General features: G+C 35.8%; 6 protein-coding genes across 8 annotated transcripts; 3 read left to right on the forward strand and 3 right to left on the reverse strand.

Annotated features, from left to right (window-relative positions):
- Positions 1-1,364: 1,364 nt before the first annotated feature.
- On the forward strand, positions 1,365-3,574 carry LOC137818433 ((+)-neomenthol dehydrogenase-like). The gene is made up of 5 exons (XM_068621875.1): positions 1,365-1,489; positions 1,610-1,850; positions 2,266-2,331; positions 2,643-2,822; positions 3,046-3,574. Exons 1-5 carry the CDS (start codon positions 1,470-1,472, stop codon positions 3,421-3,423), a joined length of 885 nt encoding a protein of 294 aa, XP_068477976.1. The 5' UTR covers positions 1,365-1,469; the 3' UTR covers positions 3,424-3,574.
- Positions 3,575-5,043: 1,469 nt separating this feature from the next.
- On the forward strand, positions 5,044-7,011 carry LOC137818440 (uncharacterized). Its single transcript, XM_068621881.1, has 2 exons — positions 5,044-5,936; positions 6,008-7,011. Exons 1-2 carry the CDS (start codon positions 5,126-5,128, stop codon positions 6,898-6,900), a joined length of 1,704 nt encoding a protein of 567 aa, XP_068477982.1. The 5' UTR covers positions 5,044-5,125; the 3' UTR covers positions 6,901-7,011.
- Positions 7,012-15,476: 8,465 nt separating this feature from the next.
- On the reverse strand, positions 15,477-25,825 carry LOC137818441 (K(+) efflux antiporter 2, chloroplastic-like). 2 transcript variants are annotated; one of them, XM_068621883.1, is made up of 21 exons: positions 25,673-25,825; positions 23,671-25,326; positions 23,187-23,358; positions 23,029-23,119; positions 22,462-22,598; positions 22,314-22,373; positions 22,103-22,222; positions 21,732-21,800; positions 20,385-20,450; positions 19,906-19,995; positions 19,257-19,361; positions 18,947-19,075; positions 18,271-18,480; positions 17,872-18,021; positions 17,477-17,530; positions 17,324-17,382; positions 16,781-16,847; positions 16,530-16,706; positions 16,339-16,395; positions 15,858-15,932; positions 15,477-15,729 (listed from the first exon to the last, which is right to left on the reverse strand). In XM_068621883.1, exons 2-21 carry the CDS (start codon positions 25,251-25,253, stop codon positions 15,634-15,636), a joined length of 3,567 nt encoding a protein of 1,188 aa, XP_068477984.1. In that variant the 5' UTR covers positions 25,254-25,326; positions 25,673-25,825; the 3' UTR covers positions 15,477-15,633. The 2 variants fall into 2 exon arrangements, with proteins under 2 accessions (XP_068477984.1, XP_068477985.1); XM_068621884.1 differs by having other exon boundaries at positions 25,444-25,686.
- A 1,997-nt stretch (positions 25,826-27,822) lies between these two features.
- On the reverse strand, positions 27,823-29,892 carry LOC137818706 (LIM domain-containing protein PLIM2b). 2 transcript variants are annotated; one of them, XM_068622275.1, is made up of 5 exons: positions 29,632-29,892; positions 29,011-29,104; positions 28,837-28,865; positions 28,608-28,697; positions 27,823-28,354 (listed from the first exon to the last, which is right to left on the reverse strand). In XM_068622275.1, the coding sequence occupies exons 1-5, from the start codon at positions 29,764-29,766 to the stop codon at positions 28,025-28,027; spliced, it is 678 nt and encodes a 225-aa protein (XP_068478376.1). In that variant the 5' UTR covers positions 29,767-29,892; the 3' UTR covers positions 27,823-28,024. The 2 variants fall into 2 exon arrangements, with proteins under 2 accessions (XP_068478376.1, XP_068478375.1); XM_068622274.1 differs by having other exon boundaries at positions 28,608-28,700.
- A 2,857-nt stretch (positions 29,893-32,749) lies between these two features.
- LOC137817988 (uncharacterized) lies at positions 32,750-33,772 on the reverse strand. The gene is made up of 3 exons (XM_068621215.1): positions 33,686-33,772; positions 33,119-33,290; positions 32,750-33,030 (listed from the first exon to the last, which is right to left on the reverse strand). The coding sequence occupies exons 1-3, from the start codon at positions 33,770-33,772 to the stop codon at positions 32,750-32,752; spliced, it is 540 nt and encodes a 179-aa protein (XP_068477316.1).
- Positions 33,773-46,663: 12,891 nt separating this feature from the next.
- Positions 46,664-66,831, forward strand: LOC137819294 (K(+) efflux antiporter 2, chloroplastic-like). The gene is made up of 20 exons (XM_068623097.1): positions 46,664-48,752; positions 49,082-49,247; positions 49,316-49,406; positions 49,846-49,982; positions 50,074-50,133; positions 50,226-50,345; positions 50,603-50,671; positions 51,947-52,012; positions 52,428-52,517; positions 53,170-53,274; positions 53,461-53,589; positions 54,055-54,264; positions 54,530-54,679; positions 55,488-55,541; positions 55,636-55,694; positions 65,290-65,356; positions 65,433-65,609; positions 65,744-65,800; positions 66,243-66,317; positions 66,446-66,831. The coding sequence occupies exons 1-20, from the start codon at positions 47,203-47,205 to the stop codon at positions 66,539-66,541; spliced, it is 3,528 nt and encodes a 1,175-aa protein (XP_068479198.1). The 5' UTR covers positions 46,664-47,202; the 3' UTR covers positions 66,542-66,831.
- The last annotated feature ends 4,111 nt before the right edge of the window (positions 66,832-70,942 follow it).

The raw sequence follows: 70,942 nt of genomic DNA on the forward strand, positions 1-70,942 counted from the left end.
ACATTTTTGTTTAGCTGTGATATTAAATAATTTAGGGTTTGTATTTATTATGAATTTGTAATAATTTATAAATTTTATTTATACAAAATATGTGTAACATTTTTAATATAAATTTTAATTTGTTTATACATAAAATAATTTAATTATATTTTATTTTAATTTAAGTTTAACTACAAAGATATAGGTGTAATCTTACACTTTTATTTATTTAAAAAATCATTTTATCAATAGCACTTTTTTCACTTACAAATTTTCATAAACTTTTACTTCATTTCTCATCATCATCTTTCTCATAGTCCAAACAATCCAACTTTCCACTCACTTTCACATCATCTTAAATCCACTCAATCAAATTCATTTTTAATTCCAAAAAAATCAATAAAAGTTTTCAAACTATAAGAACTTTCAATATAGATGGAGTAGTTTTCTAATTTTGGACCAAATTATGAAGAATTATTTGTTAATCACCAAACTTTTGAATGTGCAATGTATGTAGTATCTTTTACTATAGTAAGGTTACACATTTACACCCACTTTAGTGATGGTAACATTTTGACTTTTTGAAAGTAAAGAAAATTTATTTAATTTTATCAAATAAATTAATCTAATTCTTCAAAATGATGTTCACACTTAAAGGTTTAAGTTACTCTTTGAACTTACTTTCTTGTTTAGGTTTAACTTTATTAGAAATCACAAAATTTTGATAGGTTTCACAATTTATTTAATAACTCTCTCATCTAAATTTACAGCTTTTGGTAAATTTTAACTAATAAAGAAATTAAAAAGAGGATTACAAAGTGCGTTTTTAGCACTTCTCATTTGATTATATAATATTCTCTTATACAAAAATTTGCCAAAACGATCATTATACTACATTGTACGCAGAGAGAAAATAATATAAATTTAAATTCACTTTTGATTCCTATAATTTTATGAATGTAAAATTCTGATAAATATAAATATTTAATTGTATGTTTAGTTCTCTAATTTTAAAAGATGAAATAACTTTGATCCTTTCTAATAAAAAATGTTGTATGTGTCCAAGTAATAATAAGTTTAACAGTTAACTTTAATACATATTGTGGGCTAAAATAGCTTAATTTTAAAAAAAATTTAAACTATATATCCAAACAAAAAAAAATGATTAATTTTTCATTTACCTTGTGTTTTGGTTTTCAAATAGAAGTTCGTTGCTACAGTATCTGCGGATTCATCAGTGTAAACACAAAATAAGATATGAGATTGCACTTCTTTGTGTTAAAACCAACCAAAAATGTGGGCCATTAACACTTAACTTCATTGATGTTATCGTGAATTTTCCGTAAAACACAAAGTTCAAAACCATTTAAACGATAATAGCTGTTTGAACATAATGGAAAAAACATGTACAAATAGGCACCTCAACCATTTATTATCAGCTTGTTATTGTCCACTAGTTTTTCATCTGCTACTTTCCTCATTCAATTGTAATGGCAGAAGCAACAAAAGGGTAACATTTTTTAGCCTCTTTTTCTTCAATGTACTCTGAATTTAACCACAATGTTCATATGAATCTAACTTTTCAGTGAATGGTATCCATGTTAGCTTGACCTGTGAAACTGTTTTCTAGGTATGCTGTTGTCACAGGAGCAAACAAGGGAATTGGATTTGCAATATGCAAGCAATTGGCTTCAAATGGGGTCAGTGTGGTGCTCACAGCCAGAGATGAGAAGAGGGGTGTTGAAGCTGTTGAGAAACTCAAAGAGCTTGGTCACCCTGTAGTTTTTCATCAACTTGATGTTACAGATCCAAAAAGTATAACATCGCTGGCAGATTTCATCAGGAACCAATTCGGCAAACTGGATATCTTGGTAACAAAAATCTTCTTCCTTTTGTTGGTTGTAATCTTGTCATCAACCTTTGCTAGATCAGTGGATAGTGTTAAGTAGCACACTTGAATGTATGCATGATCATGTATATTCTGTTTCTCAATTCTTTCTTTTCACTGTATATAGTTGTGGTTCTACTATTCTGTAAAGTTTTCTTAGTAATAAGAGTTTTCTGTTTTCTTTTCTTCTTTTTTCCGCTTCTCATGCTGTCAAGACCTTGTTTCTCTTCATGGCTTCTTCTCTTCTGCTGTATTTTTTTCTCAACACTATGTTCCTCATATCTTTCTTCACTCCTATCAACCGTTTAACCAATTGTTAACACAATTTGGTTGTAGTTATGATGTATACTCATTCAAGTTAACCTTCAGCAAGTATTTGAAACATGAAAATTGTGTAGGTAAACAATGCTGCAATTCCTGGGGCACATGTGAACGGTGAGGCTATGGCTGCTGCTGGCATTGTGGTATGATTGTATTTCCCCAGACTTCTATTATTGGATCACTAGGAAACGAAAATATTGATGAGAATTCACTTCTGGTGCTTTTCCTTTCTTAGGATTAAGCAGTTTTTTACTGATACCAAATGCTGCATTTAGCAAGTGCAATCATTTTAATTTTTGTGAATTATTTTTCTCACCTGTAAAGAAAGAGACAGACAAAGTGTACATAACTTCAACCAAGAATTTAAAATTTCATATCTTGCATTGCACTTAAGGATGTTTCCCTTATCAATTCATCAAAGAAATCAAGTTTATTGTTGAGTTGTTTGGTGCAGGAAAATGCTGGTCGTGCTGATTGGAGTAAAATAGTAACTGAAACCTATGAATTAGCTGAAGCAGGTCTTAAAACAAACTACTATGGAGTCAAGGAATTAACCAAAGCACTTATTCCCCTTCTCCAGTTTTCAAGCTCCCCAAAAATTGTCAATGTTTCATCATCCATGGGAAGGCTTGAGGTATGTGAGTGAGATGCACTAATACCAGCAACTAACTTTTGCCACTTACTTTGGTAGCTTACCAAATTGGATACTTAACTTTTGAAAGATCAATGTTATTTGTTGTCATTGTGTTTGCAATCAGATATATAATTATTTGATTCAATTAACTGTTTATTGTTCATTAGTTGAAGATGTTGTTTATTGTTCATTAGTTGCGATGTTGTTTATTGTTCATTTGCAGCATATGAGGAATGGGTGGCCTAAAGAAGTGTTCAATGATGTTGAAAACCTTACAGAAGCCAAGATTGATGACATTTTGGATGAATTTCTAAAGGACTTTAAAGAGGGTTCTCTAGATACCAAAGGCTGGCTTCTTGCTATGTCTGCATACAGTGTCTCAAAAGCTTCTCTTAATGCTTACACAAGGATTCTGGCCAAGAAGTATCCCTCATTCTGCATCAATGCTGTTTGTCCAGGCTATGTGAAAACAGATATAAACTGCAATACAGGTTTTCTCACACCAGATGAAGGTGCTGAAGCTGCAGTGAGATTGGCACTGCTACCTGAGGGAAGCCCTTCTGGCCTCTTTTTCTCTAGAAGTGAAGAGAAACCATTTTGACCATGAATTGTTGCTAGAAAGCAAAAACTATTAATAGGTATTACATGAAGCCATGTTTGTTACTTCACTTTCAAAATACTTGAAACCTTCACATTAACTCTTGATAGACATGCTTTAACTTTCTTGCAATGAAAGTAAATAATTATGTCCAGGCAGTAGTGTTGTTCATCATGTTTAAACTAATCTTTCTCTGTTAGTGATTAAGAGTGTTATATGTTGAGAATCCTGATATTATAACTGGAAAAGAGAAATATTTTTTTAAAAATGTTACTTTGAGAAATGGATAGTGAAAGGTATCAATACAATTGTAAATTGATGTATTTCATTATACAATTGTTATAGGAACAGTTTTCTTAATATTATCAACACTTTCAGCTCAATGCATATATATCAGTGTCACTGAAAATCCAACACCACTTACCATTGATGAAATAATCAAGTTTCTTCTTTTTCAATGGCACTTGATCAAGGATTTTTCTTTTGTGTGTGTGTACTTTCTATTTTTTCTTTCAAGAAAAATGTCATGTCATGGTCACCAGCAACCCTTATTCATGGGATGTGTGTGATTCAAGAAAACGTTATCCGAAATTTATATTGGGAATATAACTGAAACAAATTTCTGAAACATTAAAAAAAAAACACCGGAAATCAGTTTTTGAAAAGGGTTATTTTTGGGGAAAATTGAAAAAGAGAAAGAAGAGAGAACATTAATTCAGGGTGTGGAGGGAGACTTTAAAATTTCACCAATTTTATATGAAATTTGATTTTGATTTTTTTTTATTTAAGTTTCTTACATTCTTAAAATGTTTTGTTTATTTCAAAAAAAATTAATATATATGTACCTGTATGGATATTGGGGACTGAGTAATGTTGGTCCATGTCGATACAAGGTGTCTGCTTCAGTCTTAGTTGTCCTGTCCTTCGAGTTTCCTTCTTCCTCGCGTGCCTCGGTCGGCCGGTGGGGGTACCTGCGATTGTGCTCCGACGCTCAAGTTAGTAATCTCTCTCAGTGAGAATCCTTGATAATCTGAAAAACATACCTTTCTCTCTTTCTTTCTCTTCTTTTGTATGTCCCCTTGGGCTTGGGCCCTCCGGGTCGTTAGTGGTTCGCGACCTGTTTTGTGGTCCTTGGGTCGTGGGTCGTGTTAGATGGTTTCCTGGGATCTAGGGGGTGTTCCCGAAAATCCAGGAAGTGCTCACGTGTGTTTGTTGCTCAGTGGGAATTGTAACCGTTTGTCCCACGTGTAACCACGTTCTTTGCTTAATTAGATAATTTACTTCGAACCACGCGGTCGTCCGGTGCCGACCGGTACACTTGCCCCCCAGGCTCGAAGTCATGGAAGGACGAAGAGTCGTATGAGACGCAGAGGGTTTTTGAGACAATGCTTGATAGCTGGCATCATTAATGTGTGGCAGAGATGTGACGCATGGCAGAGTTGCCGTTTGGGGATGCTGTCACATCTAGATCGATTGAATGGTAGGGATTACGTGCCGTTTCATATGCCGAGCGTGTTTGATCGTTAGATTAGATTTGATCTAATGGTGCTAGACTAACGTAGGGGTTTTGCTTCTCCTATAAATAGTGCTTCATTTGTGGAGTTGAGGGTTTTCCGTTTCTCTTGCTGAGTTTTGCGTTGCTTGTTCTGTTTTGCTAGGTGCCGATTTTGCTGCCGGTGTCCTCTTCTTCACTTTAAGGTTAGTCATGCCTTCCTCTGAGGAGTCTTCGAGTGTCGTGGGTTCATCTTTGACTCGCGGTGCGAGCCAGGCATCGGACGACCCAAATTATGATTGGGTTGATCCTGCCGTTCTTCGAATTCCCAGTAAAATAAAGTCTTCGGATAAATTAGATCAGTTTCTAGCAACCCATAAAAATTTTCTAACCTCAGATTGCCCGGCCGATGCGTTATATGTCGATATATGCGGTATGACTGACCGTGTGTGTCACGGCCGAGAGAATGCTCCGCACGACTTTTTCTTTGTGTATAGTACCTTGTTTTCCCATTTGCACGTAAGTTTACCTTTTGATGACTTTACCATGAGTATCCTTCGGATTCTCAATGTCGCACCGACACAATTGCACCCTAACTCGTGGGCCATTTTACAAGCCTTTCGAGTTATTTGTCAGATATTTGGGCTCATGCCGACCGCCGAATCATTTTTATATTATTATAACACGTACCCGAGTACCCCAGTAGGTTGGTTGTCGTTATCCAGTCGTCCGGGGAACATACGCTTTGCTGCTTTTACTACCTCTTATAAGAATTTTAAGGATTACTTTTTTAAAGTGTTTGTCGAGCCGGACGGCCGGGATCTATTCTATAATGCCGATGGAAGCACAAAATTTTCATTCCATTGGACGGAGAATCCCACCTCCCTTGACCATCGGCTTTGGGAATCTTTGTCTCCCATTGACCAAGAAATTTTGATGGTCGTGAATCAACTACCGTGTAGGCTCCCTACGCGGGAACTGATAGCCCTTTACGGGTCGTCCAAGCAGTGGGCGGACCTAAATGGTGAGCACCTTCTTCTTGCGGTCGTTCGGCTGATATCATATTTGTTTCTTACCTTCGTGTTTATGTTGCAGAAATTGTTGTGAGCATGGATCCGAGTTTGAAGAAATATATGAATAGTCTGAAGAGGCAGGCTAATAAGAGTAAGATAGCCACCATCGCCGGGATTGTCCCGCGGACGACTGAGCGGGAGGTCGTTCCGGTGGAGGTTGTCCCTGTTCCTGCTCAAGGAAAGAAGAGGGGACGGCCTGCTAAGGTGCCTCGTACGGACGCTCCGTCCTCGTCGGGCAGTCCCATTAGCTTATTGGTGTCATCCGTCAGGGTGGCACCTACAATGCAATTTGACTTGCGTCCGGAGGACGAGGAAATTTTTGCTACCATTCCCACTTTAGATATGGTCGAGGAGACGGTTGAGCTGCAGTGTCGTGCGGCCGTGGCGACCAGGGCTCTTGGGGATGAGCTAAGGAGAGTGAAGACAGTCTCGATTCCAAAACTGAAATCTCAGCTCAACGAATCAGCTGTCTCGTTGAAGGATGCCCTGAAGGCAGTGGACGAAGCCCGGGCTGACGCTCAGACGGTCAGGAAGGAGCATGAGGCTTTAAAGATTACTTTCGAAGAAGTAGTAGTTGGACGGGCAGATGCCATCAAGGAGCGGGAAAAACTGGCCGCGGAGAAAGAATTGTTGAGTGCTCAAGTTGAACAGCTTCAAGGGTTCATGTTGAGCATCAACGAGGAGTCATTCAGGCAGGGAGTTCGGCAGGTCGCCTTTTTCCATGGGGTGCCGGACGACGATGAGCGATACGACTCGAACATGGATGTTGTGGACGGCCGTCTGATGCCTCTGGGGGACGAGGAGGCCGAAGAGAATGATCAAACCATCTGTCCTATAGCTGAGATGCCACGTGCAAATGATACCGTACCGCCGGAGGAGTCGATGCAACCGGATGACACCCTTGATATTGTTTAATATTTTCATTACCTGGGCCCGGGGTGTGGGCTAAAGACAATTTTACTGCTTTGTGACGTGTTTTGAACTATTTTACTTTTTGCTATCGAATTTATTTTCATGTTGCTATTACCACACAGTTTAATACCGGACGACGGTGCTTTGATGAAGAATTTGATGTTGCGCATAACTTGGACATTTATATATAATTTAATTGAATTTCTGACTAAGGTAATTTAATTGAATTTCTGACCAAGGCTGGTGAATAACGTTTAAGTGATAATTCGGATAACTTTAGTTATATCTTCCGACCGAATGAACGGTTAATTAATTTAATTGAATTTCTGACCAAGGTTTGGTGAATAACGTTTAAGTTATAATTCAGATAACTTTAGTTATAAGTTCCGACCGAATGAACGGTTAATTAATTGAATTTCTGACCAAGATTGGTGAATAACGTTTAAGTTATAATTCGGATAACTTTAGTTATATATTCCGACCGAATGAACGGCTAATTAATTGAATTTCTTACCAAGATTGGTGAATAACGTTTAAGTTATAATTCGGATAACTTTAGTTATATATTCCGACCGAATGAACGGTTAATTAATTGAATTTCTGACCGGTACATGAAAAACGTTTAAGTTATAATTCAGATAACTTTAGTGGTATATTCCGACCGAACGAACGGTTAATTAATTTAATTGAATTTCTGACCAAGATTGGTGAATAACGTTTAAGTTATAATTCGGATAACTTTAGTTATATCTTCCGACCGAATGAACGGTTAATTAATTTAATTGAATTTCTGACCAAGGTTTGGTGAATAACGTTTAAGTTATAATTCAGATAACTTTAGTTATATGTTCCGACCGAATGAACGGGTTAATTAATTGAATTTCTGACCAAGATTGGTGAATAACGTTTAAGTTATAATTCGGATAACTTTAGTTATATATTCCGACCGAATGAACGGTTAATTAATTGAATTTGTGACCAAGATTGGTGAATAACGTTTAAGTTATAATTCGGATAACTTTAGTTATATCTTCCGACCGAATGAACGGTTAATTAATTTAATTGAATTTCTAACCAAGGTTTGGTGAATAACGTTTAAGTTATAATTCAGATAACTTTAGTTATATGTTCCGACCGAATGAACGGTTAATTAATTGAATTTCTGACCAAGATTGGTGAATAACGTTTAAGTTATAATTCGGATAACTTTAGTTATATATTCCGACCGAATGAACGGTTAATTAATTGAATTTGTGACCAAGATTGGTGAATAACGTTTAAGTTATAATTCGGATAATTTTAGTTATATATTCCGACCGAATGAACGGTTAATTAATTTAATTGAATTTCTGACCAAGGTTGGTAATTTAAAGTGCCTCGTTAAAACCTTCTCGGTAGAAAACCCTCCTTAGGGATAAAACTACCGAGCGAGGAAAGAGTGCACTGAATTCATTCATCAACTGTAATAGAATTTGAGATGTGTGGCATTCCACGTTCTCGGTATAGATTTTCCTGACAAATACTCTAAGTAATAAGCTCCTCCTGTTGCTGTGTCGGAGATGCGGAACGGTCCTTCCCAATTACTTGAAAACTTTCCCCCATCTTTCCGAGCGTCGCTGCGCATGCGCCAAACTAAATCTCCCTTCTGATAGCTTCGTGGCTTCACTTTGGAGTTGTACCTTCGTGCTGCTCGTATTTTGCATGCTTCTTCTCTTATCTTGCATTTGTCTCTTAGTTTGTTGATGAGGTCGAGGCCGACCAGTAGACTTTCTTTATTCAAGTCTAAGTCTAATGTCTGTCGACGCAGTGAAGGCTCACCGATTTCGACCGGAATCATGGCCTCTGTGCCGTACGTCAGGCTGTATGGTGTTTCTTGAGTTGTTGATTGGGGGGTACAGCGGTAGGCCCATAAAACCTCTAACAATTCTTCAGTCCAGTTTCCCTTGGACGGGCCAAGTCTCTTTTTTAACTCATTGAGAATAACTTTGTTGGCGGCTTCTGCCTAACCGTTGGTTTGAGGGTGTTCGACCGAACTCGTTATATGTTTGATGTGAAGTTTCTCATAGAATTCAGCTAGCCCACGGTCGGTGAACTGTCGACCATTGTCTGTGATAATGATCTGTGGTAGGCCGAACCTGCAGACAATGTTTTTCCACACAAAGCTTTGTACGTTCCGGGCGGTGATGGCTGTTAGTGGTTCAGCCTCAATCCATTTGGTAAAGTAATCTATACCCATCAGTAGGAACTTGCATTGCCCTTTTCCGGGTGTGAAAGGTCCGATAATATCCATTCCCCATTTCACGAACGGCCAAGGGGATAGGATGTAGTGCAAGTGTTCTGGTTTTTGGTGCAATAAGGTGCCGAACTCTTGACATTTCACGCACTTTTGAACGTATTCAGTGCAGTCTCCCTGTAAGGTCGGCCAGTAGTATCCAGCTCTTAGAATTTTGGCGGACATAGTCCGCGCTCCTGAATGGGTTCCGCATATCCCTTCGTGTAACTCGGTCATTACATAAGTGACTTGTTCTGGACCAAGGCATTTTAGGAGGGGACGGGAGTACCCTCTCCTGTAAAGATCTTGGCCAATGAGTATGTATCGGGCGGCTTGTAATTTCATCGTTTTCTCCAAATGTGGATCGCATACACCATCGGTCAGATATTGTATTATGGGGGTCATCCAGTTAGGTTGCGTGTCGGTCGCCATGCATTCTTCGGTACCAACACTCGGTTTAGCAAGGGTCACATGTATGGCCGACCGGTGGACGCCTTTCTTTTTTAGGGTAGCCAATCTCGATAGAGCGTCTGCCCTAGTGTTATTTTCCCTCCGTACGTGTTGGAATGAGATTTCCTTGAACCTGTTTAGAAGATTTTTCACGAAATGAAAATACTGTTGGAGTAATGTTTCTCTTACCTCATATTCCCCTGTAAGCTGTCCGACGACTAGACGGGAGTCGCTCTTACAAATTATATTTGTTATCTCTAATTCAATCGCCAGATGCAAACCTGCGATTATAGCTTCATATTCGGCTTGATTATTGGAAGTTTTAAATTCAAACTTCATGGCTTGTTCGATAACAATCTCCCCTGGTCCTTCAAGTACAACTCCCGCACCGGACGAACGACTGTTTGATGACCCATCTACGTATAGCGTCCATTGGGAAGTTCGTTCGGCCGGATAGGGAGTGAGTTCTGCTGTGAAGTCGGCGAGGGCTTGGGACTTGATAGCCCCCCTGGGTTGGTATTCAATTTGGAATTTTGACAGTTCGACTGCCCAACCTATCATTCGTCCGGCGAGGTCAGGTTTAGTGAGAATCTTCATAATGGGATAGTTAGTCTTAACAATAACCTTGTGATTCTGGAAATACATCCGCATCCGTCGTGCGGTAATGATCAAAGCTAAGGCAACTTTTTCGACCATTTGATATCGGGTTTCCGCGTCGTGTAAGACTCGACTTACAAAATATACCGGACGTTCTTCTGCTTCAATTTCTTGTACTAGAACGGAACTTACTGCTGCATTGGAGACAGCGAGGTAGACCACAATGGGTTCCCGTGGGTTTGGTTTCTGGATGACCGGTGGAGACGCCAGAAATGCTTTTAACTGTTGGAAATTTTGTTCACATTCATCTGTCCATTCAAATTTAGTTGTTTTCTTCAGAAGTTTTATGATGGGTCTCGTTCGCTCGGCAAGCTTAGGTACGAATCGAGACAACGAAGTGAGACGGCCGATTAGTCTCTGGATCTCTTTGAGTCCGTTGGGACTTCGCATTTCGGTGATTGCCTTGCATTTTTCTGGATTAGCCTCTATACCCCGATGTGTGAGCATGAAGCCTAAGAACTTCCCCCCTTCTACGCCGAACGCGCACTTCTCCGGGTTTAAACGCATGCGGTATTGACGCAAGGCTTGAAAAACCTCTTTTAAGTCAGAAACATGTTGTTCGCAAGAGTCTGATTTGACGACGATGTCGTCAACGTATACTTCTACATTCCGACCGATCATGTCGTGGAATACGTGATCCATGAGTCGCTGGTATGTGGCTCCTGCATTCTTGAGGCCGAACGGCATGACTTCATAGAAGAAATTATCAGAATCTGTTCTAAACGCGGTTTTTTCTCGATCACGGTGGTACATTTGTATTTGATTGTAACCTGAATAAGCATCAAGGAAACTTAGGATTTGATGACCGGCTGCACCGTCGACCAGTCGGTCGATAGTAGGTAGGGGATACGAGTCCTTTGGGCACGCCTTGTTAAGGTCTGTGTAGTCTACGCACATTCTCCATTTTCCATTCGTCTTTTTTACCATCACTACATTGGCTAGCCATGTCGTATAGTGGGCCTTTTGAATAAAACCAGCTTGAATTAGCTTGTCTGTTTCTTCTCGTGCGGCTTTGCGCCGTTCTTCACCTAGTTTCCTTTTCTTTTGAGCGATCGGCCTGGCCTCTGTATAAACAGACAATCGATGGGTAATCACATCTGATTTTACCCCTGGAATGTCTGCAGCCGTCCAGGCGAAAAGATCAGCGTTCTTTGTTAATGTTTTACCGATCGTCTCTCGGTCATCTGGTTTGAGAGATGTTCCCATGTATGTTTTCCGGTCTTTGTCCCGAAGGAATATGGGTTGAAGATCTTCCCCTGCTTCCATCCGGGGATCATCCAGTCGAGGATCTAGATCGACTAAAGCGACCAAGTGTCTTCTGGATTCTCTCCCTCTAGAGTGTCTTTCTGTTGACCGACCTCTTCGCTCTGTGGTCCGTTCGGCTGACGTGGTATAAAGCCTTCGGGTCGGCTCCACCTTCAGGCTAGCTACATAACATTCTCGCGCTGTCTTCTGGTCTACATGCACGGTTGCTATATCTCCATTGACCGAGGGGAACTTCATAGCTAGATGAGGAGTTGAGACAATGGCTTTCAATCTGTTGATAGATGGTCGACCGAGCAAAATATTGTACGATGTATTGGCATTAACGAGTAGATATCGTATGTTGATGGTCTTGCTGAGGTAATCATCTCCGAACGTGGTGTATAGATCGATAAATCCTTTCGTATCCACTCTTTCCCCTGAGAAACCAACTATCTGCTCGTTGTAGGGTTGTATCTCTGCTTCTGGAATCTTCATCTTCTTAAACGTTTCCCAATACAGGATGTCGACCGAGCTACCCTGATCTACCAAAACTTTTGCAATTGCAAATTTATCTATCTCCACAGTTATTACCATGGGGTCATCTTGAGATGGATCGATTGCTGTGAAGTCTTCGTCAGTGAAAGTGATTGGTGGTATATGCGGTCGGCGTTGTGTGGAAGTCGAATGAACGGATTGAATTGCTCTCAAATGTTTTTTCCTTGCTGAATTAGAGCATCCTCCACCCGCAAAGCCACCTGCAATGTAATTAATTTCTTGAGGGGGCTGACCGAGCGACACCGGTCCAGCGATTGTATTGATGACTGTGCGAACTTTTTGTTTAGTTCGACTTCTACGTTCAGGGCTTTCGCTTTTAGGCCTCGTTCGTCTGATCGGACTTTCGCTTCTTTTTCTTCTGTTTGAACGATAGTGGTTGTCACGGGTCTGGTCGTCTCTTCGTCCCGAACGTTCATGGGGATCATGATCACGCTGGGGTGACCTGGGTGCAGTGATGGTGGTTTTCACGAACTTGCGGAGATGACCGGCCTGGACGAGCTCTTCAATTTTATCTTTTAGTGCTTGGCATCCTTCGGTCGTGTGGCCATAGTTACGATGGTATTGGCAACGTTTACTGGTGTCGGCATTGGGAGGAGTTTGTGATTGCCTCAATGCCGGAATCAATTCAATCTGCAGTGCTTCGTCGAGAACCTTACCCCTTGGTACAATCAAGGGAGTGTAGTTGTGGAAACGGGGACCCCTATTGGGGCGATGTCGTTCTCGGTCGGTCGGTACTGTGGGGGGACGAATCCCTTTGCTCTTGTCCGTGTTCTCAGCATAAGTTTTTCGATGATAGTCAATATGTTCTTCTATCTGCATGAACTTTGTTGCTCTTGTTCTTAATTCATCCATATTGCACGGAGGTCGTTTGATAAGGCTTTCAGTGAACCTTCCCGGTAGTATGGCCGAGACCAAATGATGCATGGCTATTTCTGGATTAAGATTACGAATGCTCATACACACTTTGCTAAATCTGTTCATGAATGTTCTCAATGATTCTCCCCTTTCTTGTTTGACATTTAGAAGAGACATGGAGGATGTCCGATGAGGTCTACTTGTGGCGTATTGCGTGGTGAACTTCAATTCCAAAGCGTCGAAGCTTGTAATGGAATTGGGTGGAAGGTCCGAAAACCATCCAAGGGGGCCTTCCCTGAGAGAGGTGGGGAAGACTTTACACCATACTGTTCGGTCGGTTGTGTAAAGGGTCATTTGAGTTCTAAATATATTCAGATGTTCGTCTGGGTCTGTGGAACCGTCATAAAGGTTTATCGTTAGGCCCCTCCACTTGTCAGGGAGAGGAGTGGTTATGATGTCATCAGTGAACGGATGGCCTTTCGGGTTTGTTACCTTGTTTGGGGTTACTGGCTTTACACTATGATGGGTGTCGAATGAGTGACGTGTGAGGTATAGTTTGGGCTATTGTTTTCGTTCCTGATTGGAACGGTGATGGGGAAGGCGCACGTGAATGTCCTTCACGTTCAGATTGCTCGAGTCTATCCAACAATCTCTTGTTCTGCTCTTTCAATTGGGCTATCTCTTCCGCGTGCCGCTGGCGCTCCTCTTCTCGTCTTTTCCTTTCTTCATCTTGGCGAAGTTGGTCGATGACTCCTTTTTGGAGTAACTCCTGCATCTGAACCTGGAGAGTTTGGAGTATTGTCCTATGCTCTTCAGAGATATCATTGTTGTTGTTTGCCGTTGAGCCCATCTTCGAGCGTTGGGATCTTTAGGTCTGGGAATAATGATTACTCGGCCCCACGGTGGGCGCCAATTGTACCTGTATGGATATTGGGGACTGAGTAATGTTGGTCCACGTCAATACAAGGTGTCTGCTTCAGTCTTAGTTGTCCTGTCCTTCGAGTTTCCTTCTTCCTCGCGTGCCTCGGTCGGCCGGTGGGGGTACCTGCGATTGTGCTCCGACGCTCAAGTTAGTAATCTCTCTCAGTGAGAATCCTTGATAATCTGAAAAACATACCTTTCTCTCTTTCTTTCTCTTCTTTTGTATGTCCCCTTGGGCTTGGGCCCTCCGGGTCGTTAGTGGTTCGCGACCTGTTTTGTGGTCCTTGGGTCGTGGGTCGTGTTAGATGGTTTCCTGGGATCTAGGGGGTGTTCCCGAAAATCCAGGGAGTGCTCACGTGTGTTTGTTGCTCAGTGGGAATTGTAACCGTTTGTCCCACGTGTAACCACGTTCTTTGCTTAATTAGATAATTTACTTCGAACCACGCGGTCGTCCGGTGCCGACCGGTACAATAAATATATATATATATATATATATATATATATATATATATATATATATATATATATATATATATAAATGATTACATTATAAAGATAATTTTTCTCTATATCATTTGAATTATATATATTATTATGAATATGTTTATTTCATTTTTTTAAAATTAAACTATAATACAAAGTGATGAAATAAGTCATCTTTTAATATATTGTGAAAAATATATCTTACGTAGATTTTGATTTATAAAAACGAAATATTAAATAATTTTATGTTAATATAAAATTATGTATATATAATTTATGTGTACGAAGTTTTCAATCTAATTATAGATTTTGAATAAACACAACTCATTTAACAATATTTTTAATTGTTGAGTCGAGTCAATAATGATTGAAGAAAGAATAAAGAGAAGACATAAACATAAAAGAGATAAAAAAAAGTATGAACAAATTAATTTTAATTTAATTAAGTAAAATTTGGAATTGTATCTTTTTAAGCAGTCAAATTAATATCATGAAACTATCAAATTTTAATTATTGTTAAATTGTCTATTAAGAATAAACATGTGTCCGCATTTTTTATTATGTTATCTAATTTTAACGACTTAAAGTTTAATACTTATATTAATTTTAATTTTATATATTATTTAAATAAAAATCCATGCATTATTATTTCATATATTTGATGTATAATTTACAATTTGAATAAAAATAATATTAAATTAACAATATAGATTGCATATATATAAAAGAAAAAAAATAAAGAAATATAATTTGTATTATGAAATATCAGTGTACAAAATATCTTTAATGGAGTGGTAATTTTTTTTCCCATTATTTTTCTATTTCTCTTATTGTTACATACGTGACAAAATGATTGTTTGAGATTTAAAATGTTAAAATTTTAAAATATAATTAAGAAAATATGAATATAAATTATTTAAACTAAACGGGAGTATTCCTTTTGTAAATTACTACTGTTAAGTAAAAGATGGCAATTGGTTCCTTAAACCAAGAACATGAAAAAAAAATATTCTTTTACGCTCAATTTATCATTGGATAAGCACAAAAATTATAAAATTCACAACTATTTGAGAAAAATCAATATGAAAATATGGTGACAGTTTTTGGAATGGCAAGGAATATCAAAGAAACTCTACACAAATTAAAGAATGATTAATCAAAATTTCAATGCGGATATATTTCTGTACAGTGTATACAATGATGGGAAGAATACTCTGTTGCTATACAAATTTTCACAATTATATCTGAAGCTTCTTGTTTTCTTTTACGTTCCACTTTATACATATATGGTGTAGTCTTCATGTCGCCAGTTTCCCTTCAGAGACCTGAGTATCATCTGATGAATTGGGTTTGCTTCCAACATATCCAAAAGAACTTCCATTTGTTTCAGATAGCTGAATAAGCAAACAATAACATACACGCATCAATGATATACTAGAGTGAATTAGTGTGCGATCATGCAACTTTTAACCATGGTTAATCATATCAAAACCGATAGATATTTACTGAAAGAAACACGTACTTCAGTGAGCTCAGACAGATGGCGGGATCTGAATTCGTTTATGGTTGCTGCAATCTCTGATGTAGGAAGTTTAGCCTGAAGAGTGTAATGCTTAGTGTCATCTCCATGGACTATGTTATAGCATTAAGTAAAGGCTTCATCAATAAGAGAACCTTTTGTATGCTCCTATTCTCATTAAGCCTATTCTCATTAAGCCTAAATCCAGACTCTAGAGTCTTCAATAAAATATATTACCAATTTCACCATGTCAGAAAAAGTATAAATATACTAGTACTATTTCTAAGAAAAATTGAATTAAAACTAAGTAAATCAATTATACGACACAATAATCAGTAGTTCAAATATTGTGACACATTCAACCACTTGAAGAACAAACATGATCTTTTACCTCAATACGGTGTTTGTCCTCTCGGGTAGGTATTAGGATGTAAAAAGTTCATTCAGTGGGTAAATATATATTCTCAAACAACATGATAGTTACCTGAGCAAGCACGGCAGCTGCTAGTTGAAGACTTGGTTCCAAGGTCTCTGGGACAACCTGTAAAAGCAAATGGAAGAGACATAAATAGAGAAGAAAGAGTATCAGCAGAGAGTATTTCAATTATAAGAATTTCCAAATTATACCAGAAGGCAATCATAACATTAATAATGGAAGAGTTAATAGAATATTACAGCGGTAGCTCCAGCCTTTTCCAAATTCAGTCCATGATCAACATCATGAGCGCGAACAAAAGTTTTCACGTTTGGGAAGTGTTTGCTCAGAGCCCACACGGTTCTGTAATTCGCTCCAGGTGAATCTAGAGTTACTGCGGCGGCACTTGCCCTTTCAGCTCCAACCTTATGCAGGACCTTATCATAGAGTCCAAAGCATGTCAGGTAATGAACATGCATGCAAGCTCAAGTACTCAAGTCATGTATACTACCTCTCGACTACCGGCATCTCCAAAGTACACAGGGAGATCCAAGGAACGTCCAATTGCCACTCTATCACTGGAGACATTGGCAAACATGAAGACAGATTAGGTCATCATATGCTATTCTTATCCAAAATTACATACATCATACATGTTAGTCCACACAATCTTGATTAGCACCCAAACATTGTCCCCAGTACGACCAAACCCCTGCAATATTTTACAAAAGTAGAACCAATTTGGGAATTTGTCTATTTCTATGCATTGAAAAATGCACAAAGAATCCAACAATTAAAGATAGTCAAATCACACTATGATTCAGTAAAACCTTTACTGCTTTCAAGAAAGTCAGAAATGGTGCACAAGCAAATTGCACATCTTGCCTCTAAGAATGTTATTTAATCATTATGTTCAGTAATATTTTCTTTTTCAACATAAGATCTATTAACCCTAAACCCTGAAAAAATTATTTACCCAAAACATACAATTACAGTTGTCGTAAAAAGAAAACAGTTACAAGAAAAACAATATAGTCAGATAGTATTGACTTACCTTCTCACATCTAGTGCAACAAAAGGAATAAGTTGCTCAGAAAGAAGTTGTGCGATGATCTTGAAAAAACAAAATTGTAAACTGTTATATTTAAATAACAAAATGAGAAAATTATTAAAATTAATTCATTAAACCAAAACAGAAAGAACTCACTTGCCCAACTCGCCCAAATCCACAAATAATGATATGATTTTGCAAATCGTCTGTCTGTAAAAGATGTCCTCCAAAAGGAAGTCAACAACTAATTTTACAATTCAAAACCAAATAAAAATAACAAATGCTGAATCAATTTGGTTTAACTGCCTCCATAGTCTACAAATAAAGGCATAGGATAGGATACGTTACTGTAGAAATTGATCTCACAAGACAGTTTAAAGCTCAACTTAGTTTTAAGTAGTTTTTAGTTTTTCTTGCGTTGAGTTTAATTTAGTTATAAAAGTATCAGATCAATTCAGTAATTTTGGCCAGCCCTAACTATCAGTATCATTACACTTGTGAAGATAAAATACAAGCAGAGTTCGTGCTAAATCTATAAATCTCGGTCTTACCTCACTTTCTTCAGGTAATAAACTTCGAACGTCATGCAGCTCAAAACGGGAAGCAAGGAACTGCCCTCCTTCAGCTAGCCAAGGAGTGATGGCCATTGAAATTCCCACAACAAGAAACAGTAAGGAGGACAACTGGGAAGACATTATGCCCTGCAATATCAAATGGCAAGAATGTTTTAGTTTTTATAACATGTTAAATTAACAACTATCAGTAAATTAATCAATTTGTATTTTTCAAATTCCATCTTTTTAAGATAAAAAATAATAATTTGAAGTTACAAACATAATAATTATCAATAAGTTGAAGTAACAAACATCTAGATACATAAGTTTGAAACCAACACAAGCAGAAAATTATATTTGAAATAAACACAATGGATAGATTTCAGGGATAAAAACCTGATTAACAGCTTCACCAAAAGCTACAAATGCAAATTCTCCCCCAGGAGCAAGAAGAAGACCAACTCTAATAGAAGAAATGAGAGAAATACCAAATGCTCTACCAATTAAAGAAACCAACAAAGTCTTGCCAATTATCAAAAGTCCCAAGGACCCAGTAATGGCTGGAAAGTTTGAAAGAAGAAGTTTTGGATCAATTGACATTCCAACCTGAAAATCCACAAAAATAACTTTTTGTTAATTACAAGGATTGAAGCTGGCTTGCTCAGAAAGTGACAAATGTAAAGAAAGTCATTCCTTGCTGTAGAAGACTAACATAAAAAATATTTCTAACATTTTTTACATTAAAAAAAAAGAATGTCATTGCTTCACTATATCGTTTACAATCCTAACCAGGTTAGGACTACAACCTCTACCAGTCATATGCAGCATTCTTAATTCAATTAAAAAGAAAAAAGAAATACAAAAATGGTGCAACCAAACCAAAATCCATGAAGAAAATTTCTAATATATGAGACCACATCTATCTCAACAAAAATCAGAGACAAACCCACTAAGAATTATTTGAATATAAGCAATTTAACAGCTGATTAACAAATTATAAAATAGATAATGTTGCACGAACAAATAAACAAAACAACTAGCTAACTTTTAAATTGGAGTATTAAGGACAAACCGTCATAAAGAAGAGACCCAGAAGAAGGCCACGGTACGGGGCAATATCAGATTCAACCTGTAAGGAAAACTCTGTTTCTGCCAATAGTAAACCCGCCAAAAATGCCCCCAATGCCATTGAAAGTCCAGACTGTTTTCAGTAAAGAAAAAAACATATCAACAAAGGTAAAACACATTTAGCACAAAAAAAAAAAAAGTTCACTTCAATGGACAGAAGAATAACTTAAAGAAAACTGCCAAAACTTAGCTTGGCTCAAAACCAAAACAAAGGGGAAAAAGGAAATTGAAAAACATTGGCACAAAATACCTACCCTGGCTGTGAGAAGGCTAGTCCCAAGAATAACGAAGAGTGTATTGGCAGAAAATATTTCTGCATTTTGATTCTCTGCAATCTGCTTATATATGGGTCGCAGGAGCTATGCAAAGAGAGGTGAGAAAAATTACATAGAAAAAGTTAGAGTCGAATAGAGAAATGTCACAACATGCCTTCCTAACGACCCCAAACACAGAGCTCAATCCTTTGAAATAAAACTTTTATATGATATATAGGATATTGATACATATAGCAATAACTTTGTTAAATTTCAGTTCCATTTATGCATTCCAACGATGATTAGAAACTTCAATCCACCATTTTAAGTAGAATATCTGAACGTGCACAACACCAGATTATAAATCAAAGTTCTTTGTAAAATATACAATCTGTGGTACAAGGTGAGTAATTTGTACCAAAACTCTACCCAAATCAACCTTTAGATTTCAGGATATCTACCCTGAACAATAGAATTAGTGGTTTATTGTTACCCTCGTTAAGATTATTAAAAACAAAATAGATGAACAAACAAGAATATGCAAATACTCAATCAATCAGAAAAAATTAAGCATCAGTTCTACAAGTTAAGAGTATATTTTAATAAATAGAAATGACAGGTCTATATCCTAATTCTGAATATCACTTACCAATCGTCCACCTGCAATTATGGCTGCAATGGCAACCACTGCCTTAACAGCGGCCAGACCAAGTGCTTCAGCAATGGCTTGAAAACCAACCTGAAGACAAAGATTGATATTTCACAAATACAACATAGGTAACAACGGCAGTATACAAGTGGCAACAATCATGATTACAATGACATAAGTAAGGCAAAATAATTGGCTTCCAATCAAGCGTTTAACATGGATACCTTTAATTAGAAAGAACGAACTGTGCTTAGGTCCTTTTAATGCATATATCATAAAATTATAAAAATTAAATAATCCAGTTACATGCATGTCTTCTAAACAATAAAGAACTCCCATATTGAGTGTTGAGGGGATTGATCATATCAAAACACCCTTGTCATAAATTATCTCCTGCTACACAAGAGTTTATGCAAATTTAAGTAGCCGTGTTCTAAATCTGATGACATAGTTTAAGAAAGAATATTAGAAAATATTACCCCTCCTTTGGAAGAATTAGGTGAAATTAGAGGTATGAGTATTAGCAAGACAACAACAGCCAAATCCTGAATAGAAACAAAGTCACAGTCAATTTTGGTGAAAATATTGCAATCCCAAAGTTGGTTAAGATAAAAAAGAAATAAAAATAAATGTCATAAACACATATAGACGTAACAATTAGAGATAAGGAGAATCCTTGTTGAGAATCTATACCAATATACTAAATAAATGCCAAATATATATATATATGCACAGAAACTACCTCAACCCATGACAGCAGATTTTAATTTCACAATTTCATCCTTCTTCACTAGGAGAATATCTGTTTAGTATCAGTCAAAGGATAAAAATTACTTATATCAAATTACAATAGGTACGTATTTTATCTCTGTGTTTGGTAGATTTTATCTCTGCGAGAGTTTCTGTTTCCCAAATTTATAGAGAGGGCAACGCTGGTGTTGGTAAATTAGCTAATATTAGTTTAGACAAAAGACTTAATTTTACTTGGTGGGATGAGTTACCTAATTTTCTACGTTATACTTTTTCTAGGAACATAATAGGTTTACAGAACTTTCAATTTTTGTAATTATAACCTCATGAGGTTTGAATGCTTCCTCTTGAGTGACTCTACACATTGCATATCATTTTTATATTATATCTATTTGTAACATGCTTACACCCCTAGTGTAAGTATGTCAATTTTATAAAAAAAATGACTGAATCTGAAATGAAATCTTTTTTTTTGGCAAAAAACACTGGACATTTTGAATTAGATATTCTATACATGGAATTAGGTTTTTTTATATCTATTTTGTATTTCAATGTTTGTTTATTACTTTTTTATAAAATAAATAATACAAAATTCTAAAATTTAATCCAATTCAAATCACTTTCAATTAGATTGAACTGGGTTGAATTTAAATTTAAAACCAAATTGATTGGATTCTAAAATAAAAACAATGAAATATGATTGAACAACTTTAGTCCACCAAACCAATCTAATCCAATGTGCCCACACTTCTATTAATTTATCTGAAGAATTGACATAATTTAAGAGAAACCTTGTCTCCCTTTTCTCTCTACTATCTCTCTATGTTGTATTCAGTTTTCTATCCGGGTAGAATACTTGACCGACATGGCATATTTTTGTCACTACAGCACATGAGGTTCGGGTTATCCAGATTCCTGAAGGTAAAAACGATAATATAGAAAAATTGAAGCAAATGCATCACATAGGACGAAATTTATCCAAGTACATATTACAAGTAAGTATGGCATCGTTGAATATTTCATTTTAAGAGATAATCTTGCAGGTTCTAGATAGATGGTTAAGATTATGAGGTAACCTGAAAAAGCAAAACAGAAAACGTAGCCCTTCCATGTCGTGATGTGCTCTCACCTCTCTCCTGTAACACCTACAAAACAAGTTCATTTGAATTATTGCCACATGAAAGACTTGGCAGACTATACAGCAAGAAAGAACACAGTCTCAAAATCTTTCAAAGTGGTACATCGGTTAAAGCTGTAGCTGTCAAGCTTATTTAGTAATGACATTCTTAACACGTGCAAACTACAAATGAAAATCCAGTCACAGTCAATATCTTCAGAAAGGTAGATATCACCTTATTTGAATTTGCATTAGAAGTTGAAGTAGTAGCATAGCATGTGAATGTTGCGCACAGAGTAAAATTTAAAAGCCAGATCTAAAGTTATTTACTTGCAAAACAACAGCAGTTGATGATAAAGCTAGACCATTCCCAATGACGATAGCAGCAGGGCCAGCTTGACCACAAATATAATGAGCTACCAAGCCAACAACTACAGCAGTCACCAAAACCTACATTTTTCCATACATGATAAGAATTGTTAGTTGTGTAACCTAAGGTAAACAACAATAATAAGGATGGAAGATGAAGTTTTCCCATCACCTGAGCAGAGCCTAATCCAAAGACATACTTCTTCATTGAACTAAGCCTTTCGACAGAAAGCTATAAAAATAGAGTTCAGAGCTTCAGTATATTTTTTATTAGAGATTATCCAAGCTAAGGCAAAACAAGATCTTATCGGAAACTCCACCTCCAGGCCAATATTGAATAACAGGAAAACAACTCCAAACTCGGCTATTGCTTTTGTCCCATGTACATGACGAATGATGGAGAGACCATATGGCCCAATCAAGATACCAGCAGCCAAGTAGCCAAGAACAGGACTGCCTAAACATTGTTGCACATAAAGATATAGATGATTGTTAGACAATCAATTTTATCAAGTTGACTTAAAAAGAATTCCCTATCCGAAAACTATTTCAGATAATTATTGGAATCCTATGACAAGAACAACACTTTTTTTTATTCAATTCAAGCAACCAAATTTTCCTCAAGCAAAGCAACTTCATTTATTATCATAATTCAACAAAAAAATCGAATCAATTATCATTTTCAAACCAACAAATGGTGACACAGGAAAAGAAATCTTAGCTATAAAAAGGAAGAAAGTATAAACTACACATCAAAATTTTCATGTAAGCAATATATATAAAGTTTGGTGCCTGGTCGAATTCAAGCTTAAGTCTGTATAACATTTAGATAAACAACTTCCTTATTCTTTAAATCCAACATTAAGAAAACATGGCAACCTAGTTACCTCCAGGAATCTTTTGAAATATTGGTACAAATACAACACTTGCAAGGAGTAACCAGAGCATGTCAAAGAGGGAGGCTTCCTCCTCATTAACCTGCGATAAATACCATGCAGAATTAGACAAAACTTAATAATAAAGGATATGAAGAAGGAAAACAAACCTCTTGATTAGGTAATGATGCAATAATGTTCTTAATTCTCCTGGGAAGATCCTGAAGCTGTCCAACCAGAGGCTTTGCTGTTGAAGAAACTTCTTCAACAGTGGTTACAATGACTTCTGGCTGCTGAAGCAGCTGAGCTCGCCTATCTGTTCTATTAGTATAGAGTACAAGCCTGAAATAAAATTCCACCTCATCTTGAAAAAACATAGTAAAACCTCATATTGATATGAATTGGCATGTCATGTAGAAAAGTATAAACTTCTAGAGTAGAAATTTAACGCGCCAATGAATATTTTAGACTAGATATTTTTCTATCATGTCACACAAAATTTAAAAATCGTCATCCTAATTTTTCACATGTTATACTCCTATACCATAAATATTTGTCAGTCATATGATCTATATACTTCAAGTTTGTTTCCGGAAAGGTAGAAATAAAAGTAACAGCAAAAACAGGATCTGGATAAACAGAGGTCATACACACCCAGCTCCAATGAACAATAACCCAACAATTAGCTTGGGTAGTTGCTTCTGTGCAAACTCCATAAGATCAAGGAAAACCGATGCAGGTGTGTTATCAGCCTCATCGGCAGTAAAAGAGAAGAATGATGCAGGGAAAAATCGGGAAGATTTCTTCAATAATGTCTTGGGAGCAAATGATGAATTATCTCTAGTCAAATCTTTTTGTGTTTCCTGTTTTTTTGTTTGAACTACATTCTTTGACTTTTCTGTTTCAACTTCAGCTTCTTTAGAAGAGTCTAAGCTTAATTGTCCATTCTCATGATCACTCAGATAATCAGACTGTGCCATGTCTTCCAAACTTTGCTTATTGTTATCAGATTGTGTTTCAGGTGAAAGCTCATCATCATTTAAGATATCAGCCTCTCTTTTAAGCACGTCATCACCAGAAAAACCTTGAACCACTTCCTCGGGAATACCTACAACCTCTTGTACTTGTAGAGTGTCTTTCGTATCAGCATTAAAACTAGAGGCAGATTTTTCTGCTTTCTGCAATGCCATCTCTGCATCATTCACGTGTTGTGCAGCCTCAATTTCGGCAGCAACAGCTTTCTCCGCTAAATGCATTATGTTTGCAACATCTTCCTCTGCTTTTGCTGCTTTCAGCTGCGCCTGTTCTGCAACTTCATGCAATTTGTTCACTTCATTCTGGAACTCCTCCTTTCTACATTGCAAGCCTCTCAGCTCACTCTCGCAATTTGCTAAATTTGTCTGCCCTTCCTTGATATCTTCCTTAGCATCCAAAAGTTCCTTCTCTTCTTGCATTATATCTTTATCATCATTACTATTGTTAGAACCTTGTGAGGAATCGTGAGCTTCTTTTGTAACCTCGCAAGACTCTATGGCTACTTGAAGCCTTGCCTCAGCCAGAGAAAGAGCCATAGTTGCTTTCTGAACAGCTTCTTTGGCAACAAATTCTTGACTCACAATATCTTGGATGATGTCAAGGGTAGAAGTAACATTGTTCCAAGAACTTGCTGCTTCATCTTGCAAAAAAATCGCAGTCTCAGATATCTTCTTAACCTTTTCCTCAAATGCAATGCTGTTTTCTCGAGCAGCTTCTAATTCTTTCTTGGCCTTTTGCAGCAGTTCTTTCAACTCATCCACATTTTGCTCCTCCACTACTTCACTCCCAGCTTCTTTCCTCCCTTCTTGCCCTTCTTCGCCCAAAGGTTCACTCGATTCCGCGCTGGAACCGTAGTCCTCATCCGCACTTTCCACCCTATCAACATTCCGTCCATTGCCGTTGAGATATGATAAAGAATCGTTACCCTGACACTTTGTCCAAATGTTCCTATTCCCCCTAAAAAGTTCATTTCTCTTCCAACAGAAACTCCTCTTCCCACTCGAAACTTTCAACTCTCCGAAACAGTCTACTCTCGAACCACTCCAACTACCTATCTTGTTCATCCGACTAAAACGAGCCTTCGAAGTAGTCCTCAAGTTGCCGAGGAAAGCACAACCAAAACCTCTCCCTCCAAATACAGTGCAAGAATCCAAACCATCAAATACCACATTAGACTGCGGTAACCTAAAAGCTACATCCATGTTCTCTCCCGAAACAAAACACTCACGGAATCACTTCTCTTCAATGCATTCTACAACCAATTCCTCAAAAGAACTGAAACAAAACAGTCCAGAACAAAATTAGAAAGCTCCACAACATTCAACACAACTCAAAATCACAGCCAAACACAACTCAAAATCACGTCCAAACACAACTCAATAGAGATTTTACCAAACATATCATACTATACTGAATAATGTTCAGTTCAGAGCATGCATGCTATAATCAGTAGCATTTCCGTTTTCTCACATTCATTCAATTCAACAGGAAAAATATTTAAAAGTAAACAAAGCAAAGAGAAGTGCATTCAGCAAGTCGGAATCGGAATCGGAATCATCGATGAAACAACCGAAACGTGTATAAATGAACAAAAAGCTTCGAGCAGAGAAATGGAATTTACATGTTTGCGTTTTCTGTTGAAGACAGAGAAGAAAATGAATGAAAGTGTTGTTTGCGTGTTCTGTTAAAACGGTCAGTCAAGTGAGTAAGCAGATATACACAGAGAGGGAGAAGATATTATTCACAAATCCAAACTTTGTCTTCACCGTCGGTTAACGCGCGTGGGCCTCTCAAATTAGTACTATTCAAATAATTTGAGGATTAAAATGAATATTTCTAAAACTCGTTGAATAGTTTTATTACTTTAGAGATGAAATTTGTTATTTATGTTTTTAATGAAACAATTATGAATAGGTGAGTTTAATTTAAAGTTGTGTTTGATTAATTTAAAAGTTTAGAACAAATAAAATTATGTGTTTCAATTTAAAATAAAGAAATTAATAAAATATATGGTAGCGCGTGAAGGAAGTGTGGCTAAACATTGGGGCTAAAAAAAAATTGTATTTATTTTTATATGCAAAAATAAATTGTCTGTGATGAATGGACACTGCAATTTCAAAGAAATATCAAAACATATTTTGTCCTAAATATCAAAGCATATTCGTTGCACTTCATTCTAATGTCAGAGAAATTTTATTAATATTATTTATTTTCATAAAATAATATTAAATAATTTAAATTTATTTGTAATAACAGTTTATGAAAAGATTTATGTTTTCTCTCTTACATAAATCCATTAGATTAATGATATAACATAATATAATTTTTATCCTATAAGACACTTTAAAAATCTGACCCTTAACAATATTACAGTTATGAGTTTTTCTCTCAATAATACTGTTTATGAAAAAAATAACTTATTATCATTTTTTTCTGAGTTTAAGTGAGATTATGTAGTTAATAAACAATAATAAAACTGTTCAAGTTTTATTTTTGAAAATAAACATTTTTATTGTTTACATTCTTTTATAGAAAACTCTAAAACATCTTAAGAATTTTATTTTCTCCTTTTTTTCGTACTTTCAAAATTAGGATATAGGGTGAAGTAAACCTAAATCAGGTCTAGATTAAGTTGGAAAAGTTTGAATTAGGGTTTATGTTCCTTTTTAAATCTCAAGGGTTTTGACTTCTTAGGAAGCAAGACAATTTTAAATAAGAAAAATTAGCCTAATTTTGGAATTTGTTTAGGTAATTAGGTTAGTTTTAAGGAAATTAAGTTTCTTTAGGGAAGTAAATTGTTAATATTATATTATTAGTAGTACTTTAATTTGTATATGCTTTTGATGAATTTTTGTTTCTATATAATGAAAATTTGTAATAAATAAATATTTTAAATATATAAAACATATCATAGTTAAAAATCATAAGCAAAATATATTTAAAATATATAAAGTGTACTTTATATTTATAATAAATATTTCAATTATATTGAATTAACTTTAAATTGAGAAGAATAGATAGTTAAGAAAATCAAGTATATAAATAAAAATAAAAATTTTACACCTCTCCCCAAAAGAAATAAGAAATATTGAGAATAGTGGAAACTCTAACTAGTTGATAGTTCTAATTAACAGTATATGAGTAGATTACGAATTAGTTTTCTTTTAAAATTTAATATCTTTTCTATGTAAATAAAATAGTCACAAAATGTAGTATACATTTGTAACATTTTTCTTAATTTAAAATATAAAAAATATTTTTATATGTTAACATTCAGTTGTAATTCTTTATTTTGGAAAAATACAAAAAATATTTAAAAATGTCCAACAAATTTTTTAGTGAGGCTCTAACTATATAACTATAATCTTTAGAACACAATTTCAACAAAACAAGTATATTATACATTAAGTTTGTTAAAGTTATTTTAATTAGAAGTGCATATTATATTTTTTAAGTTTACTTAAAATTGCTTTTGACAATTAAACTTTTTAATAAATATAAATAATATTTTACTCTAAAAAGTTAAATCAAAATAATAATTAATTTATTAACTATTTAATTTAAAAATGTTAAAAAACACATTAATCATAAATAAAGACACTTCATATTATAAATGTAATAACAAAATCAAGATATATAATTATAAATTTTGTTTAATAAAATTGATTTTATAAAATTGAGTTGATTATTAAAATAAAAAACATTCATTACTTCAAATAAAAATGGATTATTAAATTTGCAGTTAAAACTTATGTAAACTCACACAGAAGATATTAAAGAAAACTTTGGATTAATCAAACTTTTGTTTAAACTTTCGAATACATTAACAAACCTCTCAAGTTAGTTTACAAGTAAACTAAAAATAATTTGTAAGAAATGTTTTGAGAGTAAAGAAATTGAACCAAAGACCCTGCTCAAAATGAAAGAAGGTGGTGGGAGGGGGGATAGAAACAATTCATGTTTCTAATTCAATTCAAGAGCTCTCTTCTTCTTTTTCTTCTTCTTCTTTTTCTTTTTCTTTTTCTTCATCTTCTACTACTGGAGGTTCCTCAGATTCTTCTGCTGGTGCTGGATGTGATGGCTCCTCAAATAGAGGCTCAGGAGGTGTAGATGAACCAGTCCTCTTGTGTGCAGCAGCTTGGAGCACATGGCTGTAGTTCCCTTTCTCCATGAACAGTTGTGCAAAGTGGACTCTGCAGTAGACAACACCATCAAGGGCAGCATAGTTTGAATGTGTCAGAGGGCACCCTGCATGAGCACACCTGAAACAAGTCTTGTGGTAGCATTCCCCTTCCAGTGACACCTATTTCATAAACAAAACCAAATTCCCATGCATGCTTAGTTTAGTCATGTCAAAATCCTATTTCAGGTGATTTTGAAATCATTCTACAGTCAAATTTTGAAAAGTAATTGTAAAAATCAATGGTCTTCTTAGTACCATGTGAAGTATCTACTGACTTCTTTATGATTAATACAGGTATTTTTCAGAAATATGACATTACAAACTTGTTCTCACTTTTTCATGTTACATGGTGAAGATATGAGAGATCACAAACCTTTTCAAGAGGATACACTGTTTTTGAGCATACTGCACATTTGTCCAGGGTTCCACTGAACATGGAAGATAGCTTGCTAGGGGTTCTATTCTGCTGTTGATCATGATAGAACTTGCGTTAGAGAGGGAACACAAGAATACATAATTATACATAGGAAGATATAAAATGGAAAGTGTATGGTAATAAAATTAATTGGTAAAGTATGTGCCAGAAAGGATAGGTAACATACAATATCGTTTTGCTTCTCAGTAGACTTTGCTGCAACATTTAGAGTCAAGAAAACAGCATAGCTTCATTAGTGTAAATAACAGAAAGTGACATGATCCTACTACTTGTAATTTAATGTAAGGTGGGATGAGAATTATTATGAGAATAACAGAGTTTGGCCAAAAGATGCTCTTACCGAAGTTCTTGCTGAAATTGCCAGATTCCTTGAAGAGTTGTTCAAAATGAGGCTTGCAATAGAGAACTCCATCCATTGAGGAGTATGTGCACATCTGATCAACATTGAGTAGTATAAACAATTTTGTAATATAATGTGTGTGAAAAGAAAAATCCCACCTAGCAAAATCTTGGTTTTAAATCTTTTGCATAAAAAAAATTGTTACAGAAAGAAAAAAACGACTTGCTGATAGATATAATCCACACCCATATGATAGTGACCCAAAAGAAGTATTTGGTTTCCTTTTTCTTTCATTAAGCTGATATGTGTTTACATTAACAATTACAAGATTATTTTATAGCATTGTTTTCATTTCCTTTCCTTCATACTTTTCAAATTTCATTAAGTAAATTTTGAAAACATGATTTTGTTTTTAAAATTTCCTTCTAAAAGTCATGAAATCAGAAAAGAAGTGGCATTCCTATACCTCCTCATTTCAGAACAATTACCATTTTTGTACAATGATTTAAAATAAATTACCTTTGACCTTCTTAACTATGATCTTTCTCATTCCACATTGGAGTTACAAATAGACAAGTAAAATCAAAAAGGGAAGAAATCAAGAGAATGAAGGTATTATACCGTGAGATATCCCTTGCAGTGGCTGCATTTGAAGCAGTTCTTATGGTAAGGAATGCCTTCAAGGGTTAACAAGTCAACCACGTAGACAGTCTTGTCACATGCCTTGCATTTATCAAGAGTTCCTGTGAATGACATGTTTGCTTTCTCCCCTTCCTTTATTACTTGTGGTTTTTTTTGTTTTTTTATTCCCTTTGGGAATGTCTGAGGAACAAAGAGTGGTTGAACAAGAATGCACACCTCAGACAAAAGGGAACAGAACAAAGTCTTAGATATGTCTTAGAAGAAAGTGACTTATATCAGCAAAGTTAATGGCTGTAAGTGATTGACAAGTGATTGTAGATCCTAAAACTGTGAAACAAAAATGGAAAAGTTTGAGTTATTTGTGGATATGATCTAATTGAATGGAGTGAAAAAAGATTGGTTTGTTTTGACCACTTCAATTAGAAGAAGTTATTGGATGAAATAAAACTTGCTATTTCCAACTTTTCTTTGGTTTACTATTCTGGTAATTAAGATGTGGATTTCATAATTAAGAGGTTAATAAAGCAAGTTAAAAAAACATATTAACCTTATTGATCTTTTTGTAAATTAAGGGACTTTTTTTATTTTTAGCATGTTATTCATCTGGCTCCTACTTCTTCTCCTCCAATCTTGAAATCTTGAAACAAGAAAATAGTTCCTCCTCCCTTGTAAACAGTAATTTAAACTAAAATTTATTTATTAAAAAATAATTATAGAATCTGTGAATTAACTATAGAGCAAGGTTAGAATAAATTTTGATTAGCAAAAGTCATGTACCACTTCTATATAAATTAGTTTTTTATCATCAGCTTTTAGTGATACTGTGTGAATTATATCCATTAAAAATCATGATAAATATTGCTAAATAAAAAACATGACCCAAATTTTGTTGATTTGTAAATTTTTTTGAATAGTACTCATTTAGAGAGCTACATATTATTTATGATTTCTCCTCGTTTTAATAGAGGATATTGATTATTTATGAAGTATTATTAATAATATTAATAAATAAATAATTATAAAATTAATATTAATATATAAAAATTAATATAAATATATATGAATAAATAAATAAATTAAATATACTATAGTTAATATAAATAATATATAAATATAAATACATAAATTGTTCAAACATTAATAAACTAATATAAATTTTAATAGAAGTATAATTATGTAAAAAAGGATTCATAAGAATAACTTGAATTTAATTATTTGTTATGTTAATATTTGTTAAAATAATTTTATCATTTTCTTTGAACTCATTTAACGTTCAAAAGTTCTTCCATTCTGTTTTAAGTTTTGTTAATTTATATGATGTATTTTTTTTTATTTTGTATAAAAATATAATTTATATAATTATATATTATATATAATAAATGTAAATGAAAAAATAAATAAAAAAATTACACGAAAAATATTAATATATAAGAAATAAACATAAGCATATATAAATAAATAAAATACACATACTAAAATTAATATAAATAATGCATAAAGATAAATAATACACGTAAATAAATAAATTGTTCAACTATCAACAAATTGAGACGAATTTTGAGGAAAGTAAGTAACAATAAATAGTTATGTAAAAAATGATTCATTCTAAAAGGCGAATAACTCAGATTTCATTATTTGGTATGTTAACCTCTGCTTCAAAAACAATCTTATATGTCTTCTTTGAAGTCATTTAGCATACATAATTTTTTTCATTCCGTTACAAGTTTTGTTGATTTATTTAGCTTGTTTTCTTCACTATTTTGTATAAAAATATAATTAAATATAATTAAATATAAATGTAAATGTAAATAAAAAAATAAAAATAAATAAATTAGAAATCAAATATTAATATATAAGAAATAAACATCATCATATACAAATAATTAAATAAAACTAAACATACTAAAATTAATATAAATAATGCATAAGGATAAAAAAAAATTATCAGCAAAAATAAATAAATAAATGTGAACCATTTCAGGGGTGGTCCAACCCTTATACAGAAAGATAACCCTTAGCCTTCCCCAACCAGACTAATACCCTCCAACAGACAACTATAAAACACACTTGACAAAACCCAAAAAAATCGCGTATATTGCTAACCACCAAAAATAATACATAAAAAAAACCAACTTCATACAAACCAAAGGATCAAGACACCAGTCAGAATAAGAGAAATACATCGAGTGTGACTTTGAAGTAATCCACGACCAAACCTTTAATTGAACCAAGGCGAACAATTCTAAAACACCAACCACGCCCCTTTAAAAATTACGTTGTTCATATGCTTCCAAATCTCACTTACTACTGCAATTCTAATCGCTCCCCAAACATCATTTACAAAATCAGTAGCGTTACATATCCTAAACTGGAAAAAATTTAACAGTGAATCATTGTGAGACACGGACATCACTCCAAGCCAAGCAAAGTATTGACTTTAAATGAGCAAAGCAATTATGCACTCAAAGAACAAATGACGACAAGACTCCTCCTCCACCCTATATAAACTACACAAAGGACTTTCGACCGCAATCCCACGCCTTTCCAAATTGACCCTAGTATAAATCTTATTTTCCAGCACCCTCCAAGCAGTAATTAGTGCAGAAGGCAAAGCTTTACACCTTAAACGATTACCAAGAAGATTTTACCGAGACATTCTCCGCTTCTTGACCCCCCCCCCTTAAACGATTATAAGAAGATTTAACCGTATAAGATAGAGCATCCCCATCCTTCCAAACCTAGTTATCCTCCTTTTCTAAGTCAATTCTCTACCCATGAACCACCTGGAAAAATTGAGTGGCTTTTTCCATTAAAAAAAAATCCTTCTCCGGGCTAATTTCCAATCCCAAACCCGTTATTCCAAACCCCAAGCTCGGCCACCTTAGAGGCTTTGGACGAATTCAGAGAGAACAATCTCGGAAAACACTCTTCAAAACACCACAACCCGCATAATTGTCCTCCCAAAAAGAAATTTCCTTCCCATTACCAAACTTCCACTTGAAAGTATCTTCAAAATTCCGTCCCTAACCCTCAAAACCCCAAACTTTCTTCAGATCTTTCCACTAAAGAGAGTCCTTACTATTTTTCCCGCATTCTCTCAGACTTCTCCAATCCCCATACTTAGATTCAAGAATCTCCTTCCACAAACGCCCTTATCCGACCCCAAACACCAAATCCATTTTCCTAGTAACGCCAAGTTGAAAACCCTTAAATCAAGGATTTCGAGACCACCGACCTCGTGTGGCTCACAAACCTTTTTCCAAGAAGCCCAGACAACCTTTCTCCCGTCAGACCCCCACCCCATAAGAAATTTCTTTGGATTCACAATAACTCGTTTGCAACCATAAAGGGCATTTTGAATAAGGACAGATAAAACAACTGAATAGAGGAAAGTACAGACTTAATCAAACAAATCTTCTCAACCATTGACAAAAACCTACCTTCCTACCTACACAGTCTAGTCTACCGGCTTTCAACCACCCCACCCCAAAACGCACCTTTCTTATGACACCCTCTAACGACATACCCAAGTATACAAAATGGGTTACCATCACTTCACAGTTAAGAATCGCCGCAAATCGTTGAATCATTATCTGATCAACCCCCAACCCACCAATCCTACTCTTCAAAAATTTCACCTTAAGCCCAAAAGAAAGTTCAAAGCAATTCAAAGTCACCTTTATATTTAAGACACTTTTAGTATTAGCTTCGCAAAAGAATAAAGTATCGTGAGCGTATTGTAACATGTTTACCTTCACTTTTTTCCTTCCGATCTCCAAGCTATCAATAAAAAATTTCTCAACTGCCTCCCTTAACACACCAGCCAAGCCTTCTACCGCAATAAGAAACAAAAATGGAGCTAACGGATCACCCTAATGAAGCCCCTTCTCTGAAAAAAAAAAAATCCTTAGGCAGACTACCATTCACAAACATTGACATTGAGACTGATTCTAAACAACCATTAATCCAATGAGTCCATTTTCTACAAAAAACCAACTCTTTCTAACATATAGTGCATAAACTCCCAACTTACTGAGTCATAAGTCTTCTCATAATCAACTTTAAGGAAAACACAACTTTTCTTTTTTCTCTTCATCTCTTCCAAAACTTCATTAACCATTAATACACTATCCAACAAACCCTTATCTTCAAGAAAAGCATAACGATAAATAATACACCTAATAAAATAAATTGTTCAAGTATCAACAAACTAACACAAATTTTAGGAAAGTAAGTAACAATAAACAGATATATAAAAAAGGACTATCCCAAAAGTTGAATAACTCGAATTTCATTATTTGGTATATTAACCTCGACTTCAAAAACTATCTTATTGTCTTCTTTAAAGTCATTTAACCTACAAAAATTCTTTCATTCCGTTCTAAGTTTTGTTGATGTATTTGGCACATTCTTTTTTACTATTTTGTATAAAAATATAATTTATATAATTATATTATATATAATAAATGAAAATGAAAATGAATAAATAAATAAATTACACAATAAATATTCATATATAAGAAATAAACATCAGCAAATGTGAATAAATAAATTGTTCAAGTATCAACAAACTGACACAAATTTTGAGGAAAGTAGGTAACAATAAACAATTATGAAAAAATAGGATTCATCCTAAAAGACGAATAACTCAAAATTCATTATTTGATATGTAACCTTTGTTTCAAAAATAATTTTATTGCCTTCTTTAAAATCATTTCACATACTTAAGTTCTTCCATCCCTCTTCAAGTTTTGTTGATTTACATAGCACGTATTCTTCATTATTTTGTATAAAAATATAATATATATATATATATAAATGTAAATATAAATAAGAAAATATATAAAAAATTACAAATCAAATATTAATATATAAAAAATATACAAGAAATATATAAGAAATAAGCATCAACATATACAAATATAATATTAACAATTTATTTCCTGAAAGAAACTTAATTTTCTTAAAACTAACCTAATTACCTAAACAAATTCCAAAATGAGGTTATTTTTTCCTATTTAAAATTGTTTGGCTTCGTAAAAAATCAAAACCCTTGAGATTTAAAAAGGAACACAAAGCCTAATTTAAACTTTTCCAACTTAATCTAGACCTGATTTAGGCTTACTTCACACTATATATCCTAATTTTGAAAGGTGATAGGCCATGAGCTTGCTCAGTGCCGAGTGATTCATGATTAGGGTCATGCTCCTGGGTCTCAATATAAATCTTTATAAAGATAATTTTTGATGAACGAGACCAGGGGAGGACTGCGGTCCCAAAACAACATAAAGAGTATCGGAAGAAATATCCACAACTGAAGCAAGTGGAAGGTCGCATTGATAAATTGACCATTAATGCTCCTGGCAGAGCTAAAGCAGGGTCACTCTTGGGTCACCCTGCTCCTAATAAACCAAATGGAGTGGAGGATGATTTTGCTGATATGCCTTCTCTTGAAGATGCCTCAGATCATGGATCCAGGCAGGGAGATCCCACTCACACTTCGGATTTCCCAGAAACGGAGAGGCTAAGGAATTCACCTGTTGTTATGCAAGCCAAGGGCTCAGAGTCTCATGCTCCTTTTAATGCTCATCATGAGGAGGTCTTGACTCCTGTGGTGGTATCACCTTAGTTGCGTCCCATCTCTCCTCAACGAGTTAAATCATCTGCCCATACTACAACTTAAATCAATACTCCAATTGATGTTCATCATGAGGAGGTCTCTGCTATTGTGACTGTACCATCCCCGACGTTGGTCCTGAAAAATCATTTCTCTTCTCTTGATGGTTTAGATACTACAGATGTGGGAGGTGATCCTTATATTGGTACGTCTACTACCATTGTTGAACCTTAGAAGGCTAAATCTCTTGGGGATGTTAAAGCACTATCGTTGGTCCTGCAAAATCACTTTTCCTCTCTTGATGGTTTGAAAAATACAAATGTTCCTTCAAAATTTTGGGCTGATCCTAACAAGATGGAGGAGGATGACAGTGATACCGGGGAGGAAATAGTTTGTACTAAAAGAAAACCAGGTAGACCACCTAAGAGGAAAGGTAAATCCAAAAAAACTGCTAAGACAATTCTCTCCACAACGTCGCAATGAAAGTCTCTTCATTTTTCTGGAATGTTAGAGGATTGGGAAACCACAAAACTGTGGAGATGTTGATTAGTTTACTCAAACTACATAAACCTCTTTTGGTTTTTCTTGCTGAACCTATGCTACCGTACACTGATGCTTTTGAAGTCCTTTTCAGATATGTTAATATGCATTTGGTGGCTACGTCTCCTATTGTTAATAAAGCTTTGGTGTTTGTCGGTTCCTAATTTAGTCCGAAATTTCTTGGTAAATGAACAATTTATTTTTGTAACTTGTCATTTGCATGATAAATGTTTTAGCTTTGCAGGTGTTTATAGTGCTACCACATACGTGGCTAGACGGTTTTTGTGGAGGGATTTTAGTTCCTTCATAGGGCCTTGGTGTATTATGGGAGATTTTAATGCTGTGCTCTCGACGGATGACTGTAAAGGAGAGGTGGCTCCTAATCAAGTTTCTTGCAATGAATTCCTTGATTGGATTAATACTAATGATCTTTCTTGTATGCCTTTTACTGGAACTTGCTATACTTGGTGTACTGGAAGGAGAGGGCTCCATAGAATTCATAGAAGATTGGATAGGGCATTATGTAACAACGTGTGTTTGGATGAATGGGATTCTTGTACTTATTTGGTTCTTATTAAAAATTGTTCTGATCATTCCCCTATTCTTACTAGTCTTGCTAGTAATTCTTTGAGAAAGGTTAGCAATTTTCATTTCTTTTCTATGTGGCTTCAAGATGCTTCATGTATGAAGCTTATTCATGATTCTTGGGCTAATAAGGTTGTTGGTTGTCCTATGTTTATTTTACAACATAAGTTAAAAAGGTTGAAAGTTGAGTTACGTGACTGGAATAAAAATTCTTTTGGTAATGTTCACAATGTAGTTCTTCTTAAACAAGGTCTTCTCCTTGGTATTCAACAAACCTTAGAGACTGCTAGTATGTCTGATATTGATGGGCTTCTCTGTCAAGAAAGGATTGCTAAGGAGGATCTTGATCAGACTCTTCACTGCCAATATTTGTTTTAGAAAGAAATGGCTAAAATGCTTTGGTTTAAAGATTGGGATAAAAATACTGCTTTTTTTCCATGTTGTGGTCAAGAGGAGAAATAATTCTAGTAGGATTCATCGTCTGCGAATTGATAATGTGGTTATTGAGGATCCTACACTCATTGAGGAACATATTTTGGACTTTTATAAAACCCTTTATGCTGAGTATATTTCTCATGTTCAGGATACAGACAATATGGAAGATTTTATTGGTACTTATATTCCTGAGCTGGTTTCCTCTGAGGAGAATATGATGTTGATTAAGTGTCCTGATTTTTTAAAAATCAAGAATGTTGTTTTTAACCTTAATGGTAATAATGCTCCTGGTCCTGATGGTTTTGGTGGTGTTTTTTATCATTCTTGTTGGGATATTATTAGGACAGATGTTTGTAATGCAGTCCAACAGTTTTTTAAACAAAGCTGGGTTCTCCCTAAAATGAATAGTAATGTGGTATCTCTTATTCCTAAGATTCAGGATGTTGAATCTATTAAATATTACAGGCCAATTGTTGTTGATAATTTTAAATTTAAGATTATTTCCAAGATTTTGGCAGATCGGCTTGCTCTTGTGGCTGCCAGAATTATTTCTTCTAATCAGTATGGGTTTGTGTAAGGCAGACAAATTCAAGATTGTATTGGTATTGCTTCTGAAGCTATTAACTTGTTTTCTGAAAAGGTTCACAGAGGCAATGTGGCTTACAAAGTTGATATTCACAAAGCCTTTGACAATCTAAGTTGGAAGTTTTTACTATTAGTTTTGTCACGCTTTGGTTTTCACCCCTAGTTTGTCGGTTGGATTAGTACTATTCTCCGTTCAACTATGCTTTCTATCATAATAAATGGCAGTTTGGTGGGTTTTTTTTCCTTGTAGTAGAGGTGTTAGACAAGGTGATCCTTTGTCTCCTATATTTTTTTGTCTTGTAGAGGAAGTTCTTAGTAGAGGTCTCTCAAAGCTTGTGGATGATAAGAAGATTCTACATATGGTTAGTCTGCAAGGTTTTCTCACTCCCTCTCATATTTTATATGCGAATGAAATTTTTATTTTCTGTAGGGCGAATAGTAAGTCTCTTAGAAATTTGAGTAATTTTCTTAAAACATATGATGATTTCTCTGGTCAATATGTTAATAATTCTAAGAGTAGTTTTTTCACCATGGATAATTCTACAAGATTTGTCACCAAGATTCAGCGTATTCTTTTTTGTAGTCATGGTTGTTTTCCTTACACTTATTTAGGAGTGCTTATCTTTGTTGGTGCTCCAAAGGGTCATTTTCTTCAACCTTTGGCTGATAAAGTCAAATTGAAGCTAGCCTCTTGGAAAGGTAAATCTCTTAGCATGATGGGTTGAGTTCAGTTGGTCAATACGGTGATTATGGGTCTTCTAGATTATAGTTTTAATTTGTATAAATGACCTGTTTCTCTTCTTAAGCAAGTTGAGCAGTGGTGCCGAAATTTTATCTGGACTGGTGATATTCCGAAAAAAGGTATAGCTACTATTAATTGGGATACGATTTGTTCTCCCCTTGAGAATGGAGGTTTGAAAATTATTAATCTTCACCATGAAAATAATGCATATCTTCTTAAGCTTGCTTGGAACTTTGCTTATAGCAACAAACCTTGGTCTTTGCTCTTGAATGTAAGTCAAAACATGAATAAACGTAAATTGAACACATACAATTATGTTCACAAATAGATCTTATCATATCATGATTCTCACACAAAACATAAAGTGAAGAAGGAATAGGCACTTACATTGATCCATGAGTGATCCTAATTGAACAGTTACTTTATCTCCTTTATCCTAATCTATCTCTTAGCAATTCCGTACTTGTCACACACTTTCGTGATGGTTAACAGTGAGACAACTATTATTTGCAGAGACAGAACCCTATAGCTTTTAGTACCCAATCTCCATCAGATGTAGGTTTTCATTAGGTATATCATCAGATATATATTTCTCACATTAACCAATGGGCCTTTAATTCTATTATTATTATTAAATCATATTTGGGCCCAAAGCCCAAACTCTAAGTCATGTGAGTCACTTTATAGAAATTAATTTACATAATTTCTTACATTCTCCCACTTGACTCATATGAGTTATAATACTTTCATGATTTAATAATTACATAAATGCGCATTTAAAAGGCCTTACATAAATTGGTTCTATCATTATTCATAATCAAGAATACAGAAATAATAAGAGTCATGGCAGTTACATGTCATTTGAATCAACACATTTCCTTCCATGTACTACTATATCATTATTTCTCCTTAATATGACTTTATAGTGAGAAATTCATAATAGGTTCAAACATAATGTCATTGTCATCAATAACAACATAATTTGTTTTCCACACCATAATAACATAATTTGCATGCATATACATAAAGTAGAAAACAACATAAATTTCAGAAACTTTATTTATCAATGAGCTCAGAGTGTCAAATAAACATTAACAACATTCATAATTCACTAGTAGACATAATGCCCATATTTACAACATGACCAGTAAATGTTTTGCGCGGTAACCCTTTTGTTAAAGGGTCAGCAATCATAAGATCAGTGCTAATATGTTTTATTGACACTTTATGTTTCTGAACTTCTTCTTTAACGGCAAAGTATTTCAATTCCATATGTTTAGCACCTTTGGAATACTTGTCGTTTTTAGAAAAGAAGACTGCTGCGGAGTTATCACAATAAATTTTCAGCGGCTTGGCAATACTGTCAACAATTCCAAGTCCTGAAATAAAATTCCGCAACCAATTAGCCTGAACTGTGGCCTCAAAGCATGCCACAAATTCAGCCTCCATAGTGGACGCAGCGATGACTGACTGCTTCGCACTTTTCCATGAAATCGCTCCTCCGGCTAAAAGATACACATAACCAAATGTAGACTTTCGTGTATCCACACAGCCAGCAAAATCTGAATCTGTATATCCAATCACCTCAAGGTGATCAGATCTTTTATAAGTAAGCATGTGATCCTTCGTTCCTTGCAAGTATCTTAAAACTTTCTTTGCAGCTTTCCAATGATCCAATCCTGGATTACTCTGGTATCTACCAAGCATACCAACTGCAAAACTAATATCTGGTCGTGTACAAGTTTGAGCATACATTAAACTCCCAACAATAGACGCATAAGGTATATTCTCCATCTGTTTCCGTTCCAAGTCATTCTTTGGACATTGCATGAGACTAAATTTGTCTCCTTTCTGTATTGGAACAGGAGATGTCGAACATTTATCCATTCTGAATCTCTCTAAAACTTTATTAATATATGCTTTCTGAGACAAACCTAACAGTCCTTGTGATCTGTCACGGAATATTTCAATTCCTATCACATAGTATGCCTCACCCATATCTTTCATCTCAAAGTTATTAAAGAGAAACTTCTTAGTCTCACTTAATAGACCAAGATCATTAGTTGCAAGCAAGATATCATCAACATATAGAATTAGGAATATAAACTTGCTCCCACCGATCTTCAGGTATATACACTGATCAACGATGTTTTCCTTAAACCCAAAGGACACAATAGTATCATTGAACTTAAGATACCATTGCCTAGAAGCCTGTTTAAGCCCGTATATTGATTTCTTAAGTTTACACACCATGTGTTCTTTTCCTTCTTCAATGAACCCCACTGGTTGGTCCATATAAACATCCTCTTCTAAATCCCCATTCAGAAAAGCAGTTTTGACATCCATCTGATGCAACTCAAGATCATAATGAGCTACTAATGCCATGATAATTCTAAAAGAATCTTTCTTAGAAACAGGTGAAAATGTCTCCTTATAATCAATGCCATCCTTTTGAGTAAAACCTTCGGTAACAAGTCGGGCCTTGTAACGTTCGATATTGCCATGAGAGTCACGTTTAGTCTTAAAGACCCATTTACACCCGACTCTCTTGCATCCTTCTGGCAATTCTATAAGGTCCCATACATCATTCTGTGCCATTGATTTAAGCTCATCTTTCATGGCATCTAACCACTTATCAGAATTATCATCATTGACGGCGTCTGAAAATGAAACTGGATCATTATCAATACTTAAGTCATTTTCTGACTCTTGTAGATAAACCACATAATCATTCGAAATAGCAGACTTTCTTTCTCTTTGAGATCTTCTTAATACTATTTCTTGTGGTTGTTCTACTACAGGTTCATTGTTTTCTTCATGATCATTAATTTGTTGTTCTTCTTCATCGTTGAGTGACTCAACTACATTAGGAACAACAATACTTGAAGTAAAGGTACTAGTTAAAGGAACTTGTACTCTAACTTCCTTAATCTCCACATTTTGTGAAGTATTACTCCCACTGGTTTCACCATTTTCAATGAACCGTGCATTTCCAGATTCAACATTCTTGTGTTATGGGTAGGACAGTAAAACATATACCCTTTTGACTTTGCTGGATAACCTATGAAATATCCACTGATTGTTCTTGCATCCAATTTCTTCTCTTGCGGATTGTATATTCTGACTTCTGCCTGACATCCCCAAACATGCAGGTGTCTCAAACTGGGTTTCCTTCCTGTCCATAATTCAAAAGGTGTCTTTTGAACTGCCTTACTAGAAACCCTGTTCAACAGATACATGACAGTTTTTAAAGCATACATCCACAATGAAACAGGTACAGTTGACTTACTTAACATGCTCCTAACCATATCCATTAAGGTTCGATTACGCCTTTCTGAAACACCATTTTGTTGTGGTGTACCTGGCATTGTGTATTGAGCACAAATACCACGTCTCTCAAGGAACTTAGCAAACGGACCAGGGTGTTGTCCACTTTCATCATATTTTCCATAATATTCACCACCCCTATCTGATCTGACAATTTTCACCTTTCTGTCTAATTGCCTTTCCACTTCATTTATATAAACTTCCAAGGCATTCACCGCTTGCGATTTTTCATGCAGTAAATAGACATAACCATAACGTGAAAAATCACCATTAAAGGTGATAAAATACCTTTCTTTATTGAAAGAACTTGCATCAAAAGGTCCACATATATCAATGTGTATAATTTCAAGAAGCTGAGTACTTCTTGTGGCTCCCTTCTTTGTGTGTTTTGTTTGTTTGCCTTTAATACAATCCACACATACATTCAGATCAGTAAAATCCAAACTTGGAAGTATTTCATACTTTACCAATCTCTCCATTCTTTCCTTGGAAATATGTCCCAAACGTTTGTGCCACAAGAAAGCAGAACATTCATTCACCAAACTTCGTTTAGTGCCAACATTATGATGCGAGGTCATAAGAGTTTCAGCATATAGTTTATCGAGATTCAATCTATATAATCCATCATAAAGAGTACCAGATCCAATAGACTTAAGTCTTGCCGCAATATTAGTCATTTCAATGACATGTTCGTGCATAGTACGAGAACCATCAAATTCCATGGTGGTTAATATACTCATTAATGTCCCAACAAGAGACTTATCAGTAGTTTGGGAGCGTTCTTCCACAAATTTCATAAATTCTTTTGCACCATCAGTTTTGGGAAGAGCAGACTTAATATTACTTGTTATGCTCATTCGCATAAAGATACAGGAACAATACTTGATCACACATGCTTAACATTAATACTTTGAGTCATAAACTAAACATACTATACAGATTCAGAAAACATTCTATGTATACTAATGTTCTCCTTTGGGAGATTCATTAATACACAAAACATAATGATGCTAATAGTATTAACTTTATTTGGCAAGATGTATGCATTAACTAGAAACACTTGTTATCTTTGGATATACAAGCAAAACTAATAACACATACTCACTACCAACAATCATATCCATTAATTATAAGGACAACTAATCAACCTTTGGGTGATCCATAATGCCCTATAATAATGAATTTCCATTTACCCATATATATAAATAATTTAGCATCCATTCTATAGGTAATTGGAATAAAATTTATCAGTAATCTGGAATTAAATAAAACTTAAAGATTTGATCACTTTGGTGATTACAAATCTATCATACAAATAATTTCATAAATAATATCATTAATTGAAATAAAATTTCATCATCCATAATTTGGAATTAAATAAAACTTAAAGATTTGATCACTTTGGTGATTATAAATCTATCATACAAATAATTCCATAAATAATATTATTAATTGAAATAAATTTTCATCATCCATAATTTGGAATTAAATAAAACTTAAAGATTCGATCACTTTGGTGATTACAAATCTACCATACAAATAATTCCATAAATAATATCATTATATGAAATAAAATTTCATCCATAATTTGGAATTAAATAAAACTTAAAGATTTGATCACTTTGGTGATTACAAATCTATCATACAGATAATTCCAAAATTTTAATTTAAAATTAAATACATAAAGCGGAAATATAATTTTCCATTCCTCACTTTCAATCAATTAATTAAACTTTAATTTAATGGAAATTAAATTACATTATGACATAAAATTTCATTAAAACTTTAATTAAACTTTAATTTAATGCAAATAAAATTACATTAAAACATAACAAAATTTCTTTAAAGTTACATTACAAAATAAAAAAAATAAAAAATAACGTAAAGTTGAATTAAAAAAAAAATTGGGACCAAAAGCTACCCAGATTATTCACAATAAAAATTTCAGCGAATGACGTGCACATGAATTAACATAAAATCATTAATTAAATTCAATAGGTGACTCATGGCTATGTTACTCCATTATGGACGTAAGGAGTAGACATGTTTAATTCACTGTTCTAATTTATAGTGCTTGAAAACCTTCACTTTTAATTAAGCTTTAATCTAAGGTGCCGGAAAGAAATCACACGTCTTGAGCCAAACGCATCATGCTGCGAATTTCTGAGCCCAGCTTAAAGTGCCACGGGAAAAGGATGATTGCAGTTTCATTTTTCTTCAATTGAATTAAAATTCAATTAATGAAAGTTTTCAAAATGACATAAAGAGGCACACATCATAAATCCCTAATTTTAAAATTAGGGTTCTTCAATTGGGATTAATTAAAATTAGGGTTCTTTGACTTTGATGGTTTAGGACAATTAGGGATCTATTATAGAGGAATGAAAACCTTAATCTATAAATCCTAATTTTAAAATTAGAGTTCTTAAATTGAAAATATTTTAAAATTAGGATTCTTTGATTTTGGAAAAGCATTAATGGAGAATCACAACATGAGCAACAAGGCTCTGATACCACATGTAAGTCAAAACATGAATAAACGTAAATTGAACACATACAATTATGTTCACAAATAGATCTTATCATATCATGATTCTCACACAAAACATAAAGTGAAGAAGGAATAGGCACTTACATTGATCCATGAGTGATCCTAATTGAACAGTTACTTTATCTCCTTTATCTCAATCTATCTCTTTGCAATTCCGTACTTGTCACACACTTTCGTGATGGTTAACAGTGAGACAACTATTATTTGCAGAGACAGAACCCTATAGCTTTTAGTACCCAATCTCCATCAGATGTAGGTTTTCATTAGGTATATCATTAGATATATATTTCTCACATTAACCAATGGGCCTTTAGTTCTATTATTATTATTAAATCATATTTGGGCCCAAAGCCCAAACTCTAAGTCATGTGAGTCACTTTATAGAAATTAATTTACATAATTTCTTACATTGAAAGCCAAAGTCCTTAAATCAAAATACGAGTTTCGAATGGTTTATAGATCCTCATCTCTTTGGCCTAGAATTAAGCAGTTTTATTCTACTATACTTGATTATAGTTCTTGGACTGTTGGTACAAGTTCTTTTACTAATTTCTGGAATGATAAATGGTGTGCTCCTACTTCTTTAGAAAATATTGTAGGATTATTTATGGTGCTAGTATTCCGGATACAGTCTCTCAGTTTTGGACAGGTGGTGATTGGAATATTTCGTGTCTTTACAACAAATGCCTCATCTTTTTAGTCATATCATGGTTATGGCGGAACATGATATTTCTAATTGGATTCTAGATGAGTCTGGTCGTCTCACTCTTAAATCAGCTAGGACTTTTTTCTCAGAACCAGGGGTTTCCTGTGGTTGGGGTAAATTTATTTGGTCTTCATATATTCTGCCTTCCAAAACTCTTGTCCTTTGGAAATTTTTTCATGTGCGGCTTCCTACAGATCAACATATTCAAAATAAAGGTCTGCATATTTGTTCTATGTGTACGCTTTGCGAAAAGCACGAAGAATCTATTCAACATTTATTTTTTGAATGTGCTAATGCTTTACGTATTTGGAGTTGGGTTCGACACATTTTTCCTACATATGATTTCTCTAATAAGGATGATCTTCTTCGTTTTATTAGAAGTGATGGTAGTATGTTGGTTAAATTGGTTAAGCTAGCTGTGACAACTTTTTCTATTTGGATGATATGGCGTATGAGGAATTATGTTCATTTTCAGGATAAGATTGAGGTTTCTAGGGTTATTTTGGTTATTAAAGATTTAACTTGTCTAGTGAGTAATTCGTTTAACGTTTCAATGAAGAATGATATGTTCGATTTCAATGTGCTCAAGTTTTTTGGTATTAACACTCGTACTGGTAAAGTTCTATGTCCTCTTCCTGTTAGATGAGAGTTTTCTTCACCAGGCTGGGTTAAAATTAACACTGATGGGGCTGCTAGGGGTTATCCAGGTCTTGCCGCTTGTGGAAGTATTTTTCGTGGGAGTATGGGGGAGTTTATTGGACCTTTCTATGCGTTTCTTGACGTTCAGACTGCTTTGGTTGCTGAATTTTATGGAGTTATATATGCTTTGGAGGAAGCTCAAAAGTTCGGTCTTACTAATGTCTGGCTGGAATGTGACTATGTCTTGGTTTGTGCTGCATTTACAGTTAGGACAAATGTTCATTGGATGCTTCGTAATCGATGAAATACTTGTCTTAATTACTGTGGAAAAATCAGGTTTAGGGTTACTCATATTTTTCGTGAAGGGAATGCGTGTGCTGATAAGTTGACTAATTTATGATTTATTCATAGAGAATCCTTTCATTGATATAATAGACTTCCATCTAGTATGTTCTTAGAATTCTTTATTAATAGGTATAGTCTACCTATGTATCGTTTTTGTTAAGATATGAGTTTTGGTCTAGTCCCCCTATATTTTTTTATTTTTTTATTTTTTAATAATACTTTTTTTCATGTGATAGCAAATGATTGTTGTTACTTGAGGTGTGAGTCTAGTTAAGATGTCAAGTAGCATAGTGATGCCTAACACAAAAGTTTTTTTATAAAAAATAAAAAAAAGTACCAAAAAAAAAAGGAGAAAATAAAATTCTTAGGATGTTTTAGAGTTTTCTATAAAATAATGTAAACAATAAAAATGTTTAATTTAAAAAATAAAACTTGAACAGTTTTATTATTGTTTATTAACTACATAATCTCACTTAAACTCAGTAAAAAAATGATAATAAGTTATTTTGTTCATAAACAGTATTATTGAGAGAAAACTCATAACTATAATATTGTTAAGGGTCTGATTTTTAAAGTGTCTTATAAGATAAAAAATTATATTTTGTTATATCATTAATCTAATGGATTTATGTAGGAGAGAAAACATAAATCTTTTCATAACCTGTTATTATAAATAAATTTAAATTATTTAATATTATTTTATGAAAATAATATTATGTAATATTTAAATTAAACTCACATATTCATAATTGTTTCATTAAAAACATAAATCCCAAATTTCATCCTAAAAATATTTCATCTCTAAAGTAATAAAACTATTCAACGAGTTTTAGAAATATTCAACAATCGTTGTTTTAATCCTCAAATTAAGGTATTTGAATAGTACTAATTTTAGATGCGCGCATGTTTACCGGCGGTGAAGACAAAGCTCTTGGATTTGTGAATAGTATCTTCTCCCTGTCAGTGTAATCACTTCGCTGACCGTTTTAACAGAACACGCAAACAGCATTTTCATTCATTTTCTTTTCTGTCTTAAACAGAAAACGTAAATATGTAAATTCCATTTCTCTGCTTGAAGCTTTCTGTTCATTTATCCACGTTTCGGTTGTTTCATCGACGATTCCGATTCCGATTCCGACTTGCCGAATGCACTTCTCTTTGCTTTGTTTACTTTTAAACATTTTCCTGTTGAATTGAATGAATGTGAGAAAACGGAAATGCTACTACTGATTATAGCATGCATGCTCTGAACTGAACATTATTCAGTGATATTATATGTTTGGAAAAATCTTTATTGAGTTGTGTTTGGACGTGATTTTAAGTTGTGTTTTGATGTGATTTTTGAGTTGTGTTGAATGTTGTGGAGGTTTCTAATTCTGCTTTGGACTGTTTAGTTTCAGTTCTTTTGAGGAATTGGTTGTAGAATAATGCATTGAACAGAAGTGATTCCGTGAGAGTGTTTTGTTTCGGGAGAGAACATGGATGCAGCTTTTAGGTTACCGCAGTCTAATGTGGTATTAGATGGTTTGAATTCTTGCACTGTATTTGGAGGGAGAGGTTTTGGTTGCGCTTTTCTAGGCAACTTGAGGACTACTACGAAGGATCGTTTTAGTCGGATGAATAAGATAGGTAGTTGGAGTGGTTCGAGAGTAGACTGTTTCGGAGAGTTGAAAGTTTTGAGTGGGAAGAGGAGTTTGTGTTGGAAGAGAAATGAACTTTTTAGGGGGAATAGGAAAATTTGGACAAAGTGTCAGGGTAACGATTCTTTATCATATCTCAACGGCAATGGACGGAATGTTGATAGGGTGGAAAGTGCGGATGAGGACTACGGTTCCAGTGCCGAATCGAGTGAACCTTTGGGAGAAGAAGGGCAAGAAGGGAGGAAAGAAGCTGGGGGTGAAGTAGTGGAGGAGCAAAATGTGGATGAGTTGAAAGAACTGCTGCAAAAGGCCAAGAAAGAATTAGAAGCTGCTCGAGAAAACAGCATTGCATTTGAGGAAAAGGTTAAGAAGATATCTGAGACTGCGATTTTTTTGCAAGATGAAGCAGCAAGTTCTTGGAACAACGTTACTTCTACCCTTGACATCATCCAAGATATTGTGAGTCAAGAATTTGTTGCCAAAGAAGCTGTTCAGAAAGCAACTATGGCTCTTTCTCTGGCTGAGGCAAAGCTTCAAGTAGCCATAGAATCTTGCGAGGTTACAAATGATGATAAAGATATAATGCAAGAAGAGAAGGAACTTTTGGATGCTAAGGAAGATATCAAGGAAGGCCAGACAAATTTAGCAAATTGCGAGAGTAAGCTGAGAGACTTGCAATGTAGAAAGGAGGAGTTCCAGAATGAAGTTAACAAATTACATGAAGTTGCAGAACAGGCGCAGCTGAAAGCAGCAAAAGCAGAGGAAGATGTTGCAAACATAATGCATTTAGCGGAGAAAGCTGTTGCTGCCGAAATTGAGGCTGCGCAACACGTGAATGATGCAGAGATGGCATTGGAGAAAGCAGAAAAATCTGCCTCTAGTTTTAATGCTGATACGAAAGACACTCTACGAGTACAAGAGGTTGTAGGTATTCCAGAGGACGAGGAAGTGGTTCAAGGTTTTTCTGGTGATGACGTGCTTAAAAGAGAGGCTGATATCTCAAATGATGATGAGCTTTCACCCGAAATACAATCTGATATCAATAGGCAAAGTTTGGAAGACATGGCACAATCTGATTATCTGAGTGATCATGAGAATGGACAATTAATCTTAGACTCTTCTAAAGAAGCTGAAGTTGAAACAGAGAAGTCAAAGAATGTAGTTCAAACAAAAAAACAGGAAACACAAAAAGATTTGACTAGAGAGAACTCATCATTTGCTCCCAAGACATTATTGAAGAAATCTTCACGATTTTTTCCTGCATCATTCTTCTCTTTTACTGCCGATGAGGCTGATAACACACCTGCATCGGTTTTCCTTGATCTTATGGAGTCTGTACAGAAGCAACTACCCAAGCTAATTGTTGGATTATTGTTCATTGGAGCTGGGTGTGTATGACCTCTGTTTATCCAAATCCTGTTTTTACTGTTAATTTTATTTCAACCTTTTTGGAAACAAACTTGAAGTATATAGATCATATGACTGACAAATATCTATGGTATAGGAGTATAACATGTGAAAGATTAGGATGACGATTTTTAGCTTTTGTGTGACATGATAGAAAAATATCTAGTCTAAAATATTCATTGGCTTGCTTAGAAACTGTTTGCGTTAAATTCCTACTCTAGAAGTTTATACTTTTCTACATGTCATGCCAATTCAGATCAATATGAGGTTTTACCATGTTTTTTCAAGATGAGGTGGAATTTTGTTTCAGGCTTGTACTCTATACGAATAGAACAGAGAGACGTGCTCAGCTGCAGCAGCCAGAAGTCATTGTAACCACTGTTGAAGAATCTTCAACTGCAAAGCCTCCGGTTAGACAGCTTCAGGATCTTCCCAAGAGAATTAAGAAGATTATTGCATCATTACCTGATCAAGAGGTTTGTTTTCCTTCTTCATATCCTTTATTATTAAGTTTTTGTCTAACTCTGCATGGTATGTATCGCAGGTGAATGAGGAGGAAGCCTCCCTCTTTGACATGCTCTGGTTACTCCTTGCAAGTGTTGTATTTGTACCAATATTTCAAAAGATTCCTGGAGGTAACTAGGTTGCCATGTTTTCTTAATGTTGGATTGAAAGGATAAGGAAGTTGTTTATCTAAATGTTATACATACTTAAGCTTGAATTCGAACAGGCACCAAACTTTATATATATTGCTTACATGGAAATTTTGATGTATAGTTTATACTTGCTTCCTTTTTATAGCTAACATTTCTTTTCCTGTGTCACCATTTGTTGGTTTGGTTTGAAAATGATAATTGATTCGATTTTTTTGTTGAATTACGATAATAAATGAAGTTGCTTTGCTTGACGAAAATTTGGTTGCTTGAATTTGATAAAAAAAGTGTTGTTCTTTGTCATAGGCTTCCAATAATTATATTATCTGAATTAGTTTCGGGATAGGGAATACTTTTTTAGTCATAAATAAAATTGATTGTCTTACAATCATCTCTATCTTTATCTGCAACAATTATTTAGGCAGTCCTGTTCTTGGCTACTTGGCTGCTGGTATCTTGATTGGGCCATATGGTCTCTCCATCATTCGTCATGTACATGGGACAAAAGCAATAGCCGAGTTTGGAGTTGTTTTCCTGTTATTCAATATTGGCCTGGAGGTGGAGTTTCCGATAAGATCTTGTTTTGACTTAGCTTGGATCATCTCTGTAATAAAAAAATAAACTGAAGTTCTGAACTCTATTTTTATAGCTTTCTGTTGAGAGGCTTAGTTCAATGAAGAAGTATGTCTTTGGATTCGGCTCTGCTCAGGTGATGGGAAAACTTCTTCTTCCATCCTTATTGTTGTTGTTTACATTAGGTTACACAAGCTAACAATTCTTAGCATGTATGGAAAAATGTAGGTTATGGTGACTGCTGTAGTTGTTGGCTTGGTAGCTCATTATATTTGTGGTCAAGCTGGCCCTGCTGCTATCGTCATTGGGAATGGTCTAGCATTATCATCAACTGCTGTTGTTTTGCAAGTAAATAACTTTAGATCTGACCTTTAAATTTTATTCTGTGTAAAACATAAGGTGATATCTACTTTCTGAAGATATTGACTGTGACTGGATTTTCATTTGTAGTTTGCACGTGTTAAGAATGTCATTACTAAATAAGCTTGACAGCTACAGCTTTGACAGATGTACCACTTAGAAAGATTTTTAGACTGTGTTCTTTCTTGCTGTATAGTCTGCCAAGTCTTTCATGTGGCAATAATTCAAATTAACTTGTTTTGTAGGTGTTACAGGAGAGAGGTGAGAGCACATCACGGCATGGAAGGGCTTCGTTCTCTGTTTTGCTTTTTCAGGTTACCTTATAATCTTAACCATCTATCTAGAACCTGCAAGATTTTCTCTTAAAATGAAATATTCAACGTTGCCATACTTGTAATATGCACTTGGATAAACTTCGTCCTATGTGATGCATTTGCTTCAATTTTTCCATATTATCGTTTTTACCTTCAGGAATCTGGATAACCTGAACTTCATGTGATGCAGTGACAAAAATATGCCATGTCGATCAAGTATTCTACACGGATAGAAACTGAATACAACATAGAGAGATAGTAGAGAGAAAAGGGAGACAAGGTTTCTCTTAAATTATTTCAATCGTTCAGATAAATTAATAGAAGTGTGGGCAGATTGGATTAGATTGGTTTGGTGGAGTAAAGATGTTCAATCATATTCCATTGTTTTTATTTTAGAATCCAAACAATTTGGTTTTAAATTTAAATTCAACCCAGTTCAATCGAATTGGATTAAATTTTAGAATTTTGTGTTATTTATTTTATAAAAGAATAATAAATAAACATTAAAATACAAAATAGATATAATAAAACCTAATTCAATGTATAGAATATCTAATTCAAAATGTCCAGTGTTTTTAGCCAAAAAAAAAGATTTCATTTCAGATTCATTCATTTTTTTTGTATAAAACTGACATACTTACACTAGTGTGTAAGCATGTTACAAATAGATATAATATAAAAATGATATGCAATGTGTAGAGTCACTCAAGAGGAAGCATTCAAACCTCATGAGGTTATAATTACAAAAATTGAAAGTTCGGTAAACCTATTATGTTCTTAGAAAAATTATAACGTAGAAAATTAGGTAACTCATCCCACCAAGTAAAATTAAGTCTTTTGTCTAAACTAATATTAGCTAATTTTTACCAACACCAGCGTTCCCCTCTCTATAAATTTGGGAAACAGAGACTGTCACAGAGATAAAATCTACCAAACACAGATAAAATACGTACCTATTGAAATTTGATATAAGTAATTTTTATCCTTTGACTGATACTAAATAGATATTCTCCTAGTAAAGGAGGATGAAATTGTGAAATTAAAATCTGCTGTCATGGGTTGAGGTAGTTTTTGTGCATATATATATATATATATATATTTGGCATTTATTTATTATATTGGTATAGATTCTCAACAAGATTCTCCTTATCTCTATCTTTTAATTGTTACGTCTATATGTGTTTATGACATTTATTTTTATTTCTTTTTTATCTTAACCAACTTTGGGATTGCAATATTTTCACCAAAATTGACTGTGACTTTGTTTCTATTCAGGATTTGGCTGTTGTTGTCTTGCTAATACTCATACCTCTAATTTCACCTAATTCTTCCAAAGGAGGGGTAATATTTTCTAATATTCTTTTTTAAACTATGTCATCAGATAATAGACAATATCATAGTCACGAGATTTAGAACACGGCTACTTAAATTTGCATAAACTCTTGTGTAGCAGGAGATAATTTATGACAAGGGTGTTTTGATATGATCAATCCCCTCAACACTCAATATGGGAGTTCTTTATTGTTTAGAAGACATTCATGGAACTGGATTATTTAATTTTTATAATTTTATGATATATGCATTAAAAGGACCTAAGCACAGTTCGTTCTTTGTAGTTAAAGGTATCCATGATAAACGCTTGATTGGAAGCCAATGACTTTGCCTTCCTTATGTCATTGTAATCATGATTGTTGCCACTTGGTATACTTCCATTGTTACCTATGTTGTCTTGTGAAATATCAATCTTTGTCTTCAGGTTGGTTTTCAAGCCATTGCTGAAGCACTTGGTCTGGCCGCTGTTAAGGCAGTGGTTGCCATTGCAGCCATAATTGCAGGTGGACGATTGGTAAGTGATATTCAGAATTAGGATATAGACCTGTCATTTCTATTTATTAAAATATACTCTTAACTTGTAGAACTGATGCTTAATTTTTTCTGATTGATTGAGTATTTGCATATTCTTGTTTGTTCATCTATTTTGTTTTTAATAATCTTAACGAGGGTAACAATAAACCACTAATTCTATTGTTCAGGGTAGATATCCTGACATCTAAAGGTTGATTTGGGTAGAGTTTTGGTACAAATTACTCACCTTGTACCACAGATTGTATATTTTACAAAGAACTTTGATTTATAATCTGGTGTTGTGCACATTCAGATATTCTACTTAACATGGTGGATTGAAGTTTCTAATCATAACTAATCATCGTTGGAATGCATAAATTCAGTTGCGTATATATTGGTTGAGACAAGTTGTACACTTGTAGTGGTTGTTCATTGAGGTCTTGGCTCAAGTCTCTTGGGCTACTACTGGGATTAAATGGAGACTGAATTTAACATAGTTATTGTTAAGTGTATCAAAATCCTATATATCATATAAAAGTTTTATTTCAAAGGATTGAGCTCTGTGTTTGGGGTCGTTAGGAAGGCATGTTGTGACATTTCTCTATTCGACTCTAACTTTTTCTATGTATTTTTTCTCACCTCTCTTTGCATAGCTCCTGCGACCCATATATAAGCAGATTGCAGAGAATCAAAATGCAGAAATATTTTCTGCCAATACACTCTTCGTTATTCTTGGGACTAGCCTTCTCACAGCCAGGGTAGGTATTTTGTACCAATGTTTTTCAATTTCTTTTTTCCCCTTTGTTTTGGTTTTGAGCCAAGCTATGTTTTGACAGTTTTCTTGAAGTTATTCTTCTGTCCATTGAAGTGAACTTTTTATTTTATTTTTTTGTGCTAAATACTTTTTACCTTTGTTAATGTGTTTTCTTCTTTACTTAAAACAGGCTGGACTTTCAATGGCATTGGGGGCATTTTTGGCGGGTTTACTATTGGCAGAAACAGAGTTTTCCTTACAGGTTGAATCTGATATTGCCCCGTACCGTGGCCTTCTTCTGGGTCTCTTCTTTATGACGGTTTGTGCTTAATACTCCAATTTAAAAGTTAGCTAGTTGTTTTGTTTATTTGTTCGTGCAACATTATCTATTTTATAATTTGTTAATCAGCTGTTAAATTGCTTATATTCAAATAATTCTTAGTGGGTTTGTCTCTGATTTTTGTTGAGATAGATGTGATCTCGCATATTAGAATTTTTCTTAATGGATTTTGGTTTGGTTGCACCATTTTTGAATTTCTTTTTTCTTTTAATTAAATTAAGAATGCTGCATATGTCTGGTAGAGGTTGTAGTCCTAACCTGGTTAGGATTGTAAACGATATAGTGAAGCAATGACATTCTTTTTTTTTAATGTAAAAAATGTTAGAGATAATTCTTATGTTAGTCTTCTACAGCAAAGAATGACTTTCTTTACATTTGTCACTTTCTGAGCAAACCAGCTTCAATCCTTGTATTTAACAGAAAGTAATTTTTGTGGATTTTCAGGTTGGGATGTCAATTGATCCAAAACTTCTCGTTTCAAACTTTCCAGCCATTACTGGGACCTTGGGACTTTTGATATTTGGCAAGACTTTGTTGGTTTCTTTAATTGGTAGAGCATTTGGTATTTCTCTCATTTCTTCTATTAGAGTTGGTCTTCTTCTTGCTCCTGGGGGAGAATTTGCATTTGTAGCTTTTGGTGAAGCTGTTAATCAGGTTTTTATCCCTGAAATCTATCTATTGTGTTTATTTCAAATATATCTTTCTGCTTGTGTTGGTTTCTAACTTATGTATCTTGATGTCTGTTACTTCAACTTATTGATAATTATTATGTTTGTAACTTCTAATTATTATTTTTTATCTTAAAAATATGGAATTTGAAAATACAAATTGATTAATTTAGTGATAGTTGTTAATTTTTCGCTCGTTGAAATTTAACATGTTATAGAAACTAAAACATTCTTGCCATTTGATATTGCAGGGCATAATGTCTTCCCAGTTGTCCTCCTTACTGTTTCTTGTTGTGGGAATTTCAATGGCCATCACTCCTTGGCTAGCTGCAGGAGGGCAGTTCCTTGCTTCCCGTTTTGAGCTGCATGATGTTCGAAGTTTATTACCTGAAGAAAGTGAGGTAAGACTGAGATTTATAGATTTAGCACGAACTCTGATACTGATAGTTAGGGCTGGCCAAAATTACTGAATTGATCTGATACTTTTATAACTAAATTAAACTCAACGCAAGAAAAACTAAAAACTACTTTAAAACTAAGTTGAGCTTTAAACTGTCTTGTGAGATCAATTTCAAAACTGAACCACTTTAGAGAACAGGGGCCTAGCATTATACTGAACAAAATTAAATTATTATAAATAAATTTTGGGTTTGCAGTTTTACTTTTTTTCTATTTTAATGATTTTTTTTATGACATGATTTAATCTTACGTTACTATTGAATGCTCTGTCATGACAAATTTTCTGGAACTTATTTGATTCATTATTGTATTAAGTTATTTTTATTTGTTTCTAATAAAACCAATTTAGATTTATTTTTTAAAATTGTTGGAAAGCAGTTAAAAATAATAATAAACTATAACAGTTCAGCTCAATTTTAAAATATATATATAGAACACTAAACTTATAAATAGTTAAGTTAAGTTTTTAAAAACTATTTTTCAGTTCAATTATTTTCCTTAGAATCAAACTATAAACAATCCTACCCATAATCACATGATTAACCTTTTCCAATTAATTATCCTTATTTATTATCCCAAATATAGACTAGTTTAGTTTAGTAAATTCTATAGGAACGCATCCTATCCTATTCCTTTTATTTGTAGACAATGGAGGCAGTTAAACCAAATTGATTCAGCATTTGTTATTTTTATTTGGTTTTGAATTGTAAAATTAGTTGTTGACTACCTTTTGGAGGACATCTTTTACAGACAGACGATTTGCAAAATCATATCATTATTTGTGGATTTGGGCGAGTTGGGCAAGTGAGTTCTTTCTGTTTTGGTTTAATGAATTAGTTTTAATAATTTTCTCATTCTTTTATTTAAATATAACAGTTTACAATTTTGTTTTTTCAAGATCATCGCACAACTTCTTTCTGAGAAACTTATTCCTTTTGTTGCTCTAGACGTGAGAAGGTAAGTCAATACTATGTGACGATATTGTTTTTCTTGTAACTGTATTTTTTTTACGACGACTGTAATCGTTTGTTTAGGGTAAATAATTTTGTTACTATAAGATAATCTTTAAGATTAATGGATCTTATCTTGAAAAAGAAAATATTACTGAACATAATTGTTGTATAATCAGGAAAAATATATTAAGTGCATCTTCTATTCTATATTTATTAGGATAGATTTGTTAGTGATTTTATTTGTATAGCTTTAAATACTCATTATGTTTTGCTCTCATTACCTATTATTTCTTTCCTTAATTAGGTCGTAAAATAGTCTATAAATAGAGACTCTAATCATATTTGTAAAATAACTCATAAATATATTTCATCTATTTCTTTACTTTGTATAAGAGCTCCTCATATGGGAGACTCTGCTTCTAATCTATTTTTTTAGCAGCCTTCATTGCTGTAGTCATTTTCCTTGGTAGCCTTCATTGCTTGCAATTATTGTTTTTTTTTACGGCCTTAATTGTTGCAACTTTTTATTTTCCTTATCTTTTCTCCATTGACCACCACCATCACCTTGCACCATTGACCGTTACTGCCACCACCATTGACCGCCGCTGCCTCTCGTCGGAATTGCCACCGCCCGTCGGAACCCGCCACCGGAAAATTTTTCCGGCGGATATTTTTTTTTTGTGAACAGGATCAAATTTTGTCAATCTGAAAAACTCAGTTGGTTTTGAGCTCTCATGGACTCCCTTAATAAGTCATCTAGCTATTGTTCCTTCACTATGAGTGGTAAGAGTTCTAGTTTTTTATCCTTTAATGCTTCTAGTACTTATAGACTCTGGTGCTACTGATCATATGACACCTCATTCCTCTTCTTTTTCATCCTACTCTGCTTTATCTGGTAACCCATATATTACTATTGCTAATGGTTCCACTACCCCCGTTAATGGTCATGGTAACATTCACCTTCAACCTTCATTTCCTTTAAGAAATGTGCTTCATGTTTCCAAACTATCCAATAACCTCTTGTCTATTCAAAAGATTACCCAAGATTTAAATTGTGCAGTGGTATTTTTCCCTTCCCATTGTGTTTTTCAGGATCTTGCCACGTGGAAGACTATTGGTCACACACTCTTCTAATCTTCAGCAAGGTCGTGAATCTTGGTCATCCTCTCAGATATGGCTTTAACACCCTCCATTTAGTACCCTAAAATCCTTAAATCCTTATTTCCTGTTTTATTTAAAAAAGTGTCTGTTGAGTCATTTCATTGTGATGTTTGTCAGTTTGCTAAACACCATCGGATAAATTTTCCTCCCAATGGTAATAAAAGTTCTAAACCTTTTGATCTTATTCATTCAGATGTATGGGGACCTTCACCTATTCCTAATATCTCGGATGCAAAATGGTTTGTTTCATTTATTGATGATTGTACTTGGGTTACCTGGATATTCCTCATAAAAGATAAGTCTAAAGTTTTTCATCTGTTTGTAACTTTTTACAGAATGATTCAAACACAATTTGAAAGTCCAATTAAGAGATTGCGTTTTGATAATGGAAGAGAATATGTGAACCAAAACCTTTCCAAGTTCCTTCAGGAAAATGGAGTTGTTCATGAATTAACCAGTGTTGACACTCCTCAACAAAATGGTGTTGCTGAAAGGAAAAATCGTCATCTCCTTGAGATTACTCGAACTTTACTTTTCCAAACATCTGTTCCTAGATCTTACTGGGGGAAGCAGTCCTGACTGCCACTTATTTGATTAATAGATTACCCTCTCGGGTTCTAGAGGGTGTTACTCCTATTCAACTTATGTCCACATTCTATCCTTCTATTCCCATGTTGAATAGTCTTCATAATCGTGTCTTTGGTTGTCCTGCTTTTGTTCATGTTCATACTTATCGGGGTAAGTTAGATCCTCGCGCCATCAAATGTGTCTTCATCGGTTATGCCCCCAACAAAAAGGGGTACAAATGTTATCATCCTCAAAGTCGTAAAGTTTATATTTTCAAAGATGTCACCTTCCATGAAACAAAGTCTTTCTTTCCTAGTTTTTAGCTTCAGGGGGAGAGTATTCAAGAAGCTGAGGACCTTGAGTTGCCACCTTTTCCTTTGTTGTAGGATTTCGTTCTTAGAGAGAATGACAAAGACCCTATGCCAACATCATTACCAGAGAAGAAAGGGAAAAAGTCTTTTGTAGAAGCTGTCAAAGGTGAAGAGCAACAGGACAAATGGAAGGGGGTGGTATTAAAAACACAAATGCATGTTCTGCCTTGGATGGAAAAAAGTGTTATTGGGCAGCTCAAGGATGGTATGGATTTCGATCAGCTGGGGGAGGAAGCTGTAAAAGGAGGTCTACACAGGATCAAAATAAGATTTTTGGGAGACAATTTAGCTCTTATGACCCCACGAGAGGGTGAGAATATGGGGGATATCATTAAGCTGAGTAGAGAATGGTTCGATAATTTCTTCACAAGTATCAAGCCTTGGTCGGTTTCCAGTGTGGCAGACCATAAAATAGTATGGGTGAGATGCTATGGGTTACCATTATCTTACTGGAACAAGGAATGCTTTGCAAAAGTGGTAGGAGAATCGATCACGCTGGTATCTGTAGACACATCCACACTGTTATGGGAGAACCTGGAATATGCTAGGTTGCAAGTTCAATCGAGTTTGAGTTGCAACACCAGGACGATGAAGAGCATGCAGATTAACAATCATACATACAATATTCTCATTGAGGAAGAGGCCCCTGTAGCCTATGAAGACGTACATATGGCTTATCACAACGACGTTGATTCATCTGACAGCGTGTCATCCACGGAAACGTATGTAGAAGAGACAATTTTATCCACAAAAAGCTGTGAGGAGAGGGGAAAATCGGGGTTCGGGGAGACTTTCCGACCAGTAGGGGAGGAGGAGGGTGGAGAGACGGTGGAGGATGGTGTGCAGAGCTCACACAAGACAAAAAATCTATTTGTGGAATCAACTTCAAAAATCAAAACGTATCAGAGGAGAGTTCTCAGTCCTTTCATGATTGGAGAAAGAGTAGGTCAGAAGAAGGTGGCGCTAGGCGCTGACCTAGATTTAACCCAGGCCAAGTGGGCACTTTTTCACACAATAGTGCCGTTGCACATGCTGAGCTGGCTAAAGCTGTAATGGATAGCGAGTGCTCTAGTACTGTGCGAGAACCCGTCATGAGCCCGATCCAAGACAGGGAGTTGGTGGCCCACTCCCATACGGGTCGGGTACCATCCCCAACCCAAAACGAAGCGGGTAATCCTGGGCTCGGGATTACGCAAGCGGAGCGACAAAGAGAGGAATTAAACGTATCTGCACTGTGCGGATGTATAAGCGGAGGCAAGGAGGAGGGAGCGTTTGAGGAGGACAAGGTGAATGACGTAGGTAACTCAACACCGGTGCAAGGTACGGTACCGGTGACGTCGATGGAGCAAGGTTCGATACCAATGACGTCGGAAATTTTTCGTAAACAAGATAGGGAGGAGGGCGGATCGCAGGAGGGGGTTACACCTGATGTGACGATGCCGCAAGTAGCAGGAGAAGAGGAAGCAATCGCAAGAAGTAGAGCAAGCACTCCGCCACCACGACGGAAGACGAAAGGCCTCTTCGAATTGGGAGATTCCGCCACCTACCCGAGGCGGTCCGTGAGACTTATCTCAAGGCTATCGAAGGCAGGGGTGTCCTCTCACGTAAAAGATGGTATGTGCCCAGAACCTTTATCGGAAGGGGACGTTATTAATTGCAATTTACGTTTCTGTGAGCCTAGTATTTCAGTTGAACCATCAAAATTATGGGAGATTGGATTGCAAGCCGGGGTAAGATGTCAGGGGGATGAGGAGGAGGTGGTTAAAGAATATCACTGTTTGGAAGAGAGGGATTCAGAGTTTATGAAGAAATACGAGGAGGGTAAAAAGGATGGTTATCTATGTTGATAGTAAACCTGAATGTTAGAGGGTTGGGGGGAAGTACTAAAGCTAGGTACTTGAATCACATTATTTCTAGCGAGGGAGCAGATTTTGTTTGTTTACAAGAAACAAAATTGAGTGCCATTTCGGATGCAAGATGCTTTGCATTGTGGGGGAACAACAATGTGGGGTGGTTACATTATGGAGGAGACAATGGTAGTGGAAGTTTGTTGTCATTGTGGCATAAAGAAGCATTCTGTTATGATACACATATCATGGGGAAGGGGTTCATTGCTGTTTTTGGATAACATATTAAATCAAATTGCAGATGCGTGGTGGTAAATGTCTACGCTGCATGTTCTCTAAGAGACAAGATCTCTTTGTGGGGGGAGCTGACAGATATGAAAAAGGCATCTCAAGATATAGTTTGGTGCTTTTGTGGCGACTTCAATGCTGTTAGAAAGAGTTGTGAAAGGAAAGGTGTTAGCATGAGGGATAATCAGTCAGGTGAGATGAGAGGCTTCAATAACTTCATTGATACCAATCTTTTGATTGAAATACCTTTGGTTGGTAAGCACTTTACGTGGTTTAACTCAAATGGGAAGGCAAAGAGTAGGTTAGACAGAGTACTAGTTACAGAGGAATGGATGCAAATCTGGCCTACGTGCAAGCAGTATGTGCAGAGGAGGGATGTATCAGACCATTGTGCTTTAGTGGTGAAATCCACGGTCAAGGATTGGGGCCCAAAACCTTTTAGAAGCATTGATGCATGGATTATGGAGAGGGGCTTCACTGATCTGGTGAAGGACAAGTGGAGTTCGTATTCAGCACAGGGGAATGCTCTTACAGTGATCAAGGAGAAGCTGAAGCGGTTAAAGGGTGACTTGAAGGTTTGGAATAGGGATGTGTTTGGTAATATGGAGACCTCAAAGAAGTCAATTTTGCAGGAATTAGAGGCATTGGATTGCCAAGATTGCAGTGGCGCCTTATCGGAAACTCAGAGATTGCAAAGGATTGGTCTGGTGAGTAGACTGAAGGAAACTGATAAAAAGTTGGAATCCCTCTTATGCCAAAAAGCCAGAGCTAGTTGGTTTAAGAATGGTGATTCGTGTTCTAAATTCTATCACTCATCTTTGAGATGGAGGCGCCTAAAAAATGAAGTTAAAGGTGTAGAGGTGGGGGGTCAATGGTGTGAGGAACCTTGCACAGTCCGTGCTGAGGCAAAAAAGCTGTTTGAAAATAGATTTAAAGCTAGCAGAGACTTTGGTGTAAGACTGGATGCGGTAGAGTTTAAATCTTTATCCCAGGAAGACAATCTAAGTTTGGTAACAAAGTTCACTGAGAAAGAAATAAGGGATGCAGTGTGGCAGTGTGAAGGTTCAAAGAGTCCTGGACCTGATGGCTTCAACTTCAACTTCATCAAGAATAGTTGGGAGGTACTAAAAGTAGAGATTGTGGCAGCAATGGCTAATTTTCATGCCACAGGATATATACCCAAGGGGTGTAATGCTTCTTTCATAGCCTTGGTCCCTAAAGTTAGGGACCCTATAATGCTTGAGCAGTATCGTCCTATATCATTAGTAGGGGCTATGTACAAAATTATCTCTAAGGTTCTAGCTGGAAGAATCAAGCAGGTCTTGTCCTCTATTACTGATGAGAGCCAATCGGCGTTTATAAAGGACAGAGGGATTCTTGACAGCGTGCTTATGGCCAATGAAGTGGTCGAGGATCTCAGGAGGGGTGGGAGGAGCGGGTTGTGTTTGAAGGTGGATTTTGAGAAGGCTTATGATTCAGTTAGTTGGGCTTTCCTCTATGATATGCTCCATAGAATGGGGTTTCACAGTAAGTGGATTAGTTGGATCATAGGCTGTATGGAAAGCGCCACAGTCTCAGTTCTTGTTAATGGGAGTCCTACGGAGGAATTTAAACCTTCCAGAGGATTGAGGCAGGGTGATCCTCTAGACCCTTTTCTCTTTGTAGTGGTAGCAGAAGGTGGCAGGCTTAGTAAGGCAAGCTTGTAAGGCTAACTTACTCTCCGGGCTTAAGATTGGTAGAAAGGAAGTTGAATTATGCATTCTCCAGTTTGCAGATGACACTGTGTTCTTCTGTGAGGACTCCTACACCAATGTGATGACCCTGAAGTCCATCCTTAGGGGGTTTGAGTTGGCTTCAGGGTTGAAGATTAATTTCCACAAGTCAAAATTAGCAGGTATCAATGTTCAGAGTTATAATCTCGCTTGTTACACGAAGACTCTGAATTGTACGCAGATGGGTTTGCCGTTTAATTATCTGGGACTTGAAGTGGGAGGAAACCCAAGGAAGAAAAAATTCTGGGAGCCGGTGCTAAACAAATTAAAAGCAAGGCTAAATGTATGGAAAGGGAGATTTTTATCTATGGCAGGAAGAATATGCTTAATTAAATCGGTCCTTACCTCTACCCCGCTTTATTACCTATCCTTGTTCAGAGCACCGGTTGCGGTCTGCAAAAGCATCACCAGAATACAAAGGAGGTTCCTTTGGGGTTGGGGGAAGGAAAATGAGTCAATCTCGTGGGTTAGTTGGAAAGTGTTGTGTAAACCAAGAGAGGAGGGTGGTCTGGGGTTGAGAGACATCCAGATGTTTAATTCTGCGCTACTGGCTAAATGGAGATGACGTCTTATAGTGGAAGAGCAAGGGAGATGGAAGGATTTGCTGGTATCAAAGTATGGCTTGAGTTCAGAAGCCTATCATTTACCAGTGAAACTTCAATCATGGTGGTGGAGAGACTTACTCAAAGTCTGTGGGGAGGGTGGAAGAGACGGATGGTTTCTTAAAGAAGTTGGATGGAATATAGGTTGTGGAGACAAAGTAAAGTTATGGGAAGATGTATGGATTGAGAATTCTAACCTTAAATCTATATACCCCAGACTGTATTCTCTGTCTTTGAATCAGGGGCAAAAGGTAGAAGAGGTTGGAAATTGGGAGGATTCGGTATGGCGATGGTGCTTAAGATGGAGGCGTGCAAGATTTGAATGGGAATCTAAGTTGGAAGAAGAACTAATGACCTACCTAGCCACGACCAAGTTGTGTAAAGAAGAGAAGGATGTCCAAGTGTGGGGAAATGATGAAATAAGGTGCTTCTCCGTGAATTCTGCTTATAAATGCTTGGCCAAACAAGGAAGTGGTCCACAATATGATGTGTTTAAATACCTTTGGAAGGCCAAAGCATTCCCAAGTGTGGTGTCTACAGCATGGAGAGTCTTGACGGATAGTCTACCAACTAGAGAGCGCTTGGGTAGGAGAGGGGTGACTATGAACACTTCTGTATGTGCCTTATGTCAGATCAAGGAAGAATCCTGCCAGCATCTTTTCCTGGAGTGTAAACATGCCACGAGTGTTTGGATCATGTGCTACAAATGGTTTGGTATCCTGTTTGTCCAACATAAGGACATAAAATCCCACTTTGAGAGCTTCCACCTATCCCAGGTTAGTAATAAACAAAATATGGTCTGGAAAGGGGTTTGGACAGCAGTTGTTAGGTGTATCTGGGATCAAAGGAATGCGGTGGTGTTTAAGCAAGGTGTAGTAGATGCGGAAGAGATGTTTCAAAAGGCTCAAATTAAATCCTGGCTATGGATGAAGCACAAATCAATCTCTTTTAATTACTCCCTTGTGGATTGGATTCTGAATCCAATGATCTGCATTAAAAGCTTCAAGTGAGTGGGTTTTGCCAAGGCGAGGAAGGTGGGAGGTGCTGCAGGTGGGCGTGGAGTGATCTAATGTTGGGGAGGATGAAGGAAAGAAGTCGATGTGAGGGTGATGCAGTAGAAGTTTTGCTCCACCGAGTTAGAAGATGTAGTACTCTCAATTTCATGTAGGAAACTCACAGAATGGTGCAAAATCTTTGGTGAACCCGAGGGAGTAGGGTGGATGAAGAACAAAGAAGTTGGTTTGTGTAGATGAAGCAGAAGTTGAATACGCTGTAGTTTATACTTCTAATAGATGTTGCTGCACGGTGCATAGAAGCTCTTGATACCAAGGTTAGTAAAACAAAGATGGCTTGGATTCTAGCCAATTCTGACCCAGTTTGTGAGAACCAGTCAAGATTTCTGTCACTGCAGCAACTTGTAATCGGGTGAGGTGGTCTATAAAAGGAGTGGGCTTTTGGACAGGTTCTGTATGGTGCAAGGTGATGAATTTGTGCTGAATTATGATCTGCAACTTTAACCCAAAGTTGTGTGACCCTCAAGTCAATTCTATTGGGAGGCTGTTTTTGCTCTGGTGGGAAATACGGGCCAGTCTCGTAACAATAAGGGAGTCTCTAGTAGACTTAGGCAGGGTATTATGGGACTGCAACAGAGATCACGCAATCAAGGAGCCGCACCTACAAGGTGCTGTACTGTGGCAATAAAAGAAGTGTTATAGGGGAGGATGGAGCGCGGAACAAGGCATCTAGCAAGGAACGAGTGTCAAACCTCTGTATTGAGCATGGTGGTTGGATGCTGAGGAGTTCGGTGTGCAGATGCTGTCATGTGCAACACTCTGCTGGTTGGTATGCTGGAATCGGATGTGGGGATGTGCTTATTTCACTTCATTCAGTACTTAAAAGCCTCTCCAGGAAAAGGATTGCTATTCAAAAAGGGGGAAAACTTATCCATGAAAGTATATACTGATGCTGACTATGTAGGATCGATTGTTGATAGGAGATCCACCACAGGCTATTGCATGTTCTTGGGTGGAAATATGGTGACATGGAGGAGCAAGAAGCAAAATGTAGTTGCAAGATCAAGTGCAGAGGCAGAATTTAGAGCCATGACTCAAGGGGTGTGTGAACTCTTATGGATGAAGATCATACTTGATGACCTAAAAATAAAATATGAAGCTCCTATGGGCTTGGCGTGTGATAATAAGTCCACTATCAGTATTGCACACAGTCTGGTTCAACATGATCGAACAAAACACGTAGAGATAGACCGACACTTTATTAAAGAGAAGTTGGATGATGGTCTTATAGCCACTTAGTACATCCCTTCAAGACTCTAATTGGCAGATATGTTTATTAAGGGACTTCCCACAAAACAATTAAAAGATCTTACTTACAAGTTGGGAATGATAGATATACATTCACCAACTTGAGGGGGAGTGTTGCATAATCAGGAAAATTATGTTATAATTAAGTGCATATTCCATTCTATATTTATTAGGACAAATTTGTTAGTGATTTTATTTTATTTGTACAACTTTAAACATTCATTATTTTTGGCTTTCATTACCTATTATTTCTTTCCTTAATTAGGTTGTAAAAGAGTCTGTAAATAGAGACTGTAATCACATTTGTAAAATATCTCAGAAATATATTTTTATCTATTTCTTTTAACTATAATGATTAAATAACATTCTTGGAGGCGAGATGTGCTACGTTTCTGACTTTCTTGGAGGCAGTAAAGGCTTTTCTGAATCATAGTGTGATTTGACTGTCTTTAATTGTTGGATTCTTTGTGCATTTTTCAATGCATAGAAATAGACTAATTCCCAAATTGGTTCTACTTTTGTAAAATATTGCAGGGGTTTGGTCGTCACTGTGGGACAATGTTTGGGTACTAATCAAGATTGTGTGAACTAACATGTATGATGTATGTAATCTTGGATATGAATAGCATATGATGACCTAATCTGTCTTCATGTTTGCCAATGTCTCCAGTGATAAAGTGGCAATTGGACGATCCTTGGCTCTCCCTGTGTACTTTGGAGATTCCGGTAGCCGAGAGGTAGTATACATGACTTGAGAGTACTTGAGCTTGCATGCATGTTCATTACCTGACATGCTTTGGACTCTATGATAAGGTCCTGCATAAGGTTGGAGCTGAAAGGGCAAGTGCCGCCGCAGTAACTTTAGATTCACCTGGAGCGAATTACAGAACCCTGTGGGCTCTGAGCAAAAACTTCCCAAGCGTGAAAACTTTTGTTCGCGCTCATGATGTTAATCATGGACTGAATTTGGAAAAGGCTGGAGCTACCGCTGTAATATTCTATTAACGCTTCTATTATTAATGTTATGATTGCCTTCCGGTATAATTTGGAAATTCTTATCATTGAAATACTCTCTGCTGATACTCTTTCTTGTCTATTTATGTCTCTTCCATTTGCTTTTACAGGTTGTCCCAGAGACCTTGGAACCAAGTCTTCAACTAGCAGCTGCCGTGCTTGCTCAGGTAACTATCATGTTGTTTGAGCATATATATTTACCCACTGAATGAACGTTTTACGTCCTAATACCTACCCGAGAGGACAAACACCGCATTGAGGTAAAAGATCATGTTTGTTCTTCAAGTGGTTGAATGTGTCATAATATTTGAACTACTGATTATTTTGTCGTGTAACTGATTTACTTAGCCTTTATTCAATTTTTCTTAGAAATAGTACTAGTATATTTATACTCTTTCTGACATGGTAAAATTGGTAATACATTTCATTGAAGATTCTAGAGTCTGGATGTTTTTGCAATTGAAAAGTGGGGGAAACCGAAAATAAAATAATCAGGTGTCTAATTTAGGCTTAATGAGAATAGGAGCATACAAAAGGTTCTAATTGATGAAGCCTTTACTTAATGCTATAACATAGTCAATGGAGATGACACTAAGCATTACTCTTCAGGCTAAACTTCCTACATCAGAGATTGCAGCAACCATAAACGAATTCAGATGCCGCCATCTGTCTGAGCTCACTGAAGTACGTGTTTCTTTCAGTAAATATCTATCGACTTTGATGTGACTAACTATAGTTAAAAGTTGCATTATCGCACACTAATTCACTCTGGTATATCATTGATGCGTGTAAGTTACTGTTTGTTTGTTCAGCTATCTGAAACAAATGGAAATTCTTTTGGATATGTTGGAAGCAAACCCAATTCATCAGATGATACTCAGGTCTCTGAAGGGAAACTGGCGACATGAAGTCTACTCCATATATGTATAAAGTGAAAAACCACAGGGTGACCAACCTCTTTGAGTTTCTCAACAGCTTCAACACCCCTCTTCTCATCTCTGGCTCTGGCTGTGAGCACCACAGTGACCCATTGACTAATGTAGGATATAAAGTAGGTATTAGTTAAAATCTTCTAATTAAGATACCAATTTAAAAATTAATTTATAATTTTTTATTAATAATAGAAATTATTTTAGATACCAATAGTTTTTTAGTTTATATAACAATATTTAACTTAGTCAATATATATAGATACCAATTATTTGTAGTCTCTAAAATTAGTTTCTAGTAATTTTCTTATATTGATTACATATATTGATTGTACTTGTATAGACTGTTAGAGCCTAGATAGTACCTGAAATTGGTTGTACAATTGTTGACGTTTCGGTTGCCTTCTCGCTCCTCACTTCAAGTCTCTCTTCCTTTAATTGCTAGAGCTCGGTCGGAGTTGACGTACTTCGACGATCAAGTATGTACTCTGTGTAAAAACGGTATAATGAAAATTGATAAAAATGTATCTTACACCTTTGTAAAGGGTTTAATTATAGTGCTTAGTCATGGGTCGTTGTTGTGATTGGCCAAATTTATCAAATATCAGTTGTTAACTGATTAATAACATGATTCCTGATTTATAGGAAGATATATTGGTATATCTGTATATTTTATATTTGGAGAATATCTTGAAGATGTCATTCGGATTAGGTGGGACATGATCATGATTCGTAGAGAATTTCCATAATTGTCATTGTTGTCATTTATTAAGTGCTTTAAATGTATTTTGACACGGTCGGTCATTGAGACCGAGTGACTTCCACATACGCCCTCATATATTTCTCGCATGACATAGTCGGCTTGGTCGGGATAAATGCATTTGGTAATGGTCAAGTGTATCCTCGTCGGTAGAGATCGTGACCAATGAGGACAAACCGAGCGACTTGCTACCTCATTGTCTTTTCTTGTTGTGCTCTGCAGTCTCCAATGTCTAGAACTGTCATCCAGTTTGTTTGTACCTCAGTTGCCATGCATTCGTTCGTGTTAGTATTGAGATTCTTGAGGTTGATGTACATGACCAACTGATGGAGCTAAAACCTACAGGATAAGAATTGTTAGCTTCTGTAACCTAAGGTAAACAACAATAATAAGGATGGAAGATGAAATTTTCCCATCACCTAAGCAGAACCTAATCCAAAGACATGCTTCTTCATTGAACTAAGCCTTTCAACAGAAAGCTATAAAAATAGAGTTCCGAGCTTTAGTTTATTTTTTGTTACAGAGATTATCCAAGCTAAGACAAAACAAGATCTTATCGGACACTCCACCTCCAGGCCAATATTGAATAACAAGAAAGATACCAGCAGCCAAGAACAGGACTACCTAAACATTGTTGTGGATAAAGATAGAAATGATGGTTAGACAATCAATTTTATCAAGTTGACTTAAAAAGAATTGCGTATCCCAAAACTAATTCAGATAATTATTGGAAGCCTATGACAAGAACAACACTTTTTTTATTCAATTCAAGCAACCAAATTTTCTTAAGCAAAACAGCTTCATTTATTATCATAATTCAACAAAAAATCTAATCAATTACCATTTTCAAACCAACAAATGGTGACAGAGGAAAAGAAATGTTAGTTATAAAAAGGAAGCAAGTATAAACTATACATCAAAATTTTCATGTAAGCAATATATATGAGGACCTTACTAAAGTAAAAATGGCTCGCCATGAACCAGCTTGGTGCTTTTGTGGGGATTTCAACGCGGTAAGAAGCAGAAGTGAAAGGAAAGGCGTTAGAGGTAGGGGAGAGCAGACAAGTGAGTTAATTGGCTTTAATAGTTTCATTGACTCCATCTTTCTACTAGAGTTACCTCTAGTAGGTAAGAAGTTTACATGGTTTAAACCTGATGGAACAACAAAGAGTAGAATTGATAGAGTGTTTGTAAATGAAGAATGGTTGCAGCTTTGGCCCATGAGTAAGCAATGTTTTAAGAAGGGAAGTGTCAGACCACTGTGCTATGGTGGTTAAGTCTGTAGAGAAAGACTGGGGTCCCAAACCCTTCAGAACCATTGATGCTTGGTTCCTGGAGAGAGGTTTTAGCAGGATGGTTCAAGACAAATGGCGGTCCTACTCGGTGCAGGGGTATGGCTTGACGAAGATTAAAGAAAAGCTGAAACTCCTCAAATCAGATCTGAAGTCCTGGAACAGGGATGTTTTTAGCAACCTTGACACTACCAAGAGAAGGATTTTACAGGATCTAGAGGCTCTAGATTGTCAAGATTGCTCGGGGGGTTTAGTGGAAAACGATAGATTGAAAAGATTGGAATTGGTTAGTCGCCTGAAAGAGAATGATAAGAAAATTGAATCTCTTAGTTGCCAGAAGGCGAGAGCTAACTGGTTCAAGAATGGTGATTCCTGTACTAGGTTCTTTCATTCCTCCTTGAGGTGGAGAAGGCTCAGAAACGAAGTGAAGGGCGTCAAGGTGGGGGACCATTGGTGTGAGGAACCAAGCACTGTCCGTTCAGAAGCAAAGAAGCTTTTCGAAGCTAGATTCAAAGCAACAAAAGATTTAGGGGTAAGACTGGGTGAAGTTGAATTCAAGTCACTATCTCCAATTGATAACGAGGGTCTCCTAGCATCTTTCTATGAGAAAGAGATTAGGGATGCAGTGTGGCAGTGTGAAGGTACAAAAATTCCGGACCCAGATGGTTATAACTTCAACTTCATCAAAAAGAATTGGGAGTTGCTAAAAGAAGATTTTGTGGCAGCGCTGTCCCTGTTTCATGAGACGGGATGTATCCCGAAGGGCTGTAACGCCTCTTTCATAGCTTTGGTTCCTAAAGTTAGGGACACGTCCAAGCTCGAGCAATATAGACCCATCTCATTAGTTGGAGCTCTGTACAAGATTATTTCGAAGGTTTTAGCTAGTAGAATGAAGAAGGTTGTTAGATATTATTAGATATAATTAGATATTATTTGATATTATGAGATATTATAGATATTGTTAGATATCTCATATTTATGTAATGGGCTTAGCCCATATGTTTCTTTTTCCTATATAAACATAACCCTATGTGTTCAATATACACAAGGGATTTACCCTATTCTTTCTTTTCCTTTAATATGGTATCAGAGCATAAGGTTAGGGTTTAGGGTTCAATTTTTTATTGGTGAACCCACTATTCACTGGAATTTTCCAGCCACCACCCCACTGTCTTGCCGGACCTTCGCCGGACCCTCGCTGGACCTTCGTCGGACCCTCGCCGGAGCCGCCGTCGGACCCTCGCCGGAGCCGCCGCCGGAATCTCGCCGGAGACGTTGCCGGAATCGCTGTCGGAGCCTTCATCTTTGTTGCTCCCGCCAATTAACCGATGATTGGATTTGTCCTTATCTTCTATGGCTTCTTCCGCTTCCGCTGCCACTATGGCTTCTTCCGCAGTCATTATGCCGGATTCATCTATTTATACTAATTACGTCAATGTTCATCTTTCCATTGACAAATTGGATGGAACCAATTATGACACTTGGGCATCAGATATTAAATTATGGCTTAAGAGTCAATGTTATGTTGATCATCTTACTCATCCTACTCTTGCTGAAAATGAGGTTGTCCGTTGGTCAAAAATTGATGCTCAATTATGCATTGTTATCAAATCGACCATTCACTCGTCTTTAAAACAAATTTTCCGTACCTATGAGACATGTTCAGAAGTTTGGGAACAAGCAAAATTATTATACCCCAATGATACTCAACGTCTTTATGGTGTGTGTCAAAATCTTCTCACAATTGTTGCTCCCAAACGTCTTGATGGTACAATGGCAGAATATCTAGGTAAACTTCATGCTCTTCTTCATGATTTTAATGAGTTATTACCTCTTGCCTCTACTCCTTCTCAAGAACTAGAACAAAGATCCAAGTTCTTCATGTTATTGGGTTTACATGGTCTTCCTGATGATTATTCTCACGTTCGTGAACAAATTTTGGGTTCTCCTATTGTGCCCAATTTTACTTCCACTTGTTCTACCCTTTTGCGCGTGCCAGGTAAACACACCGCTGATATAACGTCTCATGTTGATGACTCTTCTACTTTAGTCTCTCAGTATAATGATCGTACTCGCCCTCACAAGCCGGGCAAAGGGCGTCACAAGTGTGACCATTGTGGCAAACTTGGCCACAAAATTGACAGATGTTATGCCTTACATGGTCGTCCTCCTAGATCTGTTGCGGTTGCTCAAATTGCCCCTGTGCAACCTTCTACCATGGACCATACTTCAATTGATACCCCAGGCCAGCCTGCTATTTTCAATGAATTTCTTAAATGGTATGAGGATCGTCAGAACCCTAGTTCCACGGCTTCTGTTGCACATTCA

The sequence above is a fragment of the Phaseolus vulgaris genome, chromosome 10, assembly GCF_000499845.2.
Source record: "Phaseolus vulgaris cultivar G19833 chromosome 10, P. vulgaris v2.0, whole genome shotgun sequence".
Lineage (NCBI taxonomy): Eukaryota > Viridiplantae > Streptophyta > Magnoliopsida > Fabales > Fabaceae > Phaseolus > Phaseolus vulgaris.

Coding starts and splice junctions, on each gene's coding strand:
- LOC137818433 (XM_068621875.1), top strand. CDS start 1,470: ATGGCAGAAGCAACAAAAGG. Junction 1,490..1,609: donor ATGGCAGAAGCAACAAAAGG/GTAACATTTTTT, acceptor ACTGTTTTCTAG/GTATGCTGTTGTCACAGGAG. Junction 1,851..2,265: donor TCGGCAAACTGGATATCTTG/GTAACAAAAATC, acceptor AAAATTGTGTAG/GTAAACAATGCTGCAATTCC.
- LOC137818440 (XM_068621881.1), top strand. CDS start 5,126: ATGCCTTCCTCTGAGGAGTCTTCGAGTGTCGTGGGTTCATCTTTGACT. Junction 5,937..6,007: donor GCAGTGGGCGGACCTAAATG/GTGAGCACCTTC, acceptor TTTATGTTGCAG/AAATTGTTGTGAGCATGGAT.
- LOC137818441 (XM_068621883.1), bottom strand. CDS start 25,253: ATGGATGTAGCTTTTAGGTTACCGCAGTCTAATGTGGTATTTGATGGT. Junction 19,362..19,905: donor TAATTGCAGGTGGACGATTG/GTAAGTGATATT, acceptor CTCTTTGCATAG/CTCCTGCGACCCATATATAA. Junction 15,730..15,857: donor ATCTGTCTGAGCTCACTGAA/GTACGTGTTTCT, acceptor TTGCTTATTCAG/CTATCTGAAACAAATGGAAG.
- LOC137818706 (XM_068622274.1), bottom strand. CDS start 29,766: ATGTCATTCACAGGAACTCTTGATAAATGCAAGGCATGTGACAAGACT. Junction 28,701..28,836: donor CTGAGAAGCAAAACGATATT/GTATGTTACCTA, acceptor CATGATCAACAG/CAGAATAGAACCCCTAGCAA. Junction 28,355..28,607: donor CAGTGTATCCTCTTGAAAAG/GTTTGTGATCTC, acceptor TTTATGAAATAG/GTGTCACTGGAAGGGGAATG.
- LOC137817988 (XM_068621215.1), bottom strand. CDS start 33,772: ATGGTTAATGAAGTTTTGGAAGAGATGAAGAGAAAAAAGAAAAGTTGT. Junction 33,291..33,685: donor ATGAGAAGACTTATGACTCA/GTAAGTTGGGAG, acceptor TTTGGGCTTAAG/GTGAAATTTTTGAAGAGTAG. Junction 33,031..33,118: donor GGTGGGGTGGTTGAAAGCCG/GTAGACTAGACT, acceptor TCCTCTATTCAG/TTGTTTTATCTGTCCTTATT.
- LOC137819294 (XM_068623097.1), top strand. CDS start 47,203: ATGGATGCAGCTTTTAGGTTACCGCAGTCTAATGTGGTATTAGATGGT. Junction 48,753..49,081: donor TTATTGTTCATTGGAGCTGG/GTGTGTATGACC, acceptor ATTTTGTTTCAG/GCTTGTACTCTATACGAATA. Junction 54,680..55,487: donor TATTACCTGAAGAAAGTGAG/GTAAGACTGAGA, acceptor CATCTTTTACAG/ACAGACGATTTGCAAAATCA.